Source organism: Malaya genurostris, chromosome 2 (genome assembly GCF_030247185.1).
Source record: "Malaya genurostris strain Urasoe2022 chromosome 2, Malgen_1.1, whole genome shotgun sequence".
Lineage (NCBI taxonomy): Eukaryota > Metazoa > Arthropoda > Insecta > Diptera > Culicidae > Malaya > Malaya genurostris.
In genome coordinates, this window is record NC_080571.1 from 330,970,124 (window position 1) to 331,031,568 (window position 61,445).

Below are 61,445 nucleotides of genomic sequence, written 5' to 3' on the forward strand. Positions count from 1 at the left end.
GATTTCCGAAATCGAAAGATTTTTCGTGCCCAATGTTTTAGAAATGCATGAAACGTCAAGATCTGGTGTAATCCCAAAAAAAATGTTTTTGTAAAAATCGACTTGGGAAAATGTTGAGATTTCCGAAATCGAAAGATTTTTCGTGCCCAATGTTTTAGAAATGCATGAAAAGTCGAGATCTGTAATCTAAAAATCAATTTTTTTATATCGAAAATTTTCTAAGTGTCGAGAGTTGACTTAAAAAAAATTTCTAGATAACACCAGATCCCGACGTTGCATGCATTTCTAAGACAAAACAAGCAAACCGCGTAGCTTCGGAAATCCACGTGAAAAATCCGCGTGGAAAAGACCTCAGTATACACCGATTTCTCTGCTGCGTTCGACAAAATCAATCATCGATCTCCAAGTTAAGTAGACTAGGATTTAACGGATAATTTTTCAATTGGATTCGATCATATCTAACTAGTCGTGAAATGATACTGAATATAGGAGACTGTACAACTTCACCATTTGCTTTGAGCTGTGGAATTCACCTTGGACCGTTTATATTTTTATTGTATTTCAACGATTCAAATTTTTCGTTCAAGTGTATGAACTATCGTTCGTCGATGACTTCAAAATATTTCATATAATCAAATCTGCAGCTGACTCAGAGTTTTCATAGAAACAATTTTATAATTCAGCTAATTGGTGTAACATCAACAAAATGGTTTTAGATGCCTCTAAATGCTAGTAGCAAAAAGTCTATATTCAGGTTCGACTATAATATTCCACAAACTTCTTGAACGCGCATCATCTGTTAAGGACCTGGGTTTTCTTCTGGATTCCAAGTTTTAATTTTAAGAAGCACATAGAGTTCACTATCTCCAAAGCCTCTAAGCTATCAGGATTTATTGTCCGCGTCACTAAAAAATTCTCTGATGTACATTGCTTGTAAGCTCTGTATTGCGCTTTAGTTCACTCAACTAGCGAATATGTTGCGGTTATCTGGTCAGCTTATTACCAAAACGACACCCAACGCATTGAAGCGATTCAACGCAAATTTGTCCGATTCGCCCTCCGACGTCTTCCATGGAGATAACCTTTATAGCTTGTTCGCACTATACCGGGACGGGACCATCCGGGACGTTTTTTTCCTCATCGGCGATGACTGAGCTGCCGGCGTGTATTGGAATCCCGAATCCGGGATAAAATCCATTTGGTTGCCGCCGATATTCCTCGCCGAGTTTTTCGCACCGTCGATTCCAATACATACACACGCCGGTAGCTCAGTCATCGCCGATGAGGAAAAAACGTCCCGGATAGTCCCGGATGGGCCCGTCCCGGTCGTATAGTATAGTGCGAACAGGCTATTGAACTTGCCGAGTTGCCATGACAGCTGCAAACTGATTGGTCTCGATTTATTATCTGTCTGTCACGATGTTTGTAAGGCTAGTTTTGTGGCAGACCTACTTCAGTCGCGAATCGATTGCTCCGAGCTATTTTTTCTTCGGAATCCCTATGCTAGAACTAATTATGGATATTGAGGAGTGTATCGATAAGTAGTTAGCAACATTCAAACAGTTATTATTCTGAAATGGCTTAATTTTTTGCAGCGTGTTTTGCGGTGACATGTTTGTTTACATGTCAATAACAGCAATCGATTGGTTTCGGTACGGTTTTTCGTTTCAATGATGAGTCGAATTGATCCGGAAACGCGAAAGAAAATTCTGCACACTTGGTGCTCAGAAAGTGGTGTCACGTACAACGAAATTGCAAAACGGGTGAAAGTGCACCACATCAGTGTCAAAAATATTATCGAGAAGTTTGGTAAGACCCTTTCCATGAAGGATTTGTTCCGATCCGGTAGGAAAACGGGTCCCAGTCAGCCCGGCCGGGTCTTAAATGCGGTTGAGTACATCAGGAAAAACCCATCGGCGTCGACGCGGGATTTGGCCAAGCAGTTCAACACCAGCACCAGTTCAGGCCAAAACAAGAGCACGAAAACTGTATAACCGGATTCTACAGAATAAAGACGGATGCATCCTGATCGACGACGAAACCTACGCCAAGGAAGACTCTCGAGCGCTGCCCGGACCGCAACATTATACGAAATCGGTGTACCAGGACCTGGACGACGCTGACACCACGGTGGCGATGGAAAGTTTTGGGCAGAAGGTGTTGGTCTGGCAAGCAATTTGTACCTGTGGTTTGCGGTCGTCGATTTTCTTCACGAAAGGCACACTGTACAGAAAGCATAAGGCTCCTCCTCTTTTCTGGCCGGATTTGGCTTCAGCCCACTACGCCAACTCCGTTCTACAGTGGTTGTCAAAAAAGAATGTACAATTCGTGAAAAAGGACATCAACCCACTGAACTGCCCGGATCTTCGGCCAATTGAAAGGTATTGGGCAATTGTCAAGCGGCACTTTCGGAAGCAAGGTACAGTGTCCCAAAACATGCAGGAGTTAAAAAAAACTGGAAAGCTGCCACCAGGAAAGTCACAAAAGTAACTGTGCAGAATTTAATGAAGAATGTCAAGTCCAAAGTGCGAGCGTTTCACCGAAACTAGGATTTTCTTCAATATAATCAGTGAAATGCATGAAAATGTAATTTTTCTACAATATATCGAAAACTGATGTCAAAATATGTTTTTTTTCGCTCTTTTGTTTAATAATCAATGTTGCTAACTACTTTTCAATACACTCCTTACTAGCATGTGCCGCATATTTAACAAATGTTTCAATTTTTTCGGCTTTCATTTATCACTTAATGTTATCAAGAAATCGTTTCTCATGTTATTGTCTCATTAGATTTCGTTACTATCGAAGCAATAGATTTAAGGAAATGTTTTATTTGGATGATTGTAATCTATTGATGCAAAAGATGAGGAGGTTTTATGCCAGCTGGAGAGCAAATTTGACAGAAACTAACTCCAGTGGGCTTTTCCCTGCTCTAATTAAAAGAATAAAAAATGAGGAGGAAAAGAAAGACATTCAGAGTAAAATCCGACAACAAGAGAAGGCACTGTCTCAGGAAACAAAAGCTAAACAGGAGGCGATAAATAATTGAAACTGAAATTATAAAGATTAAATCAGATCATCCTGATGTGGTTTACCTTAAAGCTTGCCGAGTAAAAAACAACAAAAAAATGTCTTCACTGAAATCTGTTTAATTTTTTGTCGTGAATACGACTTACTTTATTATGGGGTGCCTTTTCAAAATTAGCCATATGGAAGAATGGGCAGAACTTAATCATGAATATCTCGACTTGTAGTAATGGTAGCAACATAATTCTTTCACCATTTCATCAGAAATATGATCAGGAATTTAGGATAATATATTGAACAGTGTGAGATAACCATAAACAAAACAAAAATTAAGTTTTCTCAAACTTTGAAAACAACGCGGAAAACTCTTTACTTTCGCTTGGGTTTTTCGCGCAAGGACGACGATTTTGAGGTAGTCAGGCACATATCTTCAACTGAGTGCGTATAAAAGGGGAACCGTGGTCGAAAATCGATCATTTCTTTTCGTGCGTTCAATGGAAGCAGACGTCGTGAGAGTGAAATCATCAACCAGCAGCGACGGAGAGTGCACCTTCTGCGTGGTTAAAACCTCGAACGCTCAGGTCGCAACTCTCATTTGCTTTTCGGTAGTCGTAACGAAAAGTTCAAGTTTCAGATTTTAGTTCCGCAATATAGGTTTAGAATTCAGAGCCTGCGTGCTAGAACTGGATTCTGGAACTGATTTTAGTTTCGAAATTGTAGTTCTAGAATTGGAACTGGATTCTGAGTCTGTTATTGGTCTTGAACTCAGGGTCCAGTTCTGTATTCCAGATTTCTTCTATTCGGTTCTTTTTAGAACCATAATAATTCTCCTAAAGAATTATGCGAAATTTTACTTTACTGTACTCTATACAACCCATTTTGGTAGTCATGGCGAAAAATCGTCTTCAAGTTTCAGAGATTAGTTCAGAGTCTGCGTGCTGAACTGGATTCTGAAAAATAATTCCGGAACTGATTTCAGTCATTTTTGCAAATCGTGGTAAATCTTGGCATTCTTTTGTTAAATATTACTTCAGCAATACTTAAAAGAGAAATTTACACTAGTTGGAATTACTAAAAAGCTAGCGAATTCGTAATACTTAATGTAACGGCTTAAAAAGTAATTGATTATTCTAGTTTAAAAAGTGAAGAAGTGATGAACTCAAGTTTATAGTACGTTTTTACTAAATCAGGTTTATCAGCCAGCGTTTGTTGTCAACATAATTTCTAAACGAATCAGTTTTAGATACCTCCCTACTGTTTGAATAGTTTAAAAAGCAACCTGCGGAATGAAGCAAACCAAGATAAACACCAAACTTGGGGTAAATAAGACATCGACAAACTGATAGTTCTAAACCTAACCTAAAATATAAACAATCTTGTAGCATAACTCTTACCGGTTTATGAGATAAACATAAAGAAGGACGCACATTAGAGACACTAAACGTAAGTCCAAATTCAGTCTGGAATGTATATTCATTAGAGTTATTATCAATATTGTCAATATATGGATTTAATTTGTCTCTCGATAGGGATTTTTTAACGACGGTGTTGTCGTCACTGGAAATTGTTACCCTGAAATTAAACCAGTTCAAGAAATCGGAAACTTGTCTTTGTATCTCGTTGCAAGTTCGCAACAATGGGCAATATTGGTCAAAACCTGCAAAACAGAAGCGCTACATTTTCTCAGAGACGACTGAGTGAGGTATGACCAACTTAGACTCCAACGATAAAGACGCCTGAATGTCGCCTTTTTGTGTTGTATACCGACTAAAAATTTGTCCCGACAGTTACTTCAGCCTACAGAATAGCTCGGACATGTTACTTGTATGATTCCACACCGTAACTTGTTCTTAGAATAAGTCTAATCGCTTGATACCATTCTGTCGTACTCACGCTTATAAGCTTAATTGTTTTTGGACTGAAAGGTTCAAATAAACTTATCGGAATGTTTCGGATTTCCTTGAAGTGACCCTTTTCTAGGTACTGATTTCGTTATCAATTTAGTCACATCAGGGTTCTTTTAATTTAATCTGTGTGTCCATGGCACTCAGTTATGCGACCTCGACTCGAGTAGTAGCAATATTTGTAAACATTCCGGGATTTCGAATCGGTAGCAACCGTATTGTGAAGTATCCTACCAGATTGATTGAGATTATATCAATGGATCTGGAGAAGTTTGATCTAACAAAGAATGACCTGGAAATCATCGTTGCACGTTATTTCATCGATTCGGAGTTAAAATGGGACATCAATTCGGTCGTGGTGAAGCCGTTTAGCGCGAGTCGTGTCGGATATCTCGGTGATCATTTTGTGCTTGATCTCAATGTGTCTCAAGATAATAATAATGTTCGAAAATTAAGTTTCTTCCTGAAAGTGTTACCTAAAAGGTTACCGCCTCTTACTCGATACTTGGAATCAACCGGAACATTTCGAAAGGAAGTTTACCTACACAGAGATCTACTTCCGAAGTTGTTTTCATTCACCAGATTTGCACCGGAGGCTTATTTTACTAAAAACAACCAACTATTAGTGTTTGAGAATCTTGAATCGAAGCACTTTCGAACAATCAGTAATTCTGGCATGGGTATCTTCGATAAGGCACACTTGGAAAAGGCACTTGAAGTATTGGCCAAACTACACTCCGCTTCACTGATGTTGGAAACGAAAACCGGTCGTACGTTTCCGGAATTGTATCCCGGAGTGTTAGATGAAAATTGTTGGGTTCGCAAGGAAAACAACCCCCGCGTCGAGGAGTTAGAAAATGTAATTACTATTCTTTGCGAGCTGGTGAAAGTGGTCGAACGTGGAAACGAAAACTTAGCGAATATATTGGAAACGTTGCCTCAATTTGTGCTGCAAATTTACGAATTAGTGAAGCCATCGAACATTTTTCGAAACGTTATTTGCCATGGGGATCTTTGGGGTAGTAATCTTATGTTCAAGTATTCGGACGATGGCACACCGTTCGAATGTCTGATCATAGATTTCCAATTCGCCCGTTATGCACCTCCTGCCTATGATGTAAATATGCTGTTGACTTTAACGACCACCGGAGAGTTTCGAAAGCAACATTACTGTGAACTGATAGATTATTACTACAATTGCGTGCGGCGATGCTTTATAGACAATTGTTTATCACCAGAGGAGATCATTCCCGAACGGCAGTTTCTGGAATCTTGCAAGCATTATCGGATATCCGGACTGATCGACAATTTCTTGGTGAATCATGTGACATTGCTACCCAGAAGTTATATTGATCAAACTTTCTCATCTCCGGAGAATTATGCAAAGTTCAGTGGACCGGACAAGGTACGAATGTGCTTGGATGCGTTAAAAAATGATCCGAGTTACAGGACCAGAATGATAGAAATCATTAGGGATCTGGTAGCAGCTTTGTTGTCGAGTGGAATCAAATTTTCTTGCTAGAAGTAAATAGAATTCAGAGAACTAAACATTTCGATTCAATGTTTATGTAATATCTTTACAATTGGTATGAATATTCGAATATATTTCTCTTATTTCGTGATATTTATTAGTTAATTTACATTTTATAAACAACCGAATCAAAAAACTAATTACACCTGGCTTTTATTTGTTGCCAAATAAATAATCAAATGAATAATCGAGTTTTCTCTTTTTTCCCCTATGCAAATAAATGTAAACTGAGGCACAAATCTCCAATTATCAAGGGGAACGTGCCATTTTAGCCAATTTGTTCTCATTCCTGATTTATAACAATAAAGAACTTCAACCAATTCGTCATTCTTAGGGCAGAAATAAATCCGGAAAAGAGCATGACGATATTTCATTCCACTGAAAAATGTAAATCCGAAGTACCAACCAAGTGCAAACAAATTCAACATTCAGCTGCTTTGTATTTGAAAAAAAAGGCGGGTGGGTAATGTTTCAGACATAACTGGAGGACGTGAATACGAATAAAATTGACATGCTTCTTTCACACTTAATGCTGTATACTTCGGTTTGTTGTTCTCTCTCTCTCTCTCACACACACATTAATCTCGCTTTCTTCTATTTACATGTCTTCACCGTCTTTCACTACTCATCTGTCTCATTCTCATTTTTGATCTACATGTCTTCCATTCTCGCTGCTTGCAATATTTCAGTGATCAATCGAAGTCGATGTGAATGGGAAGAGCTTGTGTAAGTTTATTTGACAAGATAAATAATTGAAATTTAAATGTGTAGTCATTACAAATTGTGTTCGTATGCAGAGCCGTAGTGAGGGTGTGGGAAGTGAGCCGACCGCCTCGGGCGCCAACATTCAAGGGGTGCATAAATATGATGGAATAGGTAAAATTTTTCTGTGCAATTAGTTGATTACAAAAATAATTTTGTTTTCCGGGAAAACTAATTAAATTAGATCAAGTTTCAAATTAGTATTATTCATTTATTTACATGGAAGTGTAACTATACAGCCATTTGGAATACAGAACCACCGTTCAGCGACGACCGTAACAATGATTTTTCATAAGCCTGAAACGCTCTCTTCTCGATTCTGGATGTAAACTTGGTCCAACCAAAGAGTAAATTCTAAGAGAGCAAACCTGCGAGTCTCTCGCACGTTGCTCTGCGTTGACGATCGGTCTTGGCGGATTGCGCACTGATATCTTCATGCTGATTGACAAATAAGAGCCATTTAGGAAATTGTATTTTAAATTGATACCATTCCAATTCAATCTAAATATTTCAACAGCATTAAACAGAAGGATAGAGGATGAGTAGGAAAGGAAATGTTGATGCTTTACCTACTTTCCAGAAAGACGACGACTCATCATTCTCTTCCATAGGTGTCGCGAAGCTGGATTTTTGGGTTGATATGAGGACTAGGATTCGCTTAAAACAAGTGATTCGACCATGGGGTAAGATGGAACCAAGAATGAGAAGTTGGGTTTCATCACAATGTGCAAAACGTTTTATTCTCACCGACTACATAATTTCTGTCAAACCAGGAGTCAATCAACAATTCAACACACAGAAGGTCGTTTGCCTACTGCGATCGTGTTTCGAGAGCAATCCTGCGAACCTCTTGAAGAGTAAAAATAAGACTGTCTAAAAACAAAAAAAAAATACTTAGCTTTGGAGTGCGCATTTTAAATGTTTAGCTCGGATAAAAAGGACAATTTTCGTGATTGATTTGCTCATTCTCTTTCCACCATGGGGATTGCCATTCCCGAAAATTTACTATTGGGAGGTCTAAATTTAAGAAAATGTGAGTGTGAGTAGACTTCTGTAAAGACTGTCGCAGAAAGTATGGACGCACTTTGACTTCGCTGTAAATAATTCACAAGACTAAGATATTCAAATTTTATTCGATATACTGATAATATTAGACTACAACAACAGAATATTACTCTCAACATTTGCTACTTAGCCATTGTAGACTAGCTGGCGTACCTTCTTGCGAACGTTCCTCATTAAATTCCGTACAGACTTCTTGGCGACCAGTTTTGACTCTTTTTTCCAATATTTTTCGAACTGTTGAATGCTTTCGGCTGCCGAGACATGTTTCCTAAGATGTGCCTTCATTAATTTGCAATTCATTAATTCCTCAATTGGTCGAAGTTGCGGGAATTTGGTGGATTCATGTCTTTTGGGACGAAAGTGACATTTTTGGTAGTATACCATTCTACCGTTGATTTCGAGTAGTGGCAAGAAGCAAGATCTGGCCAGAAGAAGACAACAGGATCCTTGTGGCTTCGAATCATGGGTAGAAGTTTTTGTAAACATTCCTTGATGTATATTTCGCTGTTCATTGAAGCAGTGGTGATGAAGGGTTTCGAAATCTTACCGTAGCAAAAAATTGCTTGCCAGACCATAGCTTTATTACCAAATTTTTCGACTTCAATCGATGTCTCGGACTGGTTTAACACCATTCTCGCATTGTATAATATTGTAGTCCCGGCAAGGATTTGTAATCGAGTTTCACGTAGGTTTCGTCGTCCATGATTATGCAGTTCAAATTTCCAGCAAGAATCGTATTGTACAGCTTTTGAACCCTCGGCCTGATCGATGCTTCTTGTTTCGGACTACGTTTTGGTTGTTTCTGCTTCTTATAGGTTCGAAGACTCAAACGTTCTTTAGCACGAAGAACATTTGACTTCGAAGTGCCCACTTTTTTTGCCACATCCCGAACTGAAACCTCCTTCTTTTACTCGAACGCATTCAATATACGTTTATCCAACTGAGGGTTAGCCGGAACTTTTTTTCGACCCGTTTTCGGTTTATCCTCAAAGGTGTTATCCTCACCGAACTTCCTGATTGCATTTTGCACGGCTTTTTCACTTACTTCTTCCATTTTTGCTATCTTTCTCAGTGACAGTCCGCGTTCTGTGAACCATTTGTACACAATTTTTCGACGTTGTTCTTCTGAAAGTCCACGCATTTCGAAACAAACTAATGAAAACGAATAAACAACTGCACAAGTGGTTAGAGAAGAGTGTAAACAACAGGACGCAGCCATAAAAATTGACAGATTCTGAACCATTGCGAAATGGCAGCGGTTTTTTTTGCGTCCATACTTTCTGGGACAGTCTTCAATAGGTTTTAGGTCATTTTGAAGCATTCGTAAAGCCTTCTGTACGGACTAGCAACTAGGCAAGATTTTTGCCCTACCATTGGTTTTCAATTGCATCACAACTTACCACACATTTGGATGCATTACCGTAGCATTTGCAGCCATCAAATAAATTTAAAAGTACAAAAAAGAAGAAATAAGAGTAGCTTTTATGATTCATTCTCAGAACACTTGCTTGAGCTTAGACGCAGCGAATCAGATTTATACCAAAGTGACGATGAATCACAAAAAATATTTTTAATAAATCATGCGAAGTGCACTTATTCTAAGACGATAAAAAGCGCGTATTTTTTCTTCAATTCAGAGGAAGCTTCAAAGTCATAAATAACATCTAAGATGGTCTTACTATGAAGTAACGTCCGAATAACTTAAATGCTTATCGTAAAGTAGGTTTCAAAACTTTCATGAATTTTGAATCTGAGCCTGGGATCACAACTCATGTCCAAAACAAACGAAAACCTATTTATTCCTATCAGGAGTTCAGGTCTATAACCCAGGTCCAAAATGCAGGTCTAGAATTCAGATCCCGATTTTCGCTCAAGAATCCAGGTCCATGTTCTGAAACTAGGTTCAGAATTTAGATAAAGAGTGAAGGTTCTGGATTTAGTTTCAGGTTCAAAAACTCTGTCAGGAACTGATCCGGGGTCAGAATTCTACCCCAGAACCAAAGTCCGAATCCAGATTGAAAATCAAATTCCACAATTCAGATGCATAATTCAGGTTCAGGTAAAAAATCTCTCTCAAGAATTTTGGTCCAGAATCTAAGTCCAATATCCAGAATTGAGGTCCACCAGAATTCACATCCAGACTAAGAATACCGGTCCAGAATCGAAGTCCCGATTCTAAGCTCAGAATTCAGATTCTGCACTCAGATCACAAATTCATGCTCAGAGGTTAGGTCAAGTTACTCAATTCAGGTTCAGGTTCTGAGTTTCAATTATAGTACGGAATCCTGGTCTGGTATTTAGATCTTGGCTTAGAATCCATGTACAGAATCCAGGTCCACATTCAGAATCCATATAAATGATTCTGTATCAGGTTCAGAATACAGAATCAGGATCCAAGGTCAGAATGTTTACGATTCTGGTGCATTCTCTGTATCTGTCAAGTTTTTTGAGTAAAAATCATGTCTGGAATCCTGAATCCAACTCCAGAATCCTGCTTCAGATTTAGACCCAAAAGCTTCATCGAGAGCTCAAGACAATAAATCAGGTTCAGATCTAGAATCCAAACCCATGCTCAGTATCCAAGTGTAAATTTCTACCTCAGGTTCAGAATCTCTATCAGAATTCTGGTCAGAAGTTCAGCAAATAGAATTCTGGCGCAGAATCCAGTTACAGAATCTTGGTTAAGGTCTCTGTCAGGAGTTCAGATTAACAATTTAACTCCAGGTCTAGAATCCAGATCCATGTTCCAAATATAACTGAATTCTGCTTCAAGTTCAGAATCCATATTCGGATAAAGAATCTCGTTTAAGAATCCAGGTTCAGATTCAGTATTCTGATCCAGAAACCTTGTTCGATAGTTCAGTATTCTAATCCAGTGTTCAGGACTAGAATCCAAATCTAGATATCGCCTAGTTATTACTGGGTGAGAGGACTTCCGAGTTTTCTAACAATCATAGAACCAAATACTAACAACTGTAATAAACACAGTCATGAACATCTTTGTCACCAAAACATAATTTTTGTCGTAATTTCCCCTGTGAAAAGTCGTCGCTTCAGAGTCGCAAATAAACTGTTTGATTTAAAATGTTTTCGTTTTTGTCTCTCACACAAGAAGTAAAACCAGAACTAGAAATGACTTAATTTTTGCGCGAACTCTTAGAAAATCATGGTGTAATCTACATACGTCACAAGAAAACACGCCTAATGCAGAACTTTTCTCCATTACCCAACGAAAGGACAGTTTGAAATTATGACTGATAAAGTGAAAATAATGAAATCCAAAAACTGCCGTCATAAGCTTTCAGAAACAGTTATAAATCCGTCCGCAACCTTCTGCAATCCGGGGAAACCGCTCTGCCAACTGAAGTATTGTGGATGTTATGATACACAACTCAGAAGACTTCCGGCCAGCAAAAAAAAATTTGGTGTTGGATCTGCTGTGCACGGTCGATTAAGTTCACATTTTAGTTGTTCCCCTGTGATCCAATTTCACACTCAAAAAGTTCATTCCTCTACCAGTCGATCTCACTTTATTTCTCCTGTTGAGCTCCGCATTGCTAACGTTTAATGGTTAGTAGAGGTCTGCAGCCTGTTCCAGTACTTTATATGTGCATTTATTTGTAGTGAGATAAACACCGAAATTCGTCTTAGTATGAGTCCTTTAGCTCCATTCTATCGTACTCACGCTTATCGGCATAATTCTTCTACCAGCTGATTAGGCCAAGCAGCTGACAGGTGCAACTCACTAACACAGTCCATCGGTGGGAAGGTCCAGACGAACTTATCGATTAGTTTTGGTTTCCCTTGCTACCATGGAGCGCCGCTTTCTAGGTAGTGGTTTCATTATCAATTGAGTCACATCAGAGTTTATTTTGTATTATTTGTGGCACTCAGTTATGCGACCTCGAGTCGAGTAGTAGCAATATTTGCAAACATTCCGGGCTTTCGAATCGGTAGCAATCGTATTGTGAAGTATCTTACAAGATTGATTGAGATACTGGCAATGGATCTGGAGAAGTTTGATTTAACAAAGAATGATATGGAAACCATCGTTGCACGTTATTTCATCGATTCGGAGTTAAAATGGGACATCAATTCGGTCGTGGTGAAGCCGTTTAGCGCGAGTCGTGTCGGATATCTCGGTGATCATTTTGTGCTTGATCTCAATGTCTCTCAAGATAATAATAATGTTCGAAGATTAAGTTTCTTCCTGAAAGTGTTACCGAAAACGATACCATCTCTAACTCGGTACTTGGAATCAATCGGAATATTTCGTAAGGAAGTTTGTCTCAACCGAGATCTGTTTCCGAAGTTTTCTTCATTCACCAAATTTGCACCCGAAGCTTATCTGACAAAAAACAACCAATTATTAGTGTTTGAAAATCTTGAACCGAAGCGCTTTCGAACAATCAGTAATTCTGGCATGGGTACCTTCGATAAGGCACACTTGGAAAAGGCACTTGAAGTATTGGCTAAATTGCACTCCGCTTCACTGATGTTGGAAACGAAAACCGGGCGTACGCTTCCGGAACTGTATCCCGGAGTGTTGGATGAAAATTGTTGGATTCGTAAGGAAAACAATCCCCGTGTCGAGGAGTTAGAAAATGCAATTGAAACTCTTTGCGAGCTGGTGAAAGTGGTCGAGCGTGAAAACGAAAACTTAGCGAATATATTGGAAACGTTGCCTCAATTTGTGCTGCAAATTTACGAACTAGTGAAGCCATCGAACATTTTTCGAAACGTTATTTGCCATGGGGATCTTTGGGGTAGTAATCTTATGTTCAAGTATTCGGACGATGGCACACCGTCCGAATGTCTGATCATAGATTTCCAATTCGCCCGTTATGCACCTCCTGCCTATGATGTAAATATGCTGTTGACTTTAACGACCACCGGAGAGTTTCGAAAGCAACATTACTGTGAACTGATAGATTATTACTACAATTGCGTGCGGCGATGCTTTATAGACAATTGTTTATCACCAGAGGAGATCATTCCCGAACGGCAGTTTCTGGAATCTTGCAAGCGTTATCGGATATCCGGATTGATCGATAATTTCTTGATGAATCATGTGACATTGCTACCCAGAAGTTATGTTGATCAAATTTTCTCATCTCCGGAGAACTACACAAATTTTAGTGGACAGGACAAAATACGAATGTGCTTGGATGTGTTGAACAATGATACGAGTTACAGGACCAGAATAACAGGGATTATTAGGGATCTGATTGAGGCTTTGTAATCGAGGGGGATAAGTTTTTCTTGTTACAAGTTGATATAATTCCGAAAACTAAACATTCCGATTCGTTGTTTGTATAGTATTTTTACAATTGTTAATGATGATTATATTCATCTTGTTTTGTGAAATTGTAGTAAGTTTTATACCATTTAATCATACTGAAATAAAATTTTTGGTAAACTTATTGAGTTTAATTATTTCCCACTGGCTGACAGGAATTTTGTTTTCACAAAATTAGGTTTCATGTATTAATTCAAAGTCGTTAACCGTTAACATTGAATCATCTATTGAGTTAGATCTGTTATCTCTGTTCAATGCATTGGATCTACAGATGAGAAGAAGAATTCAGAATTATAATTCTATGGTTAGTTAGTTCATCAATTAGCTCGATCGTTTCCACGAAATTTGGGTAAAACAATAATTCAAAAATTTATATCGTTGTACTAAAAAGAGAACTTTCGTTTTTTATTTTCTTGATTTATAATAACTACATCAATCTTTTGAATATTTGCAGTAGAAACGATGACCGTTTCTTCCAATGAAATCTAATGCTAGTCAACTGGATACTATTGTACACCCTTATCTTTAACCGCAAATAGAAAACAAAAAGTTCTGGTTGTTGATTTGCGTATATTCAAGTAGTTGAAAAATGTGTTGTTTTGAATGCTGTCAAATGCCGGAGCAGCTGAAAGCAAAACAATAATCGCAATAGGAAATCAACATTTTTTTAGTTGAAATCTGTTCGCGTCGCTTCAAAATGTCAATGAAAACAACACCGATGGTTAAAGCGTTTGGAAAAATTATGTCATTCCATGACAAGTGTTTATCGAAAAGCGGTGAAAGTTAACCTTGTTTCAGTTGAAAAAGGCTTGGTGACAAATTAGAAAACGTTTACAGACTTGGTGTTACAAAAATCGTACAAAAATCAAAATCACTCATAGATCAGATCAGTTATGATTTCGTAACGATGATTTATTCCTTGGTTAAGATCACTTGTGATGAAATCAATAGTGATTTTGTATGTACGAGATTAGTGACCTTAATTCTATGAGAAGGTGAACCGCTCACGTAGAGGCTACACGCTACAGGCCGAAATGTGCAGAGATACCAGTGGTAACCTTCTCACGAACGAACGTGAGGTGATCGACAGGTGGAAGCAGTACTATGACGAGCATCTGAACGGCGAAGCACAAGATACAGAGAACGGTACAGGAATCAATCTGGGTGCACGCTCAGCCAACGACAGATTCCCAGCCCCTGATCTGTCGGATATAAGTGAGGAGATCGGCAAGCTGAGGAACAACAAAGCCGCGGGCAATGACCAGTTGCCAGGCGAGCTGCTCAAACATGGAGGAGACGCACTGGCTAGAGCGCTGCACTGAATGATTTCTAGGATTTGGGAGGAGGAGATTCTACTGCAGGAATGGATGGATGGAGTGGTATGTCCCGTCTACAAAAAGGGCGATAAGCTAGACTGTTGCAATTACCGCGCGATCACATTGCTGAACGCCGCCTACAAGGTACTCTCCCAAATCCTTTGCCGTCGTCTATCACCAATAGCTAAGGAATTCGTAGGGCCGTGCCAAGCGGGATTTACTGGAGCCCGCGCCACTACGGATCACATATTCGCGATAAGACAAGTACTCCAGAAGTGTCGTGAATACAACGTACCCACGCATCACCTATTCATTGACTTCAAAGCGGCATACGACACAATCGATCGAGAACAGCTATGGCAGATCATGCACGAATACGTTTTCCCGGATAAACTGACGTGATTGGCCAAAGCAACGATGGATAGAGTGATGTGCTACGTCCGAGTATCTGGGACGCTTTCGAGTCCCTTCGAATCTCGGAGAGGGCTACGTCAAGGTGATGGACTTTCTTGTATCTTGTTCAATATTGCCCTGGAAGATGTGATTCGAAGAGCGAGGATCGACACGAGTGGCACGATTTTCCGAAAGTCCGTACAACTTTTTGGCTTCGCTGACGATATTGATATTGTGACACGCAACCTTGAGAAGATGACGGAAACCTACATCGGACTGAAAGCTGAAGCTAGTCGTATCGGACTGACCATAAATGCGTCGAAAACAAAATACATGAGAGGAAGAGGCTCTAGAGACGAAATACTACGCCTCCCATCACGAATATTGATAGACGGTGACGATATCGAGGTGATTGACGAGTTCGTGTATTTGGGCTCACTGGTGACCGCCGATAATGACACCAGCAGAGAAATTCATAGACGTATTTTGGCAGGGAACCGTGCGTACTTTGGACTCAGAAAAACCCTCCGATCGAGAAAAGTTCGCAACCGCACGAAATTGACCATCTACAAAACGCTCATTAGACCGGTTGTTCTCTATGGCTACGAGACCTGGACTATGTTGGCAGAGGACCAACGCGCCCTCAGTGTTTTCGAAAGAAAGGTACTGAGGACCATCTATGGCGGAGTGCAGATGAAAGACGGAACGTGGAGACGGCGTATGAATCACGAATTGCAACAGCTGCTAGGAGAACCACCTATCGTACGGACAGCTAAAATCGGACGTCTACGATGGGCTGGGCATGTCATAAGGATGTCGGACGACAGCCCAGTGAAAATGGTTCTTGAATCTAATCCGACTGGTACAAGAAGAAGAGGAGCGCAGAAGAATATAACAGTTAATTGTAAAACAAGTTTTCCATGTGTTAAATAGATATTCCTGCAGTATAAATGTTTTAATTTCATCTGAGAATAATGTATTCTAGGACAGTTCATGTCAATGTTATTAAAACCGCTTAACGCTTCCAAATTTGCTGCTAAAGTGAAGTGGTACTATTTGTATTTTTGTCGTGAATACGACTTACTTTACTATGGGGTGCCTTTTCAAAATTTACCCTCTGAGAGAGTGATAAGTTTTTGATCGTGAATATCTCTTGTTGTATCTAACGAATCAACATAATTTTTGCTACATGCCATCGGAAATATGATCACAATTTTATGATAAAATTTTCAGTTGTGTGACATAATCTCAAATAGTTCAAAATTAAACTTTTCTGAAATGTTTGGTATAAACGAGTATCAAAGAGGATAATTCATATGGCGCGTTTGCCTTTCTCGTATTTTGAAAGCTCATAGCTCAGTGATCTGTGGAAGGATTTATATAATCTAACTACCAATAGAATCGAAATTTTTCAACTTAAACGTGTATAGCAAGAGCATTGAAGTATTTCAATAGTACACTATTGAAAAACCTATCTCATTTGACCCATGTCAACACCAGCCAATCAGAACGCGTTCTGAGGAAGAGAAGAAAATAGCTGCTGCTGTACAACAAATCGCTCAAGAAAAATGTTTCCAAAAGTGGTGAATATCGTAGTGAGTTCCTCAATTTGGTCCTTCTGAATGCTAGAAACGAATCCCTACAGCATATTGATAGTCTCTTTCAATAAATTATGCAAATCCGAAATGAAATAATCGACATAAAAATTCTGTATGCGGCTATTTTTATAGCCGTTAGGACCGCCCATTAGTGAAAAAGCTACAAACGAAATCACATAAAAGGAAATCTCTTAACAAAAATTGAATCAGTTTGGATTCTATCGCCACTGCGAGCAGATGTGTTTTGTGTCGTCTGCACAGCTAGTTTCGCTTTCGACAAGAGCGATTACGTCACAGCTGCCAGTCATTTCGATGGATGAAAAAGCAACGTTGGAGAGCATTATAAAAAATCAGCCGTTCTAATGGCTCTAAAATTTTTCTAAAGAACTATTAGGATTTGTTTTTCGCAAATCGCAGGTAATTATCCTCAGTTTAGTGCAAATCAAGAACAATTTGGTTAGATTTGTGCACTTTTCGCTGTGTGAAATTCACAGTAATCGAGATCAAGTGAAGCCTTTTTTTGCGAAAAATGTTCCGAGTTTAATATCGTAGAGAATTACGCAATTTGACCCTTCTGAATGTTAGAAATGAATCCCTACAGCATATTGATAATTTTTTTTCAATAAATTATGCAAATCCGAAATGAAATAATCGACATTGAAATTCTATATGCGGCTATTTTTATAGCCGTTAGGACCGCCCATTAGTGAAAAAGCTACAAACGAAATCACACAAAAGGAAATCTCTTAACAAAAATTGAATCAGTTTGGATTCTATCGCCACTGCGAGCAGATGTGTTTTGTGTCGTCTGCAAAGCTAGTTTCGCTTTCGACAAGAGCGATTACGTCACAGCTGCCAGTCATTTCGATGGATGAAAAAGCAACGTTGGAGAGCATTATAAAAAATCAGCCGTTCTAATGGCTCTAAAATTTTTCTAAAGAACTATTAGGATTTGTTTTTCGCAAATCGCAGGTAATTATCCTCAGTTTAGTGCAAATCAAGAACAATTTGGTTAGATTTGTGCACTTTTCGCTGTGTGAAATTCACAGTAATCGAGATCAAGTGAAGCCTTTTTTTGAGAAAAATGTTCCGAGTTTAATATCGTAGAGAATTCCGCAATTTGACCCTTCTGAATGCTGGAAATTAATCCCTACAGCATATTGATAGTTTTTTTCAAAAAATTTTGCAAATCCGAAATGAAATAATCGACATAAAAATTCTGTATGCGGCTATTTTTATAGCCGTTAGGACCGCCCATTAGTGGAAAAGCTACAAACGAAATCAAATAAAAGGAAATCTCTTAACAAAAATTGAATCAGTTTGGATTCTATCGCCACTGCGAGCAGATGTGTTTTGTGTCGTCTGCACAGCTAGTTTCGCTTTCGACAAGAGCGATTACGTCACAGCTGCCAGTCATTTCGATGGATGAAAAAGCAACGTTGGAGAGCATTATAAAAAATCAGCCGTTCTAATGGCTCTAAAATTTTTCTAAAGAACTATTAGGATTTGTTTTTCGCAAATCGCAGGTAATTATCCTCAGTTTAGTGCAAATCAAGAACAATTTGGTTAGATTTGTGCACTTTTCGCTGTGTGAAATTCACAGTAATCGAGATCAAGTGAAGCCTTTTTTTGCGAAAAATGTTCCGAGTTTAATATCGTAGAGAATTACGCAATTTTACCCTTCTGAATGCTGGAAATGAATCCCTACAGCATATTGATAGTTTTTTTTCAATAAATTATGCAAATCCGAAATGAAATAATCGACATAAAAATTCTGTATGCGGCTATTTTTATAGCCGTTAGGACCGCCCATTAGTGAAAAAGCTACAAACGAAATCACATAAAGGAAACTCTTAACAAAAATTGAATCAGTTTGGATTCTATCGCCACTGCGAGCAGATGTGTTTTGTGTCGTCTGCACAGTGAATCCCTACAGCATATTGATAGTTTTTTTTCAATAAATTATGCAAATCCGAAATGAAATAATCGACATAAAAATTCTGTATGCGGCTATTTTTATAGCCGTTAGGACCGCCCATTAGTGAAAAAGCTACAAACGAAATCACATAAAGGAAACTCTTAACAAAAATTGAATCAGTTTGGATTCTATCGCCACTGCGAGCAGATGTGTTTTGTGTCGTCTGCAAAGCTAGTTTCGCTTTCGACAAGAGCGATTACGTCACAGCTGCCAGTCATTTCGATGGATGAAAAAGCAACGTTGGAGAGCATTATAAAAAATCAGCCGTTCTAATGGCTCTAACATTTTTCTAAAGAACTATTAGGATTTGTTTTTCGCAAACCGCAGGTAATTATCCTCAGTTTAGTGCAAATCAAGAACAATTTGGTTAGATTTGTGCACTTTTCGCTGTGTGAAATTCACAGTAATCGAGATCAAGTGAAGCTTTTTTTTGCGAAAAATGTTCCGAGTTTAATATCGTAGAGAATTACGCAATTTGTCCCTTCTGAATGCTGGAAATGAATCCCTACAGCATATTGATAGTTTTTTTTCAATAAATTATGCAAATCCGAAATGAAATAATCGACATAAAAATTCTGTATGCGGCTATTTTTATAGCCGTTAGGACCGCCCATTAGTGAAAAAGCTACAAACGAAATCACATAAAGGAAACTCTTAACAAAAATTGAATCAGTTTGGATTCTATCGCCACTGCGAGCAGATGTGTTTTGTGTCGTCTGCACAGTGAATCCCTACAGCATATTGATAGTTTTTTTTCAATAAATTATGCAAATCCGAAATGAAATAATCGACATAAAAATTCTGTATGCGGCTATTTTTATAGCCGTTAGGACCGCCCATTAGTGAAAAAGCTACAAACGAAATCACATAAAGGAAACTCTTAACAAAAATTGAATCAGTTTGGATTCTATCGCCACTGCGAGCAGATGTGTTTTGTGTCGTCTGCAAAGCTAGTTTCGCTTTCGACAAGAGCGATTACGTCACAGCTGCCAGTCATTTCGATGGATGAAAAAGCAACGTTGGAGAGCATTATAAAAAATCAGCCGTTCTAATGGCTCTAACATTTTTCTAAAGAACTATTAGGATTTGTTTTTCGCAAACCGCAGGTAATTATCCTCAGTTTAGTGCAAATCAAGAACAATTTGGTTAGATTTGTGCACTTTTCGCTGTGTGAAATTCACAGTAATCGAGATCAAGTGAAGCTTTTTTTTGCGAAAAATGTTCCGAGTTTAATATCGTAGAGAATTACGCAATTTGTCCCTTCTGAATGCTGGAAATGAATCCCTACAGCATATTGATAGTTTTTTTTTTTCAATAAATTTGCAAATGCGAAATAAAATAATCGACATTAATATTCTGTATGCGACTATTTTTATAGCCGTTAGGACCGCCCATTAGTGAAAATGCTACAAACGAAATCACGTAAAAGAAAGCTCCTAACAAAAATCTAATCAGTTTGGATTCTATCGCCAATGCGAGCAGATGTATTTTGTGCCGTTTGCAAAGCTAGTTTCGCTTCCGATAAGAGTGATTACGTCACAGCTGCCAGTCATTTCGATGGATGAATAAGCATCGTTGGAAAGCATTAAACAAAATCAGCCGTTCTAATGGCTCTAAAAGTTTTCTAAAGAACTATTAGGATTTGTTGTTCACAAATCGAAGGTAATTATCCTCTGTTTAGTGCCAATCAAGAACAGTTTGGTTAGATTTGTGCACTTTTCGCTGTGTGAAATTCACAGTAATCGAGATCAAGTGAAGTCTTCTTTGTTTTTGCGAAAAATGTGGAAAAGGGGAATGCTTGCATAATTCATACAATTGATCAACTATTTGATATTCGGAAGTGTTAAGGAACATGTCATTTGTTTTCGTATTCACGACATCCAGTTATGTCTCTGACATTACCCACCCGCCTTTTTTGAAAGTGTATCTGTAGCATTAGGTTTACCAGCGAGCCATTCTGCAAGTGAAGGAAAAATTTCCTAATTTTCTGTGACCATTTTTCTGGTGAGTTCCCTTTTGAGAATTGCAATCTTTTGGTTCGTTTCTATATCCTTTGTGAGTTTAGTGATAAAGATATAAGCAGTTAATTAGGTAAAATTTTGTTGTTCAAGCAGTGAACGATTAGCTGCCCCTCGAAGAGGCTAACAGTAAAAACTATTTATTGCAATTGGCGTCTTAGGTTCAAGTAACTGAATAATTGGTTGAAACAACTAAGACATTTTTTTGCTTTCATGCATACAAGTAACTTTGCTGGGATTGTGTCTTTGCTCAATTTCACGAGTGACATCTCATTGAAACGTTTCATTGTTCGCTCAGGGTGTTTGGCATTGCTCAACTGAAACGTTTCATTCCTCGTATGTGGTGCGTGTCTTTGCTAAGCTGCCAGCAGGATAAATAAAAGGCGGGTGGGTAATGTCAGAGACATAACTGGATGTCGTGAATACGAAAACAACTGACATGTTCCTTAACACTTCCGAATATCAATTAGTTGATCAATTGTATGATTTATGCAAGCATTCCCCTTTTCCAAATTTTTCGCAAAAACAAAGAAGGCTTCACTTGATCTCGATTACTGTGAATTTCACACAGCGAAAAGTGCACAAATCTAACCAACCTAATAGTTCTTCAGAAAACTTTTAGAGCCATTAGAACGGCTGATTTGGTGTAATGCTCTCCACCGTTGCTTTTTCATCCATGCAAATGACTGGCAGCTGTGACGTAATCGCTTTTGTCCGAAGCGAAACTAGCTTTGCAAACGGCACAAAATACATCTGTTCGCATTGGCGATAGAATCCAAACTGATTAAATTTTTGTTAGGAGCTTTCTTTCACGTGATTTCGTTTGTAGCTTTTTCACTAATGGGCGGTCCTAACGGCTATAAAAATAGCAGCATACAGAATTTTAATGTCGATTATTTCATTTCGGATTTGCATAATTTATTGAAAGCAACTATCAATATGCTGTAGGGATGCGTTTCTAGCATTCAGAAGGACCAAATTGAGGAACTCACTACGATATTCACCACTTTTCGGAACATTTTTCTCGAACAATTTGTTGTACAGCAGCAGATATTTTGTTCTCTTCCTCAGAACGCGTTCTGATTGGCTGGTGTTGACATGGGTCAAATGAGACAGGTTTTTCAATAGTGTACTATTGAAATATCTCAATGCTTTTGCTATACACGTTTAGGTTGAAAAAAAAAAAATCGATTCTTTTGGTAGTTAGATTATATAAATCCTTCCACAGATCACTGAGCTATGAGCTTTCAAAATACGAGAAAGGTAAACGCGCCTTATGAATTATCTTCTTTGATACTCGTTTATACCAAACATTTCAGAAAAGTTTAATTTTGAACTATTTGAGATTATGTCACACAACTGAAAATTTTATCATAAAATCGTGATCATATTCCCGACGGCGTGTAGCAAAAATTATGTTGATTCGTTAGATACAACAAGAGATATTCACGATCAAAAACTTATCACTCTCAGAGGGTAAATTTTGAAAAGGCACCGCATAGTAAAGTAAGTCGTATTCACGACGAAAAATGACAGATTAGTTAAAACAACAGTCGATCAGCTGTACCAAATTTTAACCAATAAAAATCAGAAAAACAACTAATATTTTAGTTGTTTTGCGATCGCTGGCTTTTCCGTGTGGCGACGAGCAGCCATGGACCGAGTTATGTGGAGACATATGCTTGACACAGCAAAGGACACCCCAGGCCTATAGCTGTTAGGTAAGGTAAGTAAGTGATCTTAAGATCAGCAGTGATCGGTGGTTTTTCTAGTCCTGTTAATAACTAATGATATTACTTGTCAACATAAAATAATGTTTATATTGGAACAACGATACTTATTTCAAATAGATCATGACGTATATCAGTAAGTATATTTTGATTATTATCGCAAATCAATAACATTGTTCGAGTTGATTCAACTAATTGCAATGTCTAAAACGACTAAAACCGATTTGTTTTTCAACTAACAGAATTTTGTTCCAATAACAACGCCAGTTATTCTAACTAAAATATTTGTTGAAATTGAAAGGTATGTGTCCTCACTAATTGACAGCATTTTTTTTCAACCAATTAAATTAGTTGTTTCAACCATCGTTTCTACTAATCGAAAAACAAAAATGGCAGTTTAGTTAAAACAACAATCGATTAGTTGTACCAAATTTTAACCAATCAAATTCAGAAAATCTACTAATATTCTTGGCTCCTGGAAATTTTTTCTGGCTACCTAGAGTTTCATTGATTCAAGGCTTCAGTCTTTTTCAAGGCTATACAAATAGTGATATTAGAGCGACTAAGAAATTAATCAGCCTTTTTTAAGGCTAACTATTCAAAGAACTATTCTTCGCGAACTAATCAGTCTTTATCAAGACTTTTCCAAACTAGGAGTCTAATCGAAGACTAATTTAGTCTAGTTAAATTAATTTAAAATTTCATTCATTTCAAAAATGCCTGCGTCCAACCGGAAAGGCAACAAGCCTAAGGCTAAAAATAATTCAATACGAAATAAATCACAATCCGTTATTCAACATTTTCCTAATAACATTCACGATCTTATAGAATCTGAATGTAAAAATAAAAGACAACGGACGGATTTCCCTTCCGTTGATCCTATGCCGTCTAACAATATTTACGAGATTCTTCCTGAAACCGATTGTAGCGACATAGAAGAAAATTCTTCAAAAATTCCCAAAATGGACGCTTGTCGTTCTGGGAAGAAACAACAATCTATGCCACCAGTGACGAGCTTTCTAATTTTTTCCCGGAAGTAAAAGTCTCATTTCAATTCGGACGAAGAGGAGAATGTCGAGTCTTGGTTGATGGATTGGAAGATTACGAACATCTTATCCGATATTTGTCCGAGAAACATCATAGCTTTTATTCATATGATATAAAATCAGACAGATCCTTCAAGGCTGTCTTGAAAGGCTTATCAAATGATCAAAGTACTGATGAAATTAAAAATAAACTAAAAGAATTGCTTGGTTTTTTTCCTTCCTAAGTAATACTTATGAAAAAAAGAGCGAATGTTACTTCTAAACTACGCTCTGGAATTTCCAATGAACTTTACTCAATACACTTCAATCGAAGTGATGTAAACAATTTGAAAACTTTAGAAAAAGTACGTTTCATTTCCCACATTAAAATCCATTGGGAACATTATAAACGGCATAATCGTATTGCAAACTTAACGCAATGTCGTCGTTGCCAAAGCTTCGGCCATGGAACCAAAAACTGTCATATGGATATACGGTGTTTGAATTGTGCTTAATCGCATTTGAAAGACGTATGAATGTAACCACTGATAAATTTTCATGTTCAAATTGCGATGGAAATCATAAATCCAATTATTTGAAATGTCCTGTCATGGAAAAAAAATTAAACGCTCGTTCGCTTAGACAACAAGTCAAATCGACGACCTTAAATTTACAGAACATTACTAAAAAATCAAAAAACCGTTACAAATGCCACGTCTAAAACTAGAAGAATCTAAGGCACTTAATTCTTCGAATTTAAAACAAAAAACAGGTACGCCTTCCAATTCGTCTTCTAACGAAAACAGTTTATTGACAGATAGATCAACCTCGTTATCATCTTCTTCTAATGACAGTTACGCTTTGGTAACAGGTAGAGAAATACCTCTTAATTCTTCTAATGTAAATAATCAAAACACAGGAACGCCTTTCAGTTCATCTTCTAACGAAAACAATTTATTAATAGGTAGATCGGTCAAATCATCTTCTTCTAATGGTAGTCTACCTACTAATATTCCTTCAATGTAATTCGCTTCTTTAAACGAAGTCGATTTAGGCGATATAACTGAAAATAAAATGATCTACCTACAAAATCAACTTTTTCAATTGATCATCCGAATGAATTCGACTTCATCACTTTTTGAAGCATTTCAAATCGGATGGCAATTTGCAAATAATATTATAATGAATTTAAAATTTAACAGTGATGTTAAATAATTATTTGAATATTTTAAATTGGAATGCTCGATCTTTGAAATCGAGTGAAGATAAATTTTAAAATTTTCTCAAAGTTCACAAAATTCATATTGCCATTGTGACAGAAACTTTTCTTGAACCAAATGTCAAATTGAAAAGCAATCCACATTATGTGGTTCATCGATTTGACAGGTTTACTGGAATGGGTGGTGGAGTTAGGATTTTTGTCCAACGGCAAATTAAACATCTAATTTTACCTTCTTTCAATACTAAAGTTATTGAAAGCTTGGGAATCCAAGTTGAAATCATTCATGGAATTTATTTCATCACTGGAGCATATTTTCTTTAAAGGCGATTTGCAAAAACTCACAAGATATCGACCGAAATTTTTCGTAATAGGGGGCTTAAATGCTAAGAATGTCCAGTGGAATTGTAGCCAAAATAACAGTAATGGTAAAATACTTCATAATCAACTCTTCACAGTTCTTCATCCCAGTAATCCGACTGGTTTCTCTTCCGTGAAAAACCCGTCTACAATTGATCAGGTTCTAACGGATCAAAGTCACATTTGTAGTGAAAATCTCCAGTTCTATTTTTTCCCGATTCAGGCAGGCTATGGGAGCATAGAACTTTTCATTTGAGTCTGAGTTTGCGAAAATCGGCTAGCCACTCAGCCCTTTTCAGTTGAATCAAACCACAATTGTTATTGTAACTATATCAATATTTGTTCTATATTTTTTCTGCGTGCACCCGGATATAAAACGGGTTTTGTTTTTAAGTAAAAAATGTTCACTAATTAATTTCAATTGCGTGTTCTATATACGTTTTGTAAGATAGTCCAAATTCGCATTTTTTCTGAAAAAAAATGCAGAAAAAATAAGTATAAGACACTTAAATCACGTTTGTTTATATTTACTTGACATATAATGGCGAAGTGTTATGCTAAAGATAAAACCAATCGGCTATTAAAAATATGTATTTCCTTCAAATTAGTGTTAGTAGAACTTTTCCAAAAATTAGAGAATGTTTGCAGATTCGAACTCGAGCTCAGGGGAACGTAAGATTATAAGAGACAAATTTATTCAGATTCGACTTACTATACTTAAATATTAATACAATTTACCAAAAAAAGTCACAGCGTTAATCAACATAATTTTGGGTGTACGAAAAAACAATCATGATATGATTAACTCCACTCAACATAATAACATCCTGCTATCAGTAACATGATACGGTCAGTCAGTCAGTCAGTCAGTCACTTACGAACATCGCACCACGTTGTACGGGGCCCTTTCCGAACTGACTTCGGTACAAAGCAGAATGACGATGGCCAATCACAATCAGCAACAAATCAACGAGTATCGAGAGGTAATTAGTGCAGAAGAATGTGTGCAGATCGTTCGGAACTCGCAGCAGATCGAAAAAGCAACGATTGTGAACTATAAAGTGAACAAAATTCCCGGCCACATAGGATTCCTTGGAGAATATTTTCAGCTGGAAGTCACGATAGAGGTGAGATGAGATCAATTGGTTTTTCAATTTTTATTATGTTTATTCCCCTGATTCAGAATAATGGATCAAGAACGTATGAGCGTTACTTTCTCAAATCGCTCCCGCTCGCGGATGAAAACCAACGAAAGATGATGGAAGAATTGGGATTTTTTCGGAAGGAAGCCCAAGTGTACTCTAGAATATTATCCGCCTTGGGCCACAATCAGGAACCTTCGAAATGGCGTCCAGATTGTTATCTCGTTCGAGATGATTTGATCGTACTGGAGGACTTGACATGGCGAAGCGGTTACAGCATGGTCCATCATACGAAACCTCTAGAAAGCAAGCATTTAAATTTGGTACTGGAAGCGATAGCACAGATGCATGCTGTTTCGCTCAACTATGAGTTCAACGTCATCGCTGGACAAAGACTGGATGAGTTATATGGCGATATACTTTATGAGACGACAATTCTGAAAGATATCAGCTGGTTTAAGGCGGGCCTTAGCGTAACAGTTGCATCATTACCATCGTTATCTTTGGCGTTAAATTTATTCTGATTTCAGGCTATAAAGGCAATGGCTTTAAACGGAACTAAATACTGCAAAGATCCTGTCAGGAAGCAACTTATGGAGCAGGAATTAGATAACAAACTAAGCCGGATATTCGATGTGATTAAGCCAACAACAGAATTCCAGAGTGTTCTAGTGCATCGTGATATTTGGCACAATAATTTGATGTTTCGCTTTGCAAAGGATCCGGTCACGAAAACCGACATCGTGGATGAACCCGAATCATGCGTTGTGTTGGATTTCCAAATATGCCGCTATCTGCCACCGGCGATTGACGTTCTTCTGGCGATTTATCTTACGACCAGGAGATTCCACCGGGGACAACATTTTGACGATTATGTTAAATTTTACTATCGCTCGTTCTGCCGCAAGCTGAACCAGTTTGGTTTGAACGCGGAAAAGATTCTGAACTGGGAACAGTTTGAAAGGAGCATAAGCCACTACAAAATTGTCGGACATGTTTTTGCTTGCGTGTACCTTGCATTAACCAACATGCCGGAAAATGTGCTGGACGACCTCCACCGAAATGATCCGGAGCTGTATCACCACTACTGTAACGTCAATAGAGACGAGTTTGTGTTGAAATACTTACGCGAAGATGAGTTTTACCGTGAAACGATGGTGGAATGCATCGAAGAGATTCTGGAGTTCTTTTTCGGGTTTTGAACGGAAGAACAAGTTGGGAAAAATTTCTGACGAAACAATTTAAGATTGAGTTATATTTCGTTCAATTCAATCTTGTCAACTAGCAAATCTATTAAACTACTTTCTAACCCGTCGAACATCGTCACACGAGTTCCAGACGTTTTCGGCTCTTATTGCACCTATCATATTAATTGAATGTACGTACTTCTTGAACTAAGGGTTTCTTTTGGTTAAATCAACTGAATTTAAGGATCAAATGAAACCAAGTTTCCTGGTGTTAGATATTTGTGTATTGCGTACTTCATATTTGATTACGTACTTAAAATACTCCATAAAAATGAAGATGGTACAACTTCTTGCACTTTCAATGGATAGTATGGATATCAATGGATACAATCAAAGTTAATTTTTAAATTATGAAGGTGAAGGTTATAGGTAACAATAGTTGTAGATCATTCTAGCTTGTTGATGTAAGGCCCCTGCTTTGAATATATGATATACGAAATACCATTAAAAATTATTTCCGTTCCGCACTATTCATTTTACTCTATCACAAGTGCAGTCAGTTTTTTCATCGCTAAATTTTTATATAAACAGGTTCATGTATGATCTTACACCGGAAGAACGGCGCTCAGAATGATTTGACAAGAAAGGTGCAGCTACCAGCTGATAACTTTGGTAGTGTGATAGTATTTTTACCATTACAGCATAGGACACTTACACTCATGTAATGAAGCCGGTACTACACCTGCTGATTCCAATGAATTTAATTCAATTAATTCAAACATTCTATTTTTTCAATACTATTTGTACACACTAAGATTTAATTTCTTTTGCTCGGTTATAATTTTGACGAGAAATTTCGGTAATCTATAGAAACGACCGATTTTTCGGTACATGAGTTTCATTTTACAACAATTATGCAAATTTTCAACCGGATGATCAGTTTTACGTAAATTTTCATTGCAGAATTTTGTAAATAGATATATAATTCATACGGTAAATCTGAATAGTCGCCGAGTACGGTAAAAAATGCCCGCATGGTAAAATTAAACTGATTGTCGGTAAACTAACTGTCAAACAGTTATTAAAATTTTCAGTAAGTGTCTTTTTATTAACCAAACGAAAAAAATCTTGAAGAGTTCATCGAATGGATTGAGGTACAGGTGCTAAAGTTTTTAAAACATTCACACTTAAAAATTTTTGCAGAATTCGGAAATATTTTACCGAATTTTCAACAGTTGACCGTTCGGTAATCAGTTCGGTAATTCAATTGATTGCTGAGCGTTCGGTAAAGGAAATTTTGTTGATCTGTTAAACAACTACCGAACATTCAGCAAATTCAGTGGTGTCAACTAACGGACGGTTCGGTATTTTTTTTTTGTTTTGGTTGAAATAAAATTAAAAATCAATTTAAAAGGATTTTCCAAATAAATACAACTTTTCATTTATTGATTACGCTCTTCCTTTTTGGAAATGTGTATTCCTTGATTTTTCACTGCAAAGTGTGAAAAAATTTAGCTCCAGTCGTCATTTAGCAAATACCCAAACTTAAAATATGTTTGAGTTCATCCAGCGTATTATTTTCTTCGCCATTGATTTCAATGTCGATGTTTGAAGTTTCATACTGCTCATCTGTAGGTGAGAAAACGTTCACTGTTTCCGCAAAAGTTAATATTTCAGTCGGATGTTTTTCAATTATATGTCCCTTTAAGGAATAAAAATTAGCATAGCGCCCATTGCATTTCCAAAAAGTGCGTTAGACACTAAGAAGTGTCCTTTTTTCATGTAGTTATTCACGTGTCGATGTAATTCAGATACATACCCGGGGATATGCTCCCGGCAGTGAAAACATATTATTACCTGAAAAGTTTAAATATTGGTAAATAAAGAATACTAACTTGAAATTTCAATAAGGCGTCCGTCTTCCTCCTGTAACCGCTGGATTACCTGTTCCACCTACACTCGATAAATCAATTTTTTAGAATGATCTCAATTCTACGCGTTTAAAATTCTCAAAATGGTTACGACAGTTAGTTTTCGTTTGTTTTTATATTTTCCGAAGTTCGGTAATCGAAAATTTTTTTACAGTGCGGACGGTATGGTTTTTACCGTACTCGGTGACTATTCATATTTACCGTATCAATTGTCCTTTTTTAACAGAATTCTGTAAAAAAAATTGCGTGCAACTGATCGTACTGTAATAAATTGCATAATTTTTGTAAACTAAAATTCCTGAAATTCGGATATTTCTGATGTTTACCGAAAGTATTCGTCAAAGAAATTACCGAACAACGAAATAAATTTGTAGTGTGTTAGAACCACTAAAGGCTTTTTGTTTACTTATAGGCAGAAGATAATGTTGTATCACAAATCGTTCGAAGGTAATTTCTGGTGGACCCGACGGATTGTGCAGTGTTTTGGAAGGCGCTCATAATTCCGGTCACCCGGAACATTTGACCGTTTTTTTCGTGAAATAAAACCACTGCCACAACAGGTTGGAATTTTCTTCATTCGTTTTTGTGAATTTGTGTTGTTTTTTGAAATCCGAAAATCCCGAATTTTAACCAAAGGAAAACAAACTAACAAAAAATTACCAAACAATCAGTTAGATCCATTTGGTTTACAGTTTACGGTAGTTGTTTGACAGTTCAGCAATTACCGAACGATCGGTAATCAATTTCATTACCGAACTGATAACCGAATGTTCAGCTTTTGAAAATTCGGTAAAAAATTACCGAATTCTGCGAAATTTTTCTAAGCATGTATGCTCAAACAAATGTAAAGCGTGATTTCAAATTCAAATTTTAATTATGATCAATATTTTGTTAATATTTGATAGGAAATTGCATCAATTCTTAGTCATTTGGGGGTTTGGTATCTCGTGGGTAACCAGTTTGTATAAAGTGGCCATGACTTGTTTCCTGTTTTTACGTTTCGTCTTTGACTCATCAGTGCATCAGCAGATTATGTTGAACTGGGGGTTTGCACCAGCAGTTCAAAATAATCTGTTGATGCACTGATGAGTCGAAGACGAAACGTAAAAACGTGATACATTATTAGTTTTTAATTAATTGTTACATATTAGAAAGTTTAGCTCCACTGCACAGTGGTTTGAATCGATAAAAACCTAAACTTAATTCTCTAGCTGCTAAACCGTTGATCCGATATACATAGTTCCTTTGGAGAACTCATTCACAAAACTATATTTCGTGATTTGATGACGATAAAAAACGTGCAAAGTCCATTTTGATAAAAGTTCATTTCAACAACTTTTTTTCCTTACGAGATGGAAAAACGATGTCTTGTACAAAGTTTTATAACTTCTAACGAGAAAAAACTTTTCCGAAGAAACTATAGGTGTAATGCGAAAAGTTTCGGATATATGAAGCATTTTTGTTTCAAACTCCTTAAAATCAATTTTTGTACATAATTTTTTTCGCAATTGGTTTCAATGTCTACTATGTTCGAAACAATTACTAAAAACTTAAATTTGCACATTTTTGGTTAAGACTGTGGACGGTTTGGCCTTTTCCTTAGAAAGCTCTTTAACACGTTAACTTTTATATACATTAACATTCTATATTTAGTTGTTTTATTTACACAATTTAAAAGGGCCACGTTACGCACTTCGCAACTTTATATTACTTGATTTAGGCTTTCCAAAAAGTGTATATATGTGCATTTGGTCTGCGACTCTGCTTCCTATAAGTAGTTAAAGTTAATGTATATAAAAGTTATTATTATTATTATTATTATTATTATTATTATTATTATTATTATTATTATTATTATTATTATTATTATTATTATTATTATTATTATATTTATTCATCTGACAATAAAATGGTCTTAATGAATATGTATTAGTCAAGTCATAAAATTGTAGATCGCTGTACTTTCTGCGCGAATTTGTGTGTTGGTTCATCAAATTCAAAAAGATGTTCAACAGCGCCAAATGTCCTCAAGCATGATGTTCTCGGTTCGTAATACCCGAACGTCGTTCGATGAAATCTCGGCTGAAGTAAACTGGTAGAGCGCAGTGATCGTTGTGAAGCACGAAAATCGAGTTGAGACAAAATCTTCGGTGAGTCGATATCCCCGTTGATCAGTTTTGCCACGAAAGTAGCTTGCTGAATTTTCCTGCGTCGTTCCAATGAGTCGAGTCCGATCAGTCGACAGCGACCGGGATACGGTGGAAGCTCAAGCGGATTCCTCCAAGGAAGGTTTCTTAGAGCAAGATGAACAAATCGTTTTTGAACGCGTTCAATCCGTAAGTTCCATGTAAGTTCATCAGGAATCAGAACAAATTGGCTCAAATGACACGTTCCCCTTGATATTTGGAGATTTGTGCCTTGCCATCAATTTGTTTTTAGCATCATTTTACCGATATATAAGAGGGAAGGATTGAAAGGAAATGGTAAGGGTTGGACTAGGAGGATGGGAAAAATTGACGACACAAAAACACATAAAAGCAGAAGTAAATTCTGCACCCCTAAGGGATGCTGAACAATCTGCTGAGGATCACATTTAGTGGAAGCAGAAGGAAATTCTGAACCTCTACGAGGTCCCGAACAGTCTGCTGTTAATAAAACCTCTAACCCCCGAGAGGATTTAGAGATCTTACAAAAGCGACACCATTCTGCACTCCCGGAAGAATGCAGAACGACTCGCAGTATGTACAAGCAGAAGTAAATTCGGTACCCCCCAAAGGATGCCAAACAATCTGCTAAACCCTATTTGAGGTGAATACAGAAGGGATTCATTCACTCCAGGAAGAACGATGAACCCCTCTGACTATAGCTCCCTACCACATTGGGTGAGAAACGAGAGAATATCCTTCAATTTTAGCTCCGCATACACAGACTCAACCATGTACGGAGAACCAAAAACCCGGATACGTAGCTGTGTCAATGCGGGACAGTTACATATCAGATGATATGAAGTACCATAATCGCATTTACACAAATAACACGAATAATACTCAGTACGTTGAATAGTAGCCATGTGATAATTTAGTTTGCAATGTCCAGTTAGAGCTCTGAATACTGAATGATGCTTGGAGAAATGCAGTAGACACTTTGACATTTTCAGATTTAAATCTGGTAGAAATGCTTTTGTCTGAGCGCAAGTTTGCAAGCTGCGCCAGTAGCTGGCATGTTTGGATGCAGCCCAAGAACGTATCTTGTGCTTTATCCAACTAGTTGAAAGTGGTAAAGCTGATTCAGGACCAACGAAATCATTCGTTGCACCAGCTCTAGCCAACTCATCAGCCCATTCATTTCCAGTAATACCAGAATGGCCGGGTACCCATAAGAAGTAAACAGCATTTGAAATGCTGAGGTCTTCAATTTGAGTTCGACATACGATCACTAGATTCGACCGTGAGTCACTCGAACTGAGTGCTTTCAAGGCTGCCTGACTGTCGGAACAAAAATAAATACGTTTACCACAGATCTTCTGCTGAAGTGCCGATTGTACTCCACACAGAATTGCGTAGATTTCCGCTTGGAACACAGTACAGTATCCACCAAGTGAATGAGACTGCTCCAGCCTCACTTCACGACAGTAGACACCAGCACCAGCACGACCATTCAACAGAAAACCGTCCGTATAACAAACTATGTGTTCATCAAGTTGTCGTTCCAGCCAACCAGACAACCATTCCTAAAGGAAAACTGCATGTGAGAGTTAGGTCACTAGGCGCGAGAAAATACTCTTCCCACGTAACCATTTGAGACCACAAGCGAGTGTGGCTTGTAGCATAATCTAATGGGTTACTGTTCCAAAGCCCTGTAACCCTAAGACGGTATGCACAAGATAATGCTTCTTGTTTTAGGAACACATGTAGTGGTTTAATACACAGTAGCGCCTCTAGAGCAGCATAAGGAGTTGTCGTGAATGCTCCTGTCATCGCCATTAGGACCATCCTTTGGAGATGATTTAGCTTTGACTGAACTGTCGCGACTTCTCCTTTCTGCCACCATACAAGACATCCATATGCTAAAATTGGTCTAACAATAGTTGTGTAGATCCCATGAATATATCTGGGTTTGAGTCCCCATGATTTTCCGGAAGCTCGTCTGCATTGGCCGAAAGCCATGCAAGCTCTTTTAATCCTGAAGTCAATGTGAGCAGACCAATTCAGTTTTGAGTCAAGAATAGCCCCGACGTATTTAACTTGATCGACCACAGTGACCTCTGAACCAAAGAACTGCAACGGACGAGCTCCTGTGATTATCCTACGATGAGTGAAAAGCACCATTGATGTTTTGCCCGGATTTACAGATAATCCAACCGGACAACACCATTGTTCAACAGATCGCAGGGCTTGTTGCATTAAATCAAAGAGAGTGTTAATGCTTATACCGGTCATCAATATATGATAATCGTCGGCAAAACCATAAGTCGGAAATCCAAGGTTATTAAGTTTCCTTAACAAACTATCAGCGACTAGGTTCCATAAAAGTGGGGATAGTACACCACCTTGAGGACACCCACAGACACTCAGCTTTCTAATCTCTGCTTGCCGAAGCGATGAACAAAGAAGTCGATTGCTAAGCATTGCGTGTATCCAGTAAGGGAAAAACCCAAGATATTCCGTTCACGACTGCAATGTTTAACCTCCTGCAGCCATTCAGTCATCGGCACGGAAATACACCTTGACTTAGGAGTTCCTTTTTTTTTGTGGCCTTTTACGACATGGAACAGGAAACCAGTGGCTCAATTCTTGGTAAAAAATAATTCCGCCGGATGCCACATGGCTTACCTGTTTGGTGGACTTATACCACCGGTACAGGTGGACCGTAGCGTTATTCTTAGCCAGTTGGGAAACCGCTACCGACACTACACGGCTATCTAGGCTGCTCAGAGAGGGAAGTTGACATTGATGGTCAACTTCCATGGATGGCCGAGCAGCCTGGTAACGTCGTTCGATGAAATCTCGGCTGAAGTAAACTGGTAGAGCGCAGTGATCGTTGTGAAGCACGAAAATCGAGTTGAGACAAAATCTTCGGTGAGTCGATATCCCCGTTGATCAGTTTTGCCACGAAAGTAGCTTGCTGAATTTTCCTGCGTCGTTCCAATGAGTCGAGTCCGATCAGTCGACAGCGACCGGGATACGGTGGGAGCTCAAGCGGATTCCTCCAAGGAAGGTTTCTTAGAGCAAGATGAACAAGTTGATAAGGACTCCAAATTTTCCAGTATTGGACGAACCAAAGAGCAATATAATGCCTTCAAACAATACGGATCTTTGAAGTTCCGCCCGATCTTTGCAATAAAACCTAGTCGCCGTGTCGCTTTTGAAATTATAGATGAACGATGCAGATTGAAGGTAAGTTTGGCATCTAACAAAACACCAAGGTCATTAACATGGTCAACTCTCTGAAGCGTTTGTCCATCAATTGCATAGTCGAATCAAATTGGGTTCAGTATTCGGTGAGACGTTATGACCTGGCATTTTGAAATGCTGACAATCAACCAGTTTCTATGACACCAGGCGACAAATGTATCTAGAAGTTTTTGAAGCCGGATGCAGTCGTCAATAGAGCGAACTTCAAGATATAATTTCAAATCATCGACATATACTAATCTGCAGCCAACTCCAAGCACCGAAACAGCATCGTTGAAGAACAGCAAAAACAAAAGTGGACCCATATTGCTGGCTTGAGGAACTCCTGATAAATTTGAGAACGAAGATGATACACAAGAGCCGAGTTTAATTCGCAGGACTCTACCACATAAGTAAGAGCGTAGCCGGTCAGTAAACTTTTGTGTAGCGCCCAGCCGCAACATCTTGCACAAGAGTATTCGGTGGTCAATTCGGTCGAAAGCTGTTTTCAGATCAGTGTATACTGCATCAATTTGTACTTTATTCTCCAAACTCGAAAAACAACTGGAAGTTAAATCTAAGAGATTCGTGCTGACTGAACGACCAGGCATAAATCCATGCTGATCAATAGAGATGTAATTTTTAGTACAAAAAAGTACCTCAGTGCTCACAATTATTTCGAACAGTTTAGATGCAGCTGATAAATTAGTTATGCCTCGATAATTTCTAACATTTGTACGATCACCGCTCTTGTATACAGGAAACATGAAAGACTGCTTCCAAGTCATCGGAAAGATACCTTGCTCAAATGATTTGTTAAATATAGCGCACAAAGGATCGGCTAAAGCAGAAGCGCAATGACTGTACACCGCTGCAGGTATGCCTTCTGGTCCGGCCGAGAACGACCGTTTCAACTTCTTCGCTGCGGCAACAATCATATCGGGAGTAACCAAAAATGTATCAATGTGCACTAAATTCTCAGGAACATCCACCGCGGCGGTCTCCGTATCGATACCGGAGGCTGTTTTTTCTGCCAACACCGAAGCAAAGAACTTTGCAAACAGATCACATGATTCCAAGGATGACCTGGATTCAACACCATCGAGATAAACTTTTGAAGGAATTGATGAGCATTTGCGTTTCGAGTTTACAAAAGTCCAGAAATGTTTGGGATTCCGACGAAGATCAGTTTGAACCCGCATAACGTAGGATTTGTACAACCCCGCGTTTAATTTGCGATAGTTTTCGCTAGAACATTTGAACATTCGTTTTATTTCAGAGCTCTTCCAGCGACGATGTTTGCGCTACCAAGCATTTCGAATTCGTTTCAATTTACGAAGCAAAGCTGTGCTCCAAGGAGGACTTATTGGCCGTTTTACAAAAGGCAAATTTGAACTTAACCACTGAGTTATTTTGTTACAGAAAAAAGATGCCATTCCATTTGCGTTATCAATCTCTTGCAAAGCACTCCAGTTAACGTTTTGCAAGAATTCAAGTAAAGCAGCAAAATCAATTTTTCTATAATTTAATGGCCTTGATTCATTCGTGGAGTCCATGTTCCGGGAATTGTTTTCGCAGTCAGCAGCCAACGAGATAACTAAAGGCGGATGATGCGGGTCGACAGGTAGCAGTGGAGTAACACTACAATCAACTATTAATTGATGCTCCGAAGAAGAAAAGACCAAATCGAGCAATCACCCAAGTTGATTTCTGCACTGGTTTGCTTGATGTTATGGTCACACGCCGCGATACCAACCCTGCGGATTTGTCCGTAGATCTACGGATCTGTGTTTTCTATGGATCTACGGATGAACCTTTTAAAATTTACGGATTTTGCCTTATTTCTCCGCATTATTCCTCCAGGTATTTACGAAAAATCATAAAATCGCGCGCTTTTTTTTTTGATAACGGCCAATACCCGCACGGCCTTTTGGCTACCTTGGCAGCCATGGTCACCAGGCGGCTACCAAAATTGATTCAGTGACGGCGGTCAAATCCAATTTTGCAAAACATAGTCGCTTAGTATCTTAGTTAGCCGAGCGTTTTCATCTTTTCACCTTCACTGAAAATGTCAAAGATTTCGATGTGAAAAAAATTGAAATCTACGGATTTTCCTCAGGGAATGCTGGCATCACTGGTCACCCGTCGTGGACTGCCTCGAAAAAGTAGAAACCATCAACAACGAGTATTTTACGAAATCCTGGACCTCACTTGAAACACAAGAGCATCACAACATGGACAAAACCAACGATGAAGGGCTCTAATTGTTACCTCAGCCACTATATTTACCTGATTTGGCCCTCTCGGACTATTATCTATCTCACATCATAAGATGGCTTATCAATAAAAATCAAATAGTTGTAAAATCACTAAAAAGCGTTTTTTTCATTCCCAAATAGATTACCGCCTAGTAAAAAGGACGCAAATCTATCCTATGGTTTTTTTTCGGTTGCCGGCTGCCCTGATAAACATATTGTAAGATATTTATCCCAATGCGTGGTTCAAAATAGTATTTCATCGCGCTTTATGTTAATTTCTGGTTCCATAATCAATCGGTTGATATATTAAGAAACAATAAATGCCACTTTTGTCGGTTAGAGACCAAAGTAGTAGAATAATTAACTAACAAATTATATGGCTGTCTGGAATTTTAAGAATTTCGGAAGTTTACTTCGTGAAGCGTAGTTTTTGTTGCGATAGTCACCTGGATTCTGCATTCCGACGGATTTGTGATACGAACGAATCTGCACTTTCGTTCGGGTTCGAATTTCGCATTCTTTATTCCGTTCGACTTGTATGATTTGATCGACTCTCGTTCGGGAACACTTGAAACTTCGAACACTAACCATCAAAGCTGTCAACACTACTTACACGTTCTACATTATTTATATTATTAATTTCTCAGTAAACGAAACCGTCACACTTGTATAAACAAATTAGAACGATTCTAAACCGAACATAAGTAATACGCACGCAAGTCGATCGAGTAATGTTCGAAAATTTAACAACTCTAACGAATGATATTCGAGATCATACCCAACTCGAACGGAATGCAGAATGAAAATTGCACATTCGATCGAATTTATTTCGAATCGATCGACGTACAGAATAGGGGTGAGTATCATTGATCAAGCCATATCCCAGATAAATTTATTCCACCTCGGTTTTAACTATTAGGTCTCTCGACGAGGGCACTACAGTTGCTTTTTCCTCAGTGTAGGGATGTTAAAATAGTCCAGCAACGCTGTGATGAATAACTGTTCTGAGATGACAGGTTGTCGTATAATTTAAAACTGTCAAAACTAAACCACGAGATTGATGATCTCAACGCGAAAATTAAAAATCTGTTCTATATTCCGTTCTGTAATGTCTTGGTGTTGTGTCTATTTACTATGTTGTTTCAAATCAGAAACAAACAAACGGAATGAATAGTTTCGAAAACGGTATGAATTTTTGGTTCGAACCTCTAGAAGAATTTCTGGATGATATTGAGCTATTACATCGTATGAAAAATCCCGGGCCTTTCATAGAAAAGACGTGAATAGTTTCGAACCGTGTATATTTTTGTGATCGTGTCAGACGGACTCTAGTTTTCATCAAGCTAAGGAAAAAGACGTACCAGCGCAACGACAACAGAAGCAACGGTGAAATTGAATGAATCCACCATCCCTCGTATTCACCAGACCTGGCCCCCCATGACTATTATCTATTCCCAAACTTGAAAAGATTTCTCCAGAAAAAGAAATTTTCGTCGAATGCTGAGGTCATTGCAGAAACGGAAGCCTATTTTGAAGACCTTGACAAATCTTTTTTTCAAAGGGTATCAAAATGTTAGAGGACCGATGGGTAAAGTGTATCGCTCTAGATGGAGATTATACTGAAGAATTTTGGTTTTCAACTTTTTCACGGTACAAAATCGACTTTTCCGTTGTTAGGCCCGGGACTTCCAATTCCTTGTAGTAGAGTGCAAAACAAACAATTTCTGAAATGTCATTCGACGCTTTGACATTTCGTCTGTCAGCTTTCGTCACACACACACTCAAGCAAAAAAATTTAAAACAGAGTTCTATTCGTGTTCCAAATATTCATTAATATGAAACAAAATCTGTTTCAAATTTGTGCTCGAAAATTAGAACTAGATCTAATCGTTGTGCTTGACATGTTTTAGTCGTATACCTAAAATAGATCAGCTCATATATGGTAGATTTATAACAGAACTAAAACTGGAGCGTATTCGAGCTATCCGTTTTAAAGTCGGTAATTCGAACAGTTCTACTGTCAAATTTAAAACTGGTATACGCTGCCGTTCTAATTTTTCTATATTTGAAACACGAATAAAACGCTGATGGGGCTGCCATGTTTTCTCGTAATAATTTCTAGATTTTAATTTGAAAACTGACATACATTATGCATCTATAACTAAAGCACTCCTGAATATGTCCTTTAAGAAGTAAATAACAAAACAAAACAAAACATTTACAATTGAAAAATCATTAACAGAGAAACTGGAGAAATTTTACCAAAGCTCATGCTTAATTACATGCGGGTGGAATTTTACCAGACCGGCCTTGTAGAAGCTTATCTTGCAGCCTCTTATCTTAGCTCGAAGTATGTTTGCCAGCAGTTATCCAAGGCATCATGTTTAATCCAGTCTGAGATACATTCACTGGCCAGCTGGTGGCTGGAACAATGAATGCACCGTCTGTCGAGATCAGTTGACTACTGATTACTTAGTAACCATGTTGAAACCAACCGATTTCGGATTATCGAGTGAGAATGTGAACTTGATTTCGGAACGATACTTTTTATGTCAACAAATAAAGCCCACCATCCGAGGCAGTTGGATAGAAAGGTTTGCCGGTAGTCCGGATGGCTTTCTGGCAGATCATTTTGCCCTGAAGATTCAGGTCACGCTATGTGATTCTCAAACCAAGGAATTATCATTATTCCTCAAGGTTGTCCCAACCGGGAATCCCGTTCTTGCTCAGTACTTGTTGGACATTGGCAGTTTCAAAAAAGAGGTTACACTCTGTGAAAAAGTTCTTCCGAAGATTCAGGAACGATTGGCTGGCAAGCAGATTATTCCGAGATATTTATTCACCAAAGATGATAAGTTAATTGTCATGGAGAATGTAAAACTGAAAGGATTCGACATTCTCAAGGAAAATAATGGAATAATGGACTTCGAACAACTTGATAAGACGTTGGAGACGTTGGCACATTTGCACGGTGGATCAATAGTAGTAGAAGAAAAGGAAGGACGAAGTCTAACAGAATTGTTTCCTGATGCCTTGAAAGAAAATGCATGGACTGGAATTAAAGGTAGCGTCAGAACCAGGGATGTCGAGAACGTGATCGTTTTGTGGTGTGGATTCATGCGAATCGCCCAGAAGGATTCAACAAAATCGGAAAAGATTTTAAAGGTCCTCCCTGAAATTATCAGAAGTATTTTTAACCTTGTTAAACCGTCCAAAGTTTGGAGAAATGTTTTTAGTCACGGAGATCTCTGGAACAATAATGTGATGTTTAAAAATAGCCAAGATGGAGTGCCGTTGGATTGTGTTCTGGTGGATTTTCAGCTGTCTCGGTACACTCCACCAGCATTTGATATTAATATGCTGTTATCGCTAACTACTTTGAAAAAGTTCCGATCCGAGCGAATGAGCGAATTACTGGAAAACTACTATCGGGTTTTCGAACAAATCCTGAAGCAAAATGAAATCGATCCAGCACACTCCTACACGAAAGAATCATTCCTCGAAAGCTGCAAACATTATCGTTTAGCAGGTCAAGTCCTTGGTTGTATCATCGGTCCCGAGGTGCTGCTACCACAAAACTGTCTGAATGAGGTATTCGCGTGCTCAGCGCAATGTGCTGGCTTTATGCCAGATCCAAAAGTCGATATCTGCCTTAAGGCTTTCAGGTCCGACCACGTATATCGCGAGAGAATGTTGGACATGGTGCAGGAGCTACTTCCAGAAGAATATGGCGAGAGTTTTTTCAAATAATTTTTTTGTTGTATCTCAGCCAATGAATGAAAATAAATGGTTTCGAATGAGCAGAACTGTAATTGATTTCTAGATATGAGAATTCCTGATAAAAATAATTAGATCTTAAGCTTCAAGCTAGCATATTCCATATCCAGGCCCGCTCCCAGGATTTCGTTTCGGGAGGGGCCCACAGATACAAATAAAACATCTTACTGATGGTTCTATATGTATTAAGTTTTGGGTTTCGATTTTACGAGTTTATTTCAATAAGTGACGATGTATAAAGGAGCAAACACTTTGAAACTATTCAGTAAGCGGCTCTAGTTTGTAAATTGTGATGATTATTTGACGAACACATTTAATTCAAATATAGCGATGCCGAAAGTGAATCAACTATTTCTAAACAGAACCTATGTCGTTTTCTCTCAAATGAAACTATGCCATTTGGCCGAAAGGATGATTGCACTGAAATGATTCTTCAACTTTCAACTGAAAATATTGTTCAGATATGCGATAGAACGACCGTTAATGTAATGAAGTATTCCATTTGACTCTAGCGGACCTTAGTAGGAACGGCTGTTTTACTGATGACGCTACGACGGCTGATTTTGTTTTTAACAAAATGTTAAAATTATATTTTTCCGATTGCATAAGGAAATCGATATTATGAGTAAAGACTGTCCCAGAAAGTATGGACGCAACCAAAAACCGCTGCCATTTCGCAATGGTTCAGAATCTGTCACTTTTTATGGCTGCGTCCTGTTGTTTACACTCTTCTCTAACCACTTGTGCAGTTGTTTATTCGTTTTCATTAGTTTGTTTCGAAATGCGTGGACTTTCAGCAGAACAACGTCGAAAAATTGTGTACAAATGGTGCACAGAACGCGGACTTAAGTGAAAAAGCCGTGCGAAATGCAATCAGGATGTTCGGTGAGGATAACACCTTTGAGGATAAACCGAAAACGAGTCGGAAAAAGGTCCTGCTAACCCTCAGTTGGATAAACGTGTACTGAAGGCGTTCAAGCAAAAGAAGGAGGTTTCAATTTGGGATGTGGCCAAAAAAGTGGGCAATTCGAAGTCAAACGTTCTTCGTGCTAAAGAACGCTTGAAACGTAAGAAGCAGAAACAACCAAACCGTAGTCCAAAACAAAAAGCATCGATCAGGCCGAGGGTTTGAAAGCTGTACAATACGATTCTTGCTGGAAATTTGAATTGCATAATCATGGACGACGAAACCTACGTGAAACTCGATTACAAATCCTTGCCGGGACCACAATATTATATGGTGCGAGAAGGGCAAGTGTTAAACCAGTCCGAGACATCGATTGAAGTCGAAAAATTTGGTAAGAAAGCTATGGTCTGGCAAGCAATTTGTAGCTGCGGTAAGATTTCGAAACCCTTCATCACCACTGCTGCAATGAACAGCGAAATATACATCAAGGAATGTTTACAAAAACGACTTCTACCCATGATTCGAAGCCACAAGGATCCTGTTGTCTTCTGGTGAGATCTTGCTTCTTGCCACTACTCGAAATCAACGGTAGAATGGGATACTACCAAAAGTGTTACTTTCGTCCCAAAAACATGAATCCAACAAATTGCCCACAACTTCGACCAATTGAGGAATTTTGAGCATTAACGAAGGCACATCTTAGGAAGCATGTCTCGGCAGCCGAAACCATTCAACAGTTCGAAAAAGATTGGGAAAAAGTGTCAAAACTTGTCGCCAAGATGTCTGTACGGAATTTAATGAGGAACGTTCGCAAGAAGGTGCGCCAGCTAGTCTACAATGGCTAAGTAGCAAATGTTTAGAATAATATTCTGTTGTTGTAGTCTAATATTATCAGTATATCGAATAAAATGTGAATATATAACACTTGTGAATTATTTACAGCGAAATCAAAGTACGTCCATACTTTCTGGGACAGTCTTTAACTCCGAAACCGGAAGTCGGATCGGGATGAAATTCAATAGCAGGCTATGGAACCATGACCACGCAATGCACCATGAGACCATCAGATGCTTTGCCATTTGAAAAGTGATTGTGAAAATACTGCCTTCTCATAATTTATCGTCACACTTTTTTTTTTTTTTTTTTTTGCCCACCACACTTCCCCACACCAAAAAGCTTCAAGCCCCCTGGTAGTGGACGCAACTAATCTCAGCGGAAAAACAAGAAACAAATAGACACTGGCAATAATAATACTAGAAATACAAATTTAATTTTGATTCAAAGTCCGCTGAGAATCTATTTATTCATGGTTTGATGTGCAATTTATTAAAGTGGAATCCCAGTGGAAAAGATTTCCTTTTAAGGGATCCACAATTTAATTACTACGCTATGTTGGAAAGAAAGTACAAATTAAATTAGGTAATTAGTTATTAATATGAAATACTGTTGACGATAAATACATTACATTATAAAACAAAAAACTAAATTAGCTAAATATCTCGTTCAGTCTGTGCTTAAAATTCTCGGTACTTTAGTCTAGCCGCAAATGAATACTAGGATCTGGCTGCAATATTTTAATAAATTGTTTTGTTGTGAAAATACCTCTGTTGTTCTATCTAGTAGTAAGCCTATGTTGCCCAGTTTGTCTTGCTCAGTTTCAAGTGCCAAGTAGTCTACCTGATTCATTTTCTTCGCTCTTGGTAGTGAGCAAGTTCAAATGAATACAATTATAAATAGTGTAAAGTATTAAAAATTAAAACTGAAGGAGGAAATAATTAATTTATGTATATTCTGTTAATGATATTTCAGCTATCTAATTTGCCTTTCATCTACAGGGTCCGCCATGTAATTTTTTTTAACATGCAATAAAACGCAAACGGTTCATCCGATTTATTTATTTTTTCATATTAAAGTACAATCCTTCCGGTTAATTGTGGAAAATAATTTCATTCAAATTGCTGCCTCGGCTGGCCTTGCAGTACGCCATACGGTCGGTCCAGTTTTTAAGTACATTTTCGATTGTATGCAGCTTTATTTCAGCTATGGCTGCACGAATGTTGTCCTTCAAGACTTGAATTGTCTCTAGCTTGTCCACATAACACTTATCTTTGACAACCCCCCAAAGATAATAGTCTAACGGCGTCAAATCACAGCTCCGAGGCGGCCAAACGACATCCGAATTTCGACTGATAATTCGTTCTTCAAAGACTGTGCGCAGAAGATCGATCGTAGCGTTGGCTGTGTGGCACGGAGCGCCATCTTGTTGGAACCAAATGGTGTCCAAGTCTTCCTCTTCAAGTAACGGGAAGAACCAATCGCTAATCATGGCGCGGTAGCGTTCGTCATTGACCGTGGCGGCGGCTCCTGCCTAATTTTCGAAGAAAAATGGCCCAATGATGCCACCAGACCAAAATCCGCACCAAACCGTCACTTTCTGAGGATGCATCGGCTTCTCTATGATAACGTGCGGGTTTTCCGTCCCCCAGATGCGACAATTTTGCTTATTAACATACCCGCCGAGATGAAAATGTGCCTCAACCGAAAAGATGATTTTTTGGCACACATTCCGCAACATTACCTTGATTTTCAATGTAAAACTGCACTATTTCCACGCGTTCCTCAATTTTCGTTCAGCGGAAGAATAAAACTAAGTTTCTGTCAAATCAGAAGTGACATTAAGGTCGAGGTGACATTACCAATGTCGAAATAACCGCTAGTTCAAAAAGCAGTTAGATGGCGGACCCTGTATTATCTTGAATCAATTCGAGTGCTTGCATGAACCTCATTTGATATCCGCTCACTATTGAAAGAGATATTTTGTTACTTCAAGAGATCAACTGACGGTGATAAAACTGAGCTTCGATTGGAAGAACTGTATGCTGCCCGTTGGTACGTCAGCGAACGTTGTGTGTGTCAGAGTGTGAAGTTTACTGCAGTAGGGGGTGATCGTCAATGTGTTCCACATTCAGTTTCAATTGAATTGAATGAAGCTTCACTGCACTGGTTGTCCTATCTAGCAGTAAGTCCATGACTTGACGGCATTGAACACAATTCATGTAACGCAAAATGACTTATGTAACATGTATGCTGTTCATTTGGCGTCCATACTCAGTTAAGCATGTGGTTCAAAATAGTGAAGCACGTGGATCAAGTTCCCACACAAAACAACTCATTGCGCATTAATGCCCTCGGCATCTTAGAGTTTTCAAAATTAGATTATTTAAACAAAAAAAAACTCGTTGCGCATCATGCATTGGGTGGAAAGTTTTCATTTCCATACAAAACAACATTTATGTGATGTTCTGGGGTACGTCGAGGCGGATAACATGAAAAAAGAATCGTGCAAATCCGTCAAGCCATTCTTGATTGATGCACGTTCAGACGTGCGCCACTTTGTTTTAGATGTTTAGATAACATGTACAGCCGTTTTATCATAGAACTAACTGACGAAGGTCGATGATTTCTGACACACTTATATGAAGTTTTTCTGAGATGAGATTTTTCGGCCAAAATTGATGAATTATGAAAACAGTGGTTTTTCGTAAGACGAAACGAGCCGATAGTTGTTCGCGAAATGATGGAGAGTGTGAGATGACAAATCTTCCAATGGTATATCGTTACAAATTTCGACATTCTCCTCGTTTAGAATTATGGACGAAATGTTCCTGTAGGTTATTGTTGTGTAAAACACATGGCATATCAAATTATAGGTTTACATGCCATTTTTGTGTTCAACCAGATAAATAAAAGTGCTGGTCAGGTGCTGACACTACCAACTTAAACACTAAACCGTTGAGTTGTTCTCTGTTACTTCTCCGAAATTCAGAGTGTCATAAATTATTTGCTGCTCGCTCACTGCAGTGTTGTGCCTAATTGATTAGTCAGCTGAACAAACATTTCGTTAGGTAAGCTTGTGGTATAAAAACGTACTGACGGGAGCAAGAAAATTATCTTTTGTTGTCCAACTTATTTTCGTAGGAAGTTAAATGCATGTTTTCATTCAATTTTAATATTTCTCATTTAATATGCAATGTATTGAAATCGTTAGAAAAATCTAATGATATTCTCTGGAATCTCAATCAAGCATATCTTCTCAAATCATGTATACGTTTTTGTGTCAAGCTAAGAACTAGAATCCTTTTCTATTTTTATAATATCGTCAAAATTGTGAAACTTGTCTAGTAATAAAGAAATTAATTGTTCTGCTACGTCGAGGATCTGCAAAAAATATATGATTAAATTGAATAAAACGAAAGAACAAAACTATATTCCAACCAAATTTATCATTCACCGTTGAACCTAATCATTACGTGCCTGTCATTACATATCATGATTCAGCATAAAATATTTACTCGGCCATGTGCAGTTCGTGCAAACAAGTAGACAAGAATGTGGTGTTTTCCCTTCCGGTGTGCTTTTACGTCATCAGACACATTTTGTCATATTAGAGCTGTCGCTAACGTTTGGCTCGGACAAGTTCGAACACTATTTGGCCATCTATCTGTGATGGGAAACTGATAAATTTGGCACTCTTCTCTCATAATCTATCGCCGAATGATGGACAACTCGTGCGCCACGTGAACGAAGAGACAAGGAAACTTGTATAGTTCAGAAGCAAAACAAAACAAAATTCAAACGTTTGTGGTTAACCCCGCAAATCATTCAATCGTTGCTAGAAAGTTGGTCAGTGCGATTCAGTTGGTGCTGATGTGCACAGTGTAAACAAGGTCTAGTAGTGCGAGAAATACGCAAGACAGCAGAGCTGCTGTATGTTGTAGGTGCAAGTGCTGTTTGAAATATCGGTAATAAATTAGTAACGTGCTGTTTGTAACAATTAGGAAACCATTTCAAGTTGATCCTGATACTTCGCGATCCGTTTTGCAGTCGATGTGATCGAGAACAACCGTAGGATCTGTTGGGTTTAGTTTTTGGATTACTTCACGAGTTGGTAATTATGTCACACTTTCGTTTATACTGGATGTTTCCACAGCTGTCAACAGGCAAGGTTTTTCTACATTTCTAGGTGGGCCTAACTGACGGCAATGATTGAATCGAGAGAGTCTGGCATTTGTAAGGTTTCACGTGTGTCTTCGCTAACAACTTGTGGCGGTTCTGCGCACGTGTATGCATATCTTTTAAAATTTACGATATTTTATCTTATCAGTGGATGATAGAATTTTTCTCTTCTATAAAGATATACGGAACATCTTCTCGACAGTCAGTTGACTAGCAGCATCCCAACTAGTGAAACATTCCCGGTGACCATGGATCCCGTCGCGCTTGGACTAACAGAAGAAGACGTAGAATTAATAGTGAAACGATATCTTCAGGAGAAACGGGACAAGTATAATGCGAAATTTCGAGTGCTTTCGTATCACATGAAACGTATTAGTGAAGAACCGATTGGTTATCTAGGAGATCATTACTTTCTGAATGTGGTGTTGCGAGAAAAAATGGTGCACTATTCCGAAGAGGATGAAGAATATGCCGAGGAAGAATATTTAAGCTTTTTCATGAAAATTTTACCGGAGCACGTTCCAAAATTAGCAGAATACGTGCGGGAGATGGGTTGTTTCAAAAAGGAAATCCAACTCTATACCCATCTGATACCCAGGTTGCAGGACATTTCAATCGGAACTACACCATTCGCGCCTAGAGCCTATCTCACGAAAAATGACACTTTGATCGTTTCTGAAAATCTCCAGGCTGAAGGGTACCGCATGGTGGAAAATAACAAAGGTCTGCTTGATTTTGCCCACCTAGAAGTAGCACTTAAGTCCTTAGCTAAACTGCATGCTGCATCGTTGGTTTTGGAGGAACGGACCAAGCAGCCAATTACGAAACTTTATTCCGGTCATCTGAATGAAAATGCGTACATAGATGATGATACTTACGTACGCAAGACAAATCTAGAGAATGCAATAAAAGTTCTATGCGAACTGATAAAACGTATCGATAAATACAAAAATTCCGATCGGTTAAAATTTATCTTAGAAAAATTTCCACAAATTATTAGAAAAATTTACGATTTCGCTAAGCCCTCAACTGTGTACAGGAACGTTTTCAACCACGGTGATCTGTGGAACAACAATCTAATGTTCAAGTACGAAGAAACAGCGAACAAATCACGGACTAACAGCGACGCAGGTAATTGTCTCTTTCGACCCATACTAACAAACCGCTCGACGGTGAGCTGACACTGCTACTAACCTGCTTCCTTCCAGTGCCTGTGGATGTGGTACTTGTCGACTATCAGTTTTCCCGTCTAGCACCGCCGGCCTACGATGTGATGTCGCTTATCATGATATCTACTGTTAGCACGTACCGTGACCAGTATCTTGAAGCTTGGAAAAATATTTACTATGATGCGTTAACCGCACTCTTAGCGCAGTACTGTCCCCTGAATGCCAAGGAAATCTTGCCCGAAGCGGTGTTCCTTCAGTCGTGTCAGGAATACCATCTGGCGGGGCTGATTGAGAGTTGTATGTACTTTCACTGGCCACCGAAGCCCGACTGCTACGAAATGGCCGCCGACGCTGATTGGTTCGAAGAGTCACGAAAGCCGGAAATTTTCGTGAAAGCTGCTATTAACGGGTTCGAACGTTACACCGACTATCGGTTACGAATCAGTGATATGATCATGCAAATTGTTGATGGCTATGTGTTGACTTAATAAACATAAGTGATGTTGTACTTATTTGTTGCTCTTCGTTGTCTGTTTCATTTGTTTATTTATTCATTTGTAAAATCAACATATCGTACTAATATCTGTTATCGCTTTACATGTTTAATCACGTTTTCTGAAAAACCAAAATAAAATCAGACAACAATGTAACGATAAAAAAAACATGTGCGACGTTTCATTATTTTTACTTTAATATTCTAATGGAACTGGAGAAAAAAACTAAAAAAACGATTTCCCATTAGGTCACATAAAGTTCTAGTTGGTCATTTCATTTGATCAGGATGCTCGTCATTTCCTTGATCAATACTGAATAGAATGTGAGGTTGATAATTGCTGGAATGAGATCGCCATAGTTGACTCCAGATCAAAATCACGAACGCGAGTGCACTTCGAAAACGAGTTTGGCCATGCTTATGCGAAATCAGATAGACTTCTGGCATCGAACATATTCTGAATCCACTATTTCACACTAGGGAGTAGAATGATCACCTGACAAAGGACTGAAGACGGCACAATGGTTCCGAAGCAGCCAAGAGAGACTCAAGGGATCGGGAAGATCATGGTTTCGCTTCACTGGGATTCTTATGGCTTAATTTTCTTGACCTCGAAAGGGAAAAATATCAACAGCGAGTACGATCACTGCGAAACAGTATCACATGATGTGGAAAACCTTTTCTTATTCCAATACATTAGAACTTGATCATTGATCACTTTAAAAAAAAAACCCTTCTTAATCCACCTAGTGGTGTGCTTATGCTTTCTTTTCTTTCATAACAGTCTCATGAAAATATATTTCATACTTTTATTAAATAATTTCGGATACTAATTTTGACACCAATTGATTCAGATTGATTCGAGTAGTTCACACAAACATGCTTCAGAGTTTATGCATCATTTTTCCAAACTAGTTCTTACATTTGCGTTGCCTATTTGTATGAGAAGAGTGATGCTAATCTAAAAAAAAACGTGCTTGATCCACCTAGCAGTGAGATGATACCTTTTTTTATCATCCGCATGTGTTTTTTGAATGAATATTCTTCGGTGTTTTATTTCGCATGACATTATTTTAATGATATTCAAGCGGCAATTTAAAGTTCTATTCATTCATTACCCTGTAATGTCGAAACTGCAAATCGGATCGAATTTTAATCTAAACGTATAATGATCGATTGAACCTTCCATGAGATGTCGAAATAAATTCCATTTTAGAGCTTACGGTTACTCACGGTACTACCAGAACCAGTATTAAGGAACCAGCATAACCGGAAACGATTCGTATGGCCATAATATAAGTCGATTCAAAAAAATTTTTTTTCGAGATGACACTAAATCTCGACGTTTCATGCAACTCTAAGCCTTTTGGCATTAAAAATTCATCTCGAAAAATAAAAAACATCTCGAAAAAAAAAGATTTAGTGTCATCTCGAAAAAAATATGGGTTTCCGAGGCTCCGTTCGAAAGTCGGTTTTCCAGCAATTTTAATACCTTCCTAGAAAGAAAAGCAAAAGGTTTTTTATAAAACAAATCATATTTACGTATAACTAAACAGGCTTCTCATCCAAAGAGCCGCATGTGGCTCGCGAGCCGCTGATTGCGAACCTTTAAATAACCTGATAGTAATTTTCAAAAGCGTCCAGAGCTTTAAAAATCGGTTCAAGCATAAGAAGTTTTGACGCATTGAAGAACACTGCAATTTGTCGTGGATGTCACCTATAGATTACATCTCCCGAACCAGATATGTTCGCTACAACTCTTTTAAACCTGATCAATGACCTCATAATAGCTTTCAAATAAGCCTATCTTCTTATAAAAAAAAGTTCAATGGTCCTTCGTCCAATACGTTGGATCGTTGGTATAATGAACGTCCGATTAATCGTTCAACGGGAGGCCAACACGGGACCTTCGTTTGCCGATTTTGAAACGGACCATTGAACCGAGCGCCGTTTTTTTTCGTTCAGCAAACTCGGCGGACGGAGGTCCTTTGTTGAGTCATTTTCAATATGAGGCGTTGGAGCACTGTTGAACTAGTTTTACTGGAGAGTTTTGGAAGTTTCTAACTATTTATTTTTTGAATGAACACTACATAGGGTAACAGAGGTATTTTAGCCACTTCATATATTTTGGCCTAACCTAACAAACTGTATGGATTTAATCGATGTTATGTAACCCATGTTGCATCAATTTGAAGCTAATCACATTAAATTGTGGAAGGATTTTTCAAAGATATTAGAACATTTGGTGGATATTTTTTCAAAGTGGGCCAAAATAAAATCAATCTTAAAGTGGACAAAAATACCTCTGTTACCCTACCTGTAGAATACTTCTACTTCAGGATGAAGGGGAAAGACACCTTGCAAGCGTATAGGTAGTGTCAATAATGTGTGCGTAAAAACAAGTTCCATAATCTTTTTTCCGGATTGGATCAGATAAAACTATCATACCTTATGATCAAAAAAGAACCGGAATTTTCATTTTAAAATTCCCGCGTTTGTCCAATCGGTAAACTTTTATTCTCTCAACCAGTGCGGTAAAATTTCATTTTCAATCGAATAAAATAAGATGAAAATGAAATTTATAGCCGCTGACAGTCAGCATATCCCTACTAATTCATTTGACTTTCGCTGCCATTTTCAAGTGAAGCTCCCGGAATTCATCGTCAGTTGAATAATCGTATCTAGTCATTTGAAGTTTTGCTTGCTCAGTTTCGAGTGCCAATTAGTATAGCTGCTTCAGTGTCTTCGCTCTTGGTAGTAAGCAGATTCGAACGAATAGAATTGTAAATGGAGTAAAGTATTAAAAATGAAAACTGAAGGAGGAAACAATTAATTTATGTGTATTCTGTGATTGGCATTTCAGCTATCTGATTAGTTGTTCATCTATTATCTTGAACCAATTCGAATGTTTACATGAACCTCATTTGAAGGCCGCTCTCACACTATTGAAAGAGATATTTTGTTACTTCAAGAGATCAACTGACGGTGGTTAAACTGAGCCTCGATTGAAGAGAAACGAGTGATGAATTGAATGCTGCCCGTTCGGGCCGTCAGCAAACATTGTGTGTGTGTCAGAGAGTGAAGTTTACTGCATTAGAGAGATCGTCAATGTGTTCCACATTCAATTTCAATTGAATTGAATGAAGTTTTACAGCACTGCTCTCATTAAAACAGTGCCTGAACGACATATTGAACAATAATTATCTAATCACTATAGTCTGGGTCCCGGCTCATTGCTCCATTCCTGGCAATGAAAGAGCCGATATTTTAGCCAAACGTGGTGCTATTGAGGGTGACATTTATGAGCGACCGATTGCTTTCAACGAATTCTATAGCTCGTCTCGCCAAAGAACACTTGCCAGCTGGCAAGCATCTTGGGATAGAGATGATCTGGGTCGGTGGATGCACTCAATTATTCCGAAAATATCGACAAAGGCATGGTTCAGGGGACTGGATGTGAGTAGGGATTTCATTCGTGTGATGTCCAGACTCATGTCCAATCACTACACGTTAGATGCACATCTCCTTCGAATTGGGCTCTCCGAGACTAATCATTGTGCTTGCGGAGAAGGTTATCGGGATATTGATCATGTCGTTTGGACATGCGTGGAGTATCGTGATGTCAGATCTCAACTAATAAATTCTTTGCGTACCCAAGGTAGACTATCCAATATCCCAGTTCGAGACATTCTTGCTTGTCGTGACCTTTCATACATGAAACTTATTTATCATTTCATAAAGAAAATTGGAGTTTCAATTTAATAAAGGCCCCTTTTAAGACTTAGTTCTGATCCCAGCTGCGTCCATGAGTTCAACCAATAGCTAAATTAGAATAAAAATTATGTAATGATACAAACAAACTCGAAACAGTTTATGAAATTATCAACAAAATGTCTGAAAATAACAGCTTATTTTATAATTTATAGAAGTTAATCGTTTGGTTCAAATAATATTTCCGAGTAGATTTCATAATTAATGACGAGTTACCTAAGCTGATATTTAAGCTATAAGAGAATATGTTTTAATAAATTCAAAACGTTGTGACTATGTTAGAATTAAATTAGGATAAGAATATTATGTAAAAGTGATGCTACGGCGAAGAAAAACTTATGTAAACTGCCTTAAGAAATAAACGTATTTATGGAAAAAAAAGCACTGCTCTCAACATTGGCAACACTTTTATACACATTCTGGTGATGAGATGTGGATCTATGAATATGACGTCGAAACCGCACAACTATCGACCGAATGGCGCTTCAAAGGCGAGCCGTTGTTCTAAATTTTCATCCATTATAAAAATCGCCACACGAAATTTTTTCAACTTCTTTGTATAGACGCTAAACAAAAACTAATCGTACGATATGCGTCAAAATTTGACAGAATGTGTATAAAAGTGTTACCAACGTTGAGAGAATAAAAGTTTACCGATTGGACAAGCGCGGGAATTTTAAAATGAAAATTCCGGTTCTTTTTTGATCATAAGGTACATTATTCATACTAATCATCGGCAATGGACAATGCACTCATGATTAAAAACAAATAAACCGGAATCCGAAAACAAATTCAACACTGAAGATTTATATCGAGAATATTTAAACCTCACAACCAGCAACATTTCCCAATCGTTTCGACGTTTGGGAAAATGAATCGTTCGTCACTTGAGGTTCACCATCTCACTCACCATGGAATGAACCTGTCAAGTCACCAGAGTCGTCTCGTAGAATAGGGTGACTACAGTCATGTGACAGCGAGGTGAGATTTGTCGAGTCACCTCACTCGACTCGCAGAACAAGGGCCACTATGTAACACATGGATCAATAACTCTCGAGACTAAAGCAGAGATGGCGCTCGTAGTAAACCAGTAACCACGTCTTTCTAGAGTACTAACCTTTGCTTGAAACGGGGCAAAATTTTAAGTCGATCCGACCAGAAACAGCTGAGTTATCGAGGTTGGAGTAAAGTCGTTTTGTAGTTTGTTAAAAAAATGAAAAAAACCGAGTTTCGTGTTTTGATAAAACATTGTTTTTTAATGGTAAAAGCACCGTTCAAGCGAAACAATGGATTGAAAAATATCGGTGGTTCGCCGAGTTTAAACGTGGTCGTACCGGCACAAATGACGCGGAACGCACGGGTAGACCTGTGGAAGCCGTTACACCGGAAAATGTGAGTGAAGTGACAAAAATTATAATGAAAGATCGTAAAGTGAAGCTCCGTAAAATTGCTGAGATGACACAGATATCATATGGAAGTGTATTTACTATCCTTCATGAAAAATTGAGCATGAAAAAGGTTTTTTTCCAAGTGGGTGCCGCGATTGCTTTCGATGGAACAAAAACAGCAACGAGTCGATGATTCAGAAAGCAGTTTATCGCTTTTTACTCGCAACAAAAAAGATTTCTTGCGTCGTTACGTGACCATGGACGAAACATGGATACATCACTACACTCCAGAGTTGAAGCGGCATTCATCTGAGTGGCGCACAGCTGGCGAAAGCCGTCCGAAGCGTCCGAAAACGCAACAGTCAGCTGGCAAAGTCATGGCGTCAGTTTTTTGGGATACGCATGGCGTGATTTTCATTGACTACCTCGAAAAAGGTAAATCGATCAACAGTGATTATTATATTGACTTACTGGTGCGTGTGAAGGAGGAAATCGCAAAAAAACGACCGCACATGAAAATTCTTTTTCATCAAGACAATGCACCCTGCCACAAGTCGATGAAAACAATGGCGAAATTGAACGAAATGGGCTTTGATCTGCTTTCCCACCCCCCATACTCGCCAGATTTAGCCCCCAGTGACTGCTGGCTCTTTGCTGATCTTAAAAAAATGCTCCAGGGAAAAAGATTTGGCTCAAATGAGGAGGTCATCGCTGAAACGGAAGCTTATTTTGAATCGAAAGATAGTTTTTTTTTTTTATAAACATGGTATTGAAAAATTGGAAAAACGTTGGAACCATTGTATCACCCTAAGAGGTGATTATGTTGATGAATAAAAAAAAATTTGCAAAAAAATGTTGTTTCCATTGTTAGTCTCGGGACTTATTGATCCATGTGTTATGTACTTCATCATGTAAAATTTTGTAGGAATAAATAGTGTTTAATTATTTAATAATTCTAACCATTAGTTAGAAAGAAAGACACCCTAGGCAACCATACGTTCGGATAAAAGGGAATGATTTGGTTCAAGCTGCAATCAAACTTCATGAATTAGATTTTTTATCGTGACCTCGCAAATGAACAAGCAAGCATTCATCCTTGACAGTTCAGCAGAACTGTTTACAAACAAGCTTAAAAAATCGAATAACACATCTCGTCATCTTGACACTTCACAACTAAAAGCTTTTATTTAATAAATCTCTGAAACGAACCGTATCGAATTGTTAACAAATGTTTTGAAACTCTATTTTGCCGATGAGGGCGGTGAACGGTCCCATCCGTTTGTCAACAAACAAACAAAAAGTCTGTACCTCTGTTACCCAACATTGTTCAGATTTGAAGCAACGAGAATATTCGCCCCGAACTAGTTTTAGGGTAACAGAAGTATTATGGGCACTTCATATATTTTGGCCTACCTAACAAACTATATGGATTGGCCCGATGTTAAGTAACCCATGTTGCATCAATTTGAAGCTAATCACATTAAATTACCTATTACGGAAAGGTTTTTCAAAGATATTACAGCATTTGGTGGATATTTGTACAAAGTTGGCCAAAATAAAATAAATCCTCAAGTGGGCCAAAATACCTTTGTTACCCTATACTTTGAAATCGTTAAAGGTTGCAGGTGTACTGTTAAGCAGAAAGATTTTTTTCAGATTCTGTGGAACTTTTAGAAAAATAGGGAGGAGTAAAAAGATGTATTGTCTGCCCAAATTGATTGGAATCCTCTTTTTAACACTATGGTCTCCACGCTTAGAAAAAGTTACTCAAAGTTTGAGTACTAGTTACTCATTTTCAAATGATACATGGAAACGTCAAAAATTGAGTAGTTATCATCAATGATATTGAGTAACTCCTACTCTAAATTTGAGTTTAACGCAATAACTCGTTTTTTTTGTTACTATTCGCAAGATCAGTCTAAAAGTTGTAATAACCATTTGTAGCAACAGGTTGTATATTTTGTTAGTGAGATCGCGTATTTCGAGGGTGAGTCACTCAACACAAACGGTGTTGTGTCTGCAAAAACCGGAATGATAAACTCCGTGTTGTGCTTTACAATGAAACCGAATATGCTCAAATGTCATTTATGAGGAATAAGTGTATGATTGGTGCCTGAGCAAATTTGCTTTCACCACTTGATATAGTACTGAGTTCAATTACCTAATATTTTAATACAATACACTCAGAAAATGAGCAATGTTTTGCAAATTTGGTATATGTGAAATAAAATTTCACTCAAAATTTGAGTGATAGTTACTCTATTTTTGGTACATGTACAAATAAAGTATTACTCAGTAAATGAGTAGATTTTACCCAAATATCGTTTCCAGTGGAAGAACTCAAATTTGAGTAACTTCGGAGTTACTCTAAATTAGAGTTGTTCCACTTTTTCTGTAGATGAGTGAGATCTTACTCATTTTTGAGTAACTATTTTTAAGCGTGTCTGTTTCAGTGTACTGTCACGTAAAACCTTACAATTGCACAATTCGACAGCCACAGTAAAACTCTCACTCCTTCTCCTCTCACTGAAAACGGGTAACTGTGTTCTCTCTTTTTCTCATTGCAGGCTTGGCTGAAGGTGGTGCTGACGGTCTGTATGCTTCTGGTGAACGACGTCGTCGCAAACAGTCTTCTGTCTATCGACCAAATCCGTTCGACTTTTCCAACCTGCTGAAGACAGGAATCCTTCGGCCTTTGGTTTGCATTATGATTGATTTCCAAATTGCTCGATACTCCCCGCCTGTGTACGATCTGATGTCCCTGTTAACTACCACGACGACCAGTGCGTTCCGGGAGGTCTATCTGGAACGATTGGTTGCTTTGTATTACGAGTATTTCAAACGAGAACTGGAATGGTTTCAGATTGATGTGGAGTGGATTTTCCCGGGAAATCAGTACAAAGAGTCTTGCGAGGAGTACAAATTGGCTGGATTAATCGATAGTATTCTGTTTCGGCATTTGACACTGCTTCCAACCGAATTGGTTTCAAATTGCAGGGAATGTCCTATTCCGATATCGTTTGAAAATTTGATGGAAAATTCTATATTCAAACTGTGTACGAAGGCATGGGATTCCTGTGAAAATTATCGATTTTTGATAGCAGATTTGTTAGCTGACCTAGTCGACACATACATTTTGGAATCCTGAGTTCCATATTGTACCTACTAGTTTTTTATTTACACAGGCGAACCATTACCAGTTTCCTGTATGCTTCTGGACTTTCAACTATCACGCTATGCGCCACCCGCACTCGATGTTCTCACAATCATTTCGTTGGGAAGCAACAGCGATTTTCGTGCCAAGCATTTGGGTGCACTGCTGAATGCCTACTACTCAGAACTTCTAGGAATCGTGCTTGCTCATAACTTGGATATGGAAAAAAATCTGCCACGCAACGAATTCGATGCCTCCTGTGATCACTATTACCTAGCAGGATTAATCGAAAACTGTTTGTTTAGTCTTACAATTTTGATTCCCATGGACTTGGCCAAACCACTGATGGGTTCATCGGAGTCCTTCGACAAGTTCATCCACGAAGGCCAAGCGAAAGTCAAACTTTGTTTGAAGGCATACGAGCAGGACGAAACATTCCGTATCCGTCTTACCGATATGCTGTCGGAGATAATCGAAAAGTACATTATTTGATACAATCATAAACCACTGAATAATTAATTATGCTGCTGTGATTATATTGCCAATAAAACACTTGTAACCTGTCAAATTGATCGCGATAATGTAATCGAGCTCATATCATAGCCTAATTTGCATTCCAAACATGTAGCCCGAGAGGCGTGTGCCTTGATTGGGGTTTTAGCCTTCTTCTTTTGAATCGGTGCGTCTCCTCGGAAGGAGCTTACATTTGGCTACAATGCGATTCGTAGACATTATCAAAGAGTATTTATTCAATACGACGATTCACGGTGTTCGGTTCATTGCCGATGGCACTTATCACGTGTCGGAAAGGTGAGCTCATATTTGTTCGCAATGTGATTTCTAGCGATCATTAATGAGTTGGTTTAAAAACGTTGGTCTTAGTCTGTTAAAAACAATATCATTTGGTGCAATAATTTCAATTTCAGAATATTTTGGAGTATTTGTGTCGTAGTCTCCTGGTTTGGTTCCGCTTTGCTCATCATTGCCACGTTGGAAGCCTTCCGAACCAGTGCGATATCGTTCGTGGTCGAAACGAATTACCTGGACTGGAACACCAGATTTCCATCGATTGTGGTGTGTGAGATGCGGAACATGGAACGCATTCAAATGGTGGCCGATGAGTATTGTCAGAGGTTTCCTTTAAATTGCCAAACTTAATGAATGGGATTATTTTCCTAAACAGATTATGGGGTGAAGACCATGATTTTGCAATGGAGGAAATTCTGAATGAAATCGGTTACTTCCGAGGAGAATCCTACCACACGGTTAGCGAATGCACCGGAGATGAGAAACCGGAGAGCTGCTTCAGTAGTAATTTTTCGGACTATGCTCGGTTAGTTCGAAGCCCTTGCGAAAACACATTGGCTGACTGTTTTTGGAACGATCAACCGTTCGATTGTTGTAAATATTTTCAACCAATGGAAACGGAAATTGGACTGTGTTATGCAGTGAATTCGATTCAATCGAGTGCCGACAATCCTCTGAAGATCGACATGACATCGAACAAAACCACTGGATTGGGTCGGTTAAGGGTTACGATATTAACTGAAGCGTATGTGTTCACCTTGGGAGAAGAGGATGTTCCCAACTTGATCACACCCAAGTCTGAAGTTGTGATCGTCGATTATTACATTGCCTACAGGTACAGACATTAAATGGTTTTAAAATTGACGGAAAATTGTAATCTGTTTTTTTTTTCCTAAGACGTCAAATATCGATCAAATACATTGAAAACGACCCAGAAACAAAGCAGGTCAGTGTAGAACAACGCAAATGTCGTTATCCGGACGAGAACAATTTGGATGTCCACGCCTACTACAGTTACAGTGCCTGCTCAGTGCAGTGTCGAAAAGACAAGCAGTTAAAAACCTGCAATTGCACCAATCATCTAATGCCGAACACTGGTAAGTGAAATTTTTGCAACACAGCAATTTGTTGACTAACAACAAATTCCTACAATTAAATAATTCCTTCCACAGATCCCGCACTGAAGTGCAACATGACCGGTTTGGTTTGCTTGAATGCGCATTACGAGGACTTGACGGTTGTGATTCCACGCTGGTCTACCGGGAAGGGCGTCGTCTGTGACTGTTTGCCTTCCTGCTCCGAGGTGGACATCAGCGTGGTGCACGACTCGCGTGAAAGTCTCTTTACTTCGGAAAAGCGTTACTCCACCATCGATATCGGTCTAGCGGCCCTCCCGACCGAGCGCTACAAGCGGAATGTAGTCCGCGGTCGGCTCGATCTCGTTGGTAAGCAGCTCAGTTCGCTCGGACCCCACTGGGAAAAGGCTTAATCTAATCATTTCATTTCGCTATTGCACTATATTTTCCTGCTGCTCCTGTCGAGGCAGTCTCCATAGGTGGCACCACCGGTCTGTTCGTGGGCGCGAGTTTGCTTTCATTTGTCGAGATAGTCTATTACTTTACGATTCGTCCCTACGGAACGGCCGTTTCAAGAAAAAATCGCCTTCAAACTCGGCAAGAGAATCAGTAATAGATCTACAGTCACCTTGCCACGCTGGGTTGGCGCACCAGAGCAGCCGGTGGAAACTTTGCATCTTTCACCTGTTATGTGAGTGTCGTAAAATTAATAGGCGTATGAAATTAGTGAAGTAGAAAAAATCTCATTCTTGTTGCTTCACAAATTGGATTGCATTCAAATGACATGTACATGTACTTATATACCTTGTGAAATTTTAATCTTTGAAAAGTATAGCATAAAAATCAATTTCTGTCAAACGTTTAGAGAAAATATTCCAGTTTTTATTATAAGGCAATGATTCGACGACGTTGATGTCTTCGAAGTCATACCGCAGCGGATCCTCATGTTCCAACAGATTCAAATTTAAAGATATTTGGGTTCTGGAAATATTTTTAAATAACACATTGGGGTTCCGTTTCGCAAACATCCGCGTCTCTCTCTCTCTCTCTCTCTCTCTCTCTCTCTACTTCACTGAGTAGAAACATTTTAGGCTTCTTTTTGGTTGATTGACGGTTGAGCTCTCTTCATTTTTTTTTGGAAAAAAGTTTTGATATGTGTATTCAGGGCTGTCCATGACTGTCATTGTCCATGGGGCCCGGAAATTTAAAGATTCAAAAGTGTTTCTTATTTTTCATAGTAAAAAAATATTCAATAATCTATATTTGTGTATCGTTGCGACCGATCTACAAATTTTGCAAAATTTTACAAACACCAGGCTCAGTCAAAGCCGAAGAGAACAAAATGTGCCTGACGGGTCTTACGAGGGCGGATAGGCCTTAGATGTAATTCTTGCGAGAGTCGCGTTTTGCTGCGGGAAATACACGGAGGGCTTATTTTTATGTATAGGGGCCCGTAATATTGCAATCCCCCCGGGCTTTGCTACTTAGCCATTGTGGACTAGCTGGTGCACCTTCTTGCGAACGCTCCTCGTTAAATTCCGTACAGACTTCTTGGCGACAAGTTTTGTAACTTTTTTCCAATCCTTTTCGAACTGTTGAATGGTTTCGCGTGCCGCGACATGTTTCCTAAGATGTGCCTTCGTTAATGCCCAACATTCCTCAATTGGTCGAAGTTGTGGGCAATTTGGTGGATTCATGTCTTTTGGTAAGAAAGTGACATTTTTGGTAGTATACCATTCTATTGTTGATTTCGAGTAGTGGCAAGAAGCAAGATCTCGCCAGAAGACAACAGGATCCTTGTGGCTTCGAATCATGGGTAGAAGTCGTTTTTTGTAAACATTCCTTGATGTATATTTCGCTGTTCATTGAAGCAGTTGTGATAAAGGGTTTCGAAATCTTACCGCAGCTACAAATTGCTTGCCAGACCATAGCTTTCTTACCAAATTTTTCGACTTCAATCGATGTCTCGGACTGGTTTAACACTTGCCCTTCTCGCACCGTATAATATTGTGGTCCCGGCAAGGATTTGCAATCGAGTTTCACGTAGGATTCGTCGTCCATGATTATGCAGTTCAAATTTCCAGCAAAAATCGTATTGTACAGCTTTCGAACCCTCGGCCTGATCGATGCTTCTTGTTTCGGACTACGTTTTGGTTGTTTCTGCTTCTTTTAGGTTCGAAGATTTAATCGTTCTTTAGCACGAAGAACATTTGACTTCGAAGTGCCCACTTGTTTGGCCACATCCCGAACTGAAACCTCCTTCTTTTGCTCGAACGCCTTCAGTATACGTTTATCCAACTGAGGGTTAGCAGGACCGGCTTTTTCACTCACTCCTTCCATTTTTGCAATCTTGCGCAGTGACAGTCCGCGTTCTGTGCCCCGTTTGTACACAATTTTTCGACGTTTTTCTGCTGAAAGTCCACGCATTTCGAAACAAACTAATGAAAACGAATAAACAACTGCACAAGTGGTTAGAGAAGAGTGTAAATAACAGGACGCAGCCATAAAAATTGACAGATTCTGAACCAATGCGAAATCGCAGCGGTTTTTGGTTGCGTCTATACTTTCTGGGACGGTCTTTACAGAAGCAGTATTCGAAATATACGCTGCAAATGCACTCAATTTTCTCGGAATTTTATAAACCGATTTGTACTAACTAAGATGCAAATAAAAAGTAGTCAGAGATCACTCAACAGATTTTATTCAACTAATATTCAAATTTTAGACCTCGTAGTCTCATAGGTTGCTATT

General features: G+C 38.5%; 6 protein-coding genes across 11 annotated transcripts; all 6 read left to right on the forward strand.

Annotated features, from left to right (window-relative positions):
- Window positions 1-5,187: 5,187 nt before the first annotated feature.
- LOC131429341 (uncharacterized) lies at window positions 5,188-6,453 on the forward strand. The gene has a single exon (XM_058593415.1). It carries the CDS (start codon window positions 5,188-5,190, stop codon window positions 6,451-6,453), a length of 1,266 nt encoding a protein of 421 aa, XP_058449398.1.
- A 5,653-nt stretch (window positions 6,454-12,106) lies between these two features.
- Window positions 12,107-13,712, forward strand: LOC131431551 (uncharacterized). The gene has a single exon (XM_058597334.1). It carries the CDS (start codon window positions 12,293-12,295, stop codon window positions 13,529-13,531), a length of 1,239 nt encoding a protein of 412 aa, XP_058453317.1. The 5' UTR covers window positions 12,107-12,292; the 3' UTR covers window positions 13,532-13,712.
- A 12,001-nt stretch (window positions 13,713-25,713) lies between these two features.
- Window positions 25,714-28,068, forward strand: LOC131431554 (uncharacterized). The gene is made up of 3 exons (XM_058597336.1): window positions 25,714-26,352; window positions 26,409-26,840; window positions 26,898-28,068. Exons 1-3 carry the CDS (start codon window positions 26,161-26,163, stop codon window positions 27,567-27,569), a joined length of 1,296 nt encoding a protein of 431 aa, XP_058453319.1. The 5' UTR covers window positions 25,714-26,160; the 3' UTR covers window positions 27,570-28,068.
- An 11,480-nt stretch (window positions 28,069-39,548) lies between these two features.
- LOC131427829 (uncharacterized) lies at window positions 39,549-40,925 on the forward strand. The gene has a single exon (XM_058591365.1). It carries the CDS (start codon window positions 39,618-39,620, stop codon window positions 40,884-40,886), a length of 1,269 nt encoding a protein of 422 aa, XP_058447348.1. The 5' UTR covers window positions 39,549-39,617; the 3' UTR covers window positions 40,887-40,925.
- A 5,381-nt stretch (window positions 40,926-46,306) lies between these two features.
- Window positions 46,307-57,379, forward strand: LOC131431555 (uncharacterized). Of its 6 annotated transcripts, none has more exons than XM_058597338.1 (5): window positions 46,337-46,598; window positions 46,659-46,768; window positions 46,844-46,942; window positions 47,015-47,967; window positions 56,225-56,835. In XM_058597338.1, the coding sequence occupies exons 3-5, from the start codon at window positions 46,863-46,865 to the stop codon at window positions 56,803-56,805; spliced, it is 1,614 nt and encodes a 537-aa protein (XP_058453321.1). In that variant the 5' UTR covers window positions 46,337-46,598; window positions 46,659-46,768; window positions 46,844-46,862; the 3' UTR covers window positions 56,806-56,835. The 6 variants fall into 6 exon arrangements, with proteins under 6 accessions (XP_058453323.1, XP_058453326.1, XP_058453321.1 ...); XM_058597337.1 differs by having other exon boundaries at window positions 46,337-46,594; XM_058597341.1 differs by adding an exon at window positions 56,843-57,379 and having other exon boundaries at window positions 46,440-46,768; window positions 56,225-56,248.
- Window positions 57,380-57,486: 107 nt separating this feature from the next.
- Window positions 57,487-59,349, forward strand: LOC131431556 (pickpocket protein 28). The gene is made up of 6 exons (XM_058597344.1): window positions 57,487-57,621; window positions 57,738-57,932; window positions 57,995-58,453; window positions 58,516-58,715; window positions 58,791-59,063; window positions 59,165-59,349. Exons 1-6 carry the CDS (start codon window positions 57,527-57,529, stop codon window positions 59,305-59,307), a joined length of 1,365 nt encoding a protein of 454 aa, XP_058453327.1. The 5' UTR covers window positions 57,487-57,526; the 3' UTR covers window positions 59,308-59,349.
- Window positions 59,350-61,445: the final 2,096 nt, after the last annotated feature.

Excerpts from the sequence above, each read along its gene's own strand:
- LOC131431555 (XM_058597340.1), top strand. The coding sequence starts at position 46,863 with ATGATTGAATCGAGAGAGTCTGGCATTTGTAAGGTTTCACGTGTGTCT. Across the intron at positions 46,943-47,014 it reads TGTGGCGGTTCTGCGCACGT|ATATACGGAACATCTTCTCG; the intron begins GTATGCATATCT and ends TCTTCTATAAAG. Across the intron at positions 47,968-56,224 it reads ACGGACTAACAGCGACGCAG|GCTTGGCTGAAGGTGGTGCT; the intron begins GTAATTGTCTCT and ends TTCTCATTGCAG.
- LOC131431554 (XM_058597336.1), top strand. The coding sequence starts at position 26,161 with ATGACGATGGCCAATCACAATCAGCAACAAATCAACGAGTATCGAGAG. Across the intron at positions 26,353-26,408 it reads AGCTGGAAGTCACGATAGAG|AATAATGGATCAAGAACGTA; the intron begins GTGAGATGAGAT and ends CCCCTGATTCAG. Across the intron at positions 26,841-26,897 it reads GGTTTAAGGCGGGCCTTAGC|GCTATAAAGGCAATGGCTTT; the intron begins GTAACAGTTGCA and ends TTCTGATTTCAG.
- LOC131429341 (XM_058593415.1), top strand. The coding sequence starts at position 5,188 with ATGGATCTGGAGAAGTTTGATCTAACAAAGAATGACCTGGAAATCATC.
- LOC131427829 (XM_058591365.1), top strand. The coding sequence starts at position 39,618 with ATGTTGAAACCAACCGATTTCGGATTATCGAGTGAGAATGTGAACTTG.
- LOC131431556 (XM_058597344.1), top strand. The coding sequence starts at position 57,527 with ATGCGATTCGTAGACATTATCAAAGAGTATTTATTCAATACGACGATT. Across the intron at positions 58,454-58,515 it reads GATTATTACATTGCCTACAG|ACGTCAAATATCGATCAAAT; the intron begins GTACAGACATTA and ends TTTTTTCCTAAG. Across the intron at positions 59,064-59,164 it reads CGGTCGGCTCGATCTCGTTG|TCTCCATAGGTGGCACCACC; the intron begins GTAAGCAGCTCA and ends CTGTCGAGGCAG.
- LOC131431551 (XM_058597334.1), top strand. The coding sequence starts at position 12,293 with ATGGATCTGGAGAAGTTTGATTTAACAAAGAATGATATGGAAACCATC.